The 70,121-nt window shown below is 45.5% G+C and overlaps 1 protein-coding gene across 1 annotated transcript; it reads right to left on the bottom strand.

Moving 5' to 3' along the window:
- Window positions 1–32,511: 32,511 nt before the first annotated feature.
- On the bottom strand, window positions 32,512–56,796 carry LOC306754054 (uncharacterized protein; the record flags this gene model as incomplete). The annotated part of the gene is made up of 14 exons (XM_079237963.1): window positions 32,512–33,053; window positions 37,136–37,241; window positions 42,216–42,311; window positions 42,403–42,483; window positions 42,683–42,757; window positions 43,312–43,414; window positions 43,552–43,647; window positions 43,753–43,837; window positions 44,021–44,111; window positions 52,568–52,753; window positions 54,130–54,203; window positions 54,287–54,433; window positions 55,036–55,182; window positions 55,515–56,796. 14 exons carry the CDS (start codon window positions 56,794–56,796, stop codon window positions 32,512–32,514), a joined length of 3,111 nt encoding a protein of 1,036 aa, XP_079094089.1.
- Between the last annotated feature and the right edge of the window lie 13,325 nt (window positions 56,797–70,121).

Genomic DNA, 70,121 nt, shown 5'->3' on the forward strand with positions numbered 1-70,121 from the left:
GAGGAGCTCTGATGCTCATCGGTCTTCCTCCTCCTCGCCTTCCTCCTCCTCCCTGACCACCTCAGCAGCGAGCTGACTGCAGTGAGCCTCTCGCGGCGCGCTAACCAGATAAATGCCCATGTCAGCGGTGATGGATGGGGCGAGCCTCGCCGCCTACCCAGCATGCAACGCTGCAGCGCCGGAATGCATCTCCATTAATTATCATTCACAGCGGAGGCCTGAAGGGGAGAGATCCGTCTCCCTCTGTCGACCTGAGACGGAAAAGTCTCGCTGCCACTTCCTGTATAGCAGGGTGTGGCGCCCCCTGGTGGTCAGGAGAGAGAATGCAGCTTTAACACATAAAGCATAGACTTCTATACAACCAGAGGAGTTACCCCCTGGTGGTCAGGAGAGAGAATGCAGCTTTAACACATAAAGCATAGACTTCTATACAACCAGAGGAGTTACCCCCTGGTGGTCAGTAGAGAGAATGCAGCTTTAACACATGAAGCATAGACTTCTATACAACCAGAGGAGTCGCCCCCTGGTGGTCAGGAGAGAGAATGCAGCTTTAACACATAAAGCATAGACTTCTATACAACCAGAGGAGTTACCCCCTGGTGGTCAGGAGAGAGAATGCAGCTTTAACACATAAAGCATAGACTTCTATACAACCAGAGGAGTTACCCCCTGGTGGTCAGTAGAGAGAATGCAGCTTTAACACATGAAGCATAGACTTCTATACAACCAGAGGAGTCGCCCCCTGGTGGTCAGTAGAGAGAATGCAGCTTTAACACATGAAGCATAGACTTCTATACAACCAGAGGAGTTACCCCCTGGTGGTCAGTAGAGAGAATGCAGCTTTAACACATGAAGCATAGACTTCTATACAACCAGAGGAGTCGCCCCCTGGTGGTCAGTAGAGAGAATGCAGCTTTAACACATGAAGCATAGACTTCTATACAACCATAGGAGTCGCCCCCTGGTGGTCAGGAGAGAGAATGCAGCTTTAACACATGAAGCATAGACTTCTATACAACCAGAGGAGTCGCCCCCTGGTGGTCAGGAGAGAGAATGCAGCTTTAACACATGAAGCATAGACTTCTATACAACCAGAGGAGTCGCCCCCTGGTGGTCAGGAGAGAGAATGCAGCTTTAACACATGAAGCATAGACTTCTATACAACCAGAGGAGTCACCCCCTGGTGGTCAGGAGAGAGAATGCAGCTTTATCACATGAAGCATAGACTTCTATACAACCAGAGGAGTCATCCAACAAGAAGTCTATGCTTCATGTGTGAAAGCTGCATTCTCTCTCCTGACCACCAGGGGGCGACTCCTCTGGTTGTATAGAAGTCTATGCTTCATGTGTTAAAGCTGTATTCTCTCTCCTGACCACCAGGGGGCGACTCCTCTGGTTGTATAGAAGTCTATGCTTCATGTGTGAAAGCTGCATTCTCTCTCCTGACCACCAGGGGGTGACTCCTCTGGTTGTATAGAAGTCTATGCTTCATGTGTGAAAGCTGCATTCTCTCTCCTGACCACCAGGGGGCGCCAGTTAAGGAAACATTTCACCTGTATGACATTCTGCACGTTTAAAAATAGAACAGAGAGACAGAATGATAGATGGAGGGAATCAAAGATGGCGAGAAATGAAAATAAAATGTAGTGATTGCCATCCTCTGATGAGCCCTCATCAATCTCATCAACACACACACACACACACACACACACACACACACACATACACACACATACACGCACACACACACACACACACACACACACACACACACACACACACACACACACACACACACATCTCCTTGTTGGTCTTGTGTTGAGGAGTTTGTCGCTTTATTTGAGTCTCTGTTCTCGTCTCTCTCTCTTCTTTTCTCTTCTTTTCTCTTCTCTTCTTTTCTCTTCTCTTCTTTTCTCTTCTTTTCTCTTCTCTTCTCTTCTTTTCTCTTCTATTCTCTTCTCTTCTTTTCTCTTCTCTTCTCTTCTTTTCTCTTCTCTTCTCTTCTCTTCTCTTCTTTTCTCTTCTCTTCTTTTCTCTTCTTTGTGTTTTCAGCTCGTTTGTTCCGGCGGCCTCAGACTTTGAAGCCGTCACAACATTTCTCCCGAGCGGACGTTCGCGGTCCGGCGGCTCGAGGATCTGACTGTTTGTCCTGAAGCGTCAGCGAGGCGAGCGGGGGAGGGGGGGGGGGGGGGGGGGGGGGGGGGGGAGGGGGGAGAGGGGGGGAGAGGGGGGTGAGGGGGGGGGGCGCTGACAGGGGAAGAGACGGACGCTTGTTTCTGTCGTCGAGCGAGAGAAAAACACTTGTTTCCTGTAAAACTGCAAAAAGACTGCTGCTCCTCTCTCTTCAGAGAGGAGCAGCAGGAGATCTAATTCTGAGTGGTGAAGGTCAACGTGTCCTTGCTGTGATATACAACTTATTCATTATACCTAACTAGTAGTTTAGTTCAATTCAGTTTATTTTGTATAGCCCAACATCACAAATACAAGTTTGCCTCGGAGGGCTTTACAATCTGTAACATAACATCCTGTCCCGGGACCTCACATCGGATCAGGAAAAACTCCCCAATAAAGATAGTAAAAACCCTTTCACAGGGAAAAAAGGGGAAGAAACCTGAGGGAGAGCAACAGAGGAGGATCCCTCTCCCCGGATGGACAGAAGCAATAGATGTCATGTGACCAGAATGAATAACGTAACAGAGCTACAGCACATTACATGAATATGACAGAAAATATTCATATAATGAGTGGTTGTTGAACCTAACTAGTAGTTTAGTTGTTAAACCTAACTAGTAGTTTAGTTGTTAAACCTAACTAGTAGTTTAGTTGTTAAACCTAACTAGTAGTTTAGTTGTTAAACCTAACACACACACACACGATGCTTTTCTTCTCCAGTGAAAACTCTTTTTAGTCACATGATGAAAGAGAAGGAAATAAATCTCTTTATTCAACTTTCAGCAAAGCTTTATTGTACCATTATGCACATGACACAACCTCATTATTATATTATTATTGCTTATCTTCATATAGTGTCTTTAATTTAAAAAGGTGCGACAAAATCAGTAAAGTGAATTTTAATTGTTATTCAACAAATACATTGTAAAAGTTTGTACATCACAAACATCTCCATCTTCTCTGGTGAGGAATGTGTGCACCTTGTATATTCTTTCATCACAATGAGACGAATGAGTTCAACACTCTGCAAACTCACGATAAAGATGTTTGCGTTATAGAACGACTCCCTTCATCACGACTGACAGACACTCGTCCAACACGAGCATCAAAGCACGACTCAGACGTCGTCCCTCGGCGCCGCTGCAGAGAGCCGAAAGCTGCGCCTCGTAAAAGCAGGAGTAAAGCAGCCGATTGCTCTGATTTGTGGTGTGATCTTTGAGAGAAGCAGCTGGTGTTGTTGTTTGTCGGAGACCGTCGTTGAGATTTATGTGAACTCCTCCAGCTTCTTCTGAGGCGAGCATCCCGCCTCAGAGGAGGCGTGGACTAAATAGCGGAAGCCAATGGGAGTTTGATGGGCGCGTGCGCGGCGGGTCACGGTCATGTGTGGGTGACGGTCCGTGTCATCGTGGAGGAGCATCCCCTCCTGGCCGTCTTTGTAAAACGGACGTGACGAACGGCCCGATGATCGTTTACTGCTGTTTGTATCGAAGTCGACCAAACAACATCTGTTGCCCCCGAGCGCGTTCGGTTAGTTCCCCGTGATGGATGTCTTCCTCTCAGCGTCTTCGCCGCTCGCGACACGTTTATGCTCTTCATGCTGAGACGAGAAAGAAAAACAGACGAGACCGCTGAAGTTATTTACTGCTCTCTGTGTGGCTCCTCCCACATCGTTTAACAATACAGAACCATCAAACATCTCCCTGGAACATAACCACCGGGGGGCGACTCCTCTGGTTGTATAGAAGTCTATGCTCCATGTGTTAAAGCTGCATTCTCTCTCCTGACCATCAGGGGGCGACTCCTCTGGTTGTATAGAAGTATATGCTCCATGTGTTAAAGCTGCATTCTCTCTACTGACCACCAGGGGGCGACTCCTCTGGTTGTATAGAAGTCAATGCTTCATGTGTTAAAGCTGCATTCTCTCTACTGACCACCAGGGGGCGACTCCTCTGGTTGTATAGAAGTCAATGCTTCATGTGTTAAAGCTGCATTCTCTCTCCTGACCACCAGGGGGCGACTCCTCTGGTTGTATAGAAGTATATGCTCCATGTGTTAAAGCTGCATTCTCTCTCCTGACCACCAGGGGGCGACTCCTCTGGTTGTATAGAAGTCAATGCTTCATGTGTTAAAGCTGCATTCTCTCTACTGACCACCAGGGGGCGACTCCTCTGGTTGTATAGAAGTCAATGCTTCATGTGTTAAAGCTGCATTCTCTCTCCTGACCACCAGGGGGCGACTCCTCTGGTTGTATAGAAGTATATGCTCCATGTGTTAAAGCTGCATTCTCTCTCCTGACCACCAGGGGGCGACTCCTCTGGTTGTATAGAAGTCTATGCTTCATGTGTTAAAGCTGCATTCTCTCTCCTGACCACCAGGGGGCGACTCCTCTGGTTGTATAGAAGTCTATGCTCCATGTGTTAAAGCTGCATTCTCTCTCCTGACCACCAGGGGGCGACTCCTCTGGTTGTATAGAAGTATATGCTCCATGTGTTAAAGCTGCATTCTCTCTCCTGACCACCAGGGGGCGACTCCTCTGGTTGTATAGAAGCGTCTTCTTTAACACATGCAGCGTTGGCTTCATCGGAGGAGCAGAGAGGAGTATAGGCTCCGGAGTCAGTTCATAAATCAGACGCCGGAGGCAGGACGGCTGGGCAGGTAATGAAGTGAGGAGGAGGAGGAGGGGATGTTTGCTCCGTTGTTTCTTGTTAACCTCCAGCAGCCCATAATTCAGGCCCTGTGTGGAGGGGAGGGACACACACTGTTTTACATTAACTGGCTGGCTGATTAGCTCGCCGCCTGCAGGCCGGCTGGAGGACGGGCAGCTGAGCCGACTGGCTGGGTGGTTGTTGGTATACTTGCTAATGATCTGGCGCGCTCACAGGCCTCGGCGGCCGGCGGAGGAGGAGGCAGTGATTAGTCGCGTTAGCTTGGCAGGCTGAAGGGGAGGTGGAGCGCCTCACACTAACTCACCGGCCGCTCGATGCCGGACCGTCGCGGGGTCTTTTGATCTTCCCGTTCGGGCGGCCGCGGCGGAGGAAGTTCTCCAGTGGCGGTAATGATGCGCTCAACATTGTTTGTTATGATTTTAGCGTGATATGAATCTGCGTTATTGGCAATCATTATTGTTAGTAGGAGCAAAAAAGTTAAATGTAATTATCATCAGGCGTCAGCCTCGGGTGTGAAAAAAAAAAAGTGAAGCCAAAGCTGCATTATACTGACCACGAGAGTCCTTTTCTCATAGACTTCTATACAACCAGAGGAGTCGCCCCCTGGTGGCCAGGAGAGAGAATGCAGCTTTAACACATGAAGCATAGACTTCTATACAACCAGAGGAGTCGCCCCCTGGTGGTCAGGAGAGAGAATGCAGCTTTAACACATGAAGCATATACTTCTATACAACCAGAGGAGTCGCCCCCTGGTGGTCAGGAGAGAGAATGCAGCTTTAACACATGAAGCATAGACTTCTATACAACCAGAGGAGTCGCCCCCTGATGGTTGCTAGAGAGAACGCAGCTTTAACACATGAAGCATAGACTTCTATACAACCAGAGGAGTCGCCCCCTGGTGGTCAGGAGAGAGAATGCAGCTTTAACACATGAAGCATAGACTTCTATACAACCAGAGGAGTCGCCCCCTGGTGGGCAGGAGAGAGAATGCAGCTTTAACACATGAAGCATAGACTTCTATACAACCAGGAGTCTCTCTTCTGTCTTCTCCACCTCACACTGGAAGTCGTCCTCTTCTCATCCCGACCCGGCGGTCGATGCCGGCGGACGCCTCGGCTGTCGAGTGGCTGCAAACAGCAGAGAGGAGGCGAGAAGCTGAAATGAGGCCCATTTGTGAAAGTATTGAATGCATACGAGTCTCTTCCTCCTCCTCCTCTTCCTCCTCCTCAACACACACAGCGGTGAGTGTGAATGGGCTTCGTGGCCCAAACAGGCTGAGCAGCAGCGTTGGACGAGAGATGCAAAAAGATGAAATCGCTTATTGACGGATGAAAAGCTGCTCGCCGCTTCGCCGCTTTGTCCTCCGCTGAATGGACGTGGAGCGGATTGACCAGCAGCTTTGAAAAGAGGAGGAACAAAAGCACAGAAAGAGTCCGTGAGATGACGAGTGGAGTTCTGGTGCCGAGGCTGGAGGTTCACCTCGGGTTGTGAAAAACTCTGTTTTTGTTGTTGACAGAACTTTGGAGCTTTTCATCTTCATGTCTTTTATTAAAAAAACTATAACAAGTACGGGAGGGAATATCCTGACATTTGTTTTGTATGTGCATGGTCCCCAGAGGATGAATCATAAGGAAATTGGTGATCCTCTGACTGTATGGAAATACATTTATTCAACATTTCTGTCTGCAGTTCACATTTGAGCCACAAGAGGGAGCCTACATGTCTGCATTGCTCTCAACAGCCTGTTGACTTATGGCTCTCATTCATAAAGTGTTGAACATGCGTTTATGTTTTCAATAACACGTGTATGTCTTGGCTGCTTTACAAAAGATGATATCATATTCTTCCTTTTTAATTTGAATTGAATTCATTTTGAATGAGAGAAGTTGCTGATTTTCTCTTGATTGAAAACTGGATATATATTTTTTTGGGACTGAACTACACCGCTAATATATTTTACAAAAATTGCCGATCAATGGAATCTATGAATACAACATACGGAATTGTTGTCACGTGACTGTTGGTCTCAGATGAATCAATCTCAGCTTCATAGTTGCTCTGAGGAACTCAGAATTTAATGTTTTTACACAATCTGGTGAAAGTTAACGGTTTATTTGAGTGACACAATTAAACACTGATGATGAAGATAAAAAACATCCACGGACAGAAGGGTTCAGCCGGTTCACAGCGGTGGACTGACTCGGTTGACTGTCTTTGTCGTTGATCAACGTGGCGATGATGGACAGATGGAGAAAAACCAACGTGTCTAGTATCTTTAGCCCCGCCCCTCTCCCCACCGCCACCAGTCAGACGCCATCACACACTCTCCTCTGAGTCTCACGGGACTGTGACACATTAACTCTGCAGACTGAGGATGAGGCGCCGCACAGAAACCCAATTTACTATGAGTGTGTGTGTGTGTGTGTGTGTGTGTGTGTGTGTGTGTGTGTGTCTGTCACAAAGCTTTTCAGATATAATTACCCACACGAGGACCGTTGGCCGGGTCGTTCAGAACAAAGTTGCATGATTATAAATCACAGCAGTAATTTCAGTCTATTTGAATAAGTTTCTCTTTGTGAGAGACCTACACCGTTCCCTCTCTTTCTTTCTTTCATGTCTTTCTTTTGTATGTTTCATCCTCTCGACCTCTACGGTCGGCTCTGCAGCAGCTCACACACAAAAGAAAGTGTCTGAAATGAAGCCGTTCTTCCTCTTCCTCTCACTATGGTTCTTCCTCGTTGTCTCCCGTCGCCATCTTGGATTTTGGTTGTTGTTTTTGTTGTTTTAGACCGTCCGCCATCTTGGTTTTTGAGTGTGTGTCTATGCTCAGGTGGGTAGTGCTTTGAGACTTCCTGAGTGTACATTGGTTGTTTAGTTCACGAAATGGCGACGGACATATGATTCAACAAATCACAGAGAAGGATTTTCGGGTTTTTTTACCAGCGTCAGATGACACACTGCTGCCCTTTCGCTTGCTTGATGATGTTAAAATTATGCTGGGCTCTGCCTGGACAGGCGCCCGGAAGCAGGAAGTCTCCTCTTTCCGCTACACGTTATATTATTTTTCTGCGATGTATAATCGCGGTGCTGTGAATATTTTAGAAACTTAGAGAAACGTTTCAAGTGTCACCACGCGAAACCGCGGGCTCAGTGGCCAAACGTAACCCCCTAACCCAGAGAAAAACATGGAACATTTTCTTTTTCTTTTAAACAGACACAAAGCAAAGGAGACAAACTCCGATTTGAGGGTTTTTTTTTGGGATAAATATGTCGGAGGAGAAGAAGATAAGTCCAGCAAATGTGAATAAAAGATGAAAAAAAAGGTCAAAAGAAAGGGTAGAGAGGTGGACGACCATTTCCTTCACCGGGAATGTGATGGAGGTTGCTGTGGTGATGCTTGCCGTCACCACGGCAACAGAGGATGGGGGCGCCGTGGTCCATACAAAGAGCCGACGATGTGATTTTATAGAGGACGAGAAAAAGAATAGGAAAAAAACACGAGCAGCTCAGAATGAGACGGAGCACAAAATCAGACCCCACTAGCGCTGGTTAGCTTCACGCTAACGCTTCATTCAGAGGATGCTGCATTACTCCAGTTTTAGCTCGTTCAATAAATATGAACCTCATCGACCTCACCTGTTTGGGGCTTTTATTTTGAAGGAAACAGTATAGTTAGTTCATATAAGAAGTGGATTTAGATTCCGTGCCATCGAAGCTTCGAGTTCTTAACTTTGGCCTCCACCATCTTCGCCATCTTCACCATCTTCACCATATTCACCATCTTCGCCATCTTCGTCATCTTCACCATCTTCACCATATTCACCATCTTCGCCATCTTCGCCATCTTCACCATCTTCACCATATTCACCATCTTCGCCATCTTCGCCATCTTCGTCATCTTCACCATATTCACCATCTTCACCATATTCACCATCTTCACCATCTTCGCCATCTTCGTCATCTTCACCATATTCACCATCTTCGCCATCTTCGTCATCTTCACCATATTCACCATCTTCACCATATTCACCATCTTCACCATCTTCGCCATCTTCACCATCTTCACCATTTCACCATATTCACCATCTTCGCCATCTTCGCCATCTTCGTCATCTTCACCATCTTTACCATATTCACCACTAAATATAACACAATCCGACAACCTGGTGTAAAAGTGAAGTAAGAAAGCGTTTCCCTTCTTCTTCTGCTTCAGTGCATGTGCAGCAAATACAGGAAGTAAACTCACTTTGGAGTCAGATATACGGGCGTCCGTGTGTCATATCAGATAATTTAATCATTAGGCGTGTACTTCCTGCAGCCTCCCTCCTAGCGGTCCGATGCTATCAGACGGGGATGCGATGTAATGCTGTTTTTAATATGTGTCATTTCAAAGAGTAGGCGGAGCGACAGCGAGGCCAGAAGGAACCGGAGTCAGGAGGCGGATCCAGATTGATTCTTATTAAAGTCCTAATGAGGCCTGATTGGGATTAACATGAGAGACCAAGCTCAGTGAAAGAAAGGATTAACTCATTACTGCGATGGCGATACGGCGGCACTCGTTTCACCTGAGGAAAAGAGAAGCCACACAGCGGTGGAGGTCTGCAGTGCAGGAGAGAGGAGGCACGGCCAGAGGAAGCAGGAAGCACGGAGAGAGGAAGCAGGAAGCATGGTGAGAGGAAGCATGAAGTATGGAGAGACGAAGCAGGAAGCATGGTGAGAGGAAGCAGGAAGTATGGTGAGAGGAAGCAGGAAGCATGGTGAGAGGAAGCAGGAAGCATGGTGAGAGGAAGCAGGAAGCATGGTGAGAGGAAGCAGGAAGCATGGTGAGAGGAAGCAGGAAGCATGATGAGAGGAAGCAGGAAGTATGGTGAGAGGAAGCAAGACGCACAGCGAGAGGAAGCAGGAAGCATGGTGAGAGGAAGCAGGAAGTATGGTGAGAGGAAGCAGGAAGTATGGTGAGAGGAAGCAAGACGCACAGCGAGAGGAAGCAGGAAGCATGGTGAGAGGAAGCAGGAAGTATGGTGAGAGGAAGCAGGAAGTATGGTGAGAGGAAGCAAGACGCACAGCGAGAGGAAGCAGGAAGCATGGTGAGAGGAAGCAGGAAGTATGGTGAGAGGAAGCAGGAAGTATGGTGAGAGGAAGCAAGACGCACAGCGAGAGGAAGCAGGAGGCAAGGCGAGAGGAAGCAGGACGCACAGCGAGAGGAAGCAGGAGGCACGGGCAGAGGAAGCAGGAAGCCTGGTGAGAGCAAGCCGGAGGGAAGGTGAGAGGAAGCAGGAGGCAAGGCCAGAGGAAGCAGTTAAAAACAAATATTACAGCAAAGAGCTCCATCAATCCAAATCAATAAAAAAAACTGAACTGATCATTTACATTGTTGCATTTTCGGAGAGCAGCGCAAACAAACAATAATTCTTGAAACAAAGCTTTAGATATTAGAGAGAAAAGTGTAGAAAGCTGGACTGAGGGGACGGAGCCCTGCAGTCCAGTGGAGGGTTCAGAGCCCTATTTCTGCTCTCCGTTCTTTCAGCTCTTCTGGAAGGTCGTGCCTTCAAGCTGAGCCAAAAGGGGGAACGAGAGAGAGAAGTGTTATTCTGAGGGCCGAGAGCAGAGTGTGGCCGCAGGAACACAGAGGATGAAATAAATACATAAAATATTGACAGCGTGTTTGATGTTCACATCTCGCTTTTCTGTTTCTCAGATGAAAACAGACGCAATAAACAACATGTGAACACTGTTCTTCAGTGGTCGTCACTCATTGATTTGTGTTATGAAGCCGACGCCATCTTGTTTTTTTAACAACCAGTGAACAGGAAGTGACCACATTAGGACTGAGGAGTGATGTAGAGGCGCCATACACGTCTCTGGAGTCTCTCTGTCAATCACCCTGTAGCCCCGCCCTAAAGCGTCCTCTGCTTTAGGCTTGAAACTAGAGATTGAGACATAAACTCATGTTTACAATGTTTACTGAGGGAATAAATCAAGAGAGAAGTAGAGTCACTTATATAGACTTCTATACAACCAGAGGAGTCACTCCTGGTGGTCAGGAGAAAGAATGCAGCTTTTAACACATGAAGCATGGACTTCTATACAACCAGAGGAGTCACCCCTGGTGGTCAGGAGAGAGAATGCAGCTTTCACACATGAAGCATGGACTTCTATACAACCAGAGGAGTCACCCCTGGTGGTCAGGAGAGAGAATGCAGCTTTTACACATGAAGCATTGACTTCTATACAACCAGAGGAGTCACTTAACCAATGTGATGATGAAAAAGGAGAGGGCATTTTATGCATATGTAAAAAAAGAGTATGGCATTTAAACCCTGGTGGTCAGGAGAGAGAATGCAGCTTTTAACACATGAAGCATGGACTTCTATACAACCAGAGGAGTCACCCCTGGTGGTCAGGAGAGAGAATGCAGCTTTAACACATGAAGCATAGACTTCTATACAACCAGAGGAGTCACCCCCTGGTGGTCAGGAGAGAGAATGCAGCTTTAACACATGAAGCATATACTTCTATACAACCAGAGGCGTCACCCCCTGGTGGTCAGGAGAGAGAATGCAGCTTTAACACATGAAACATATACTTCTATACAACCAGAGGAGTCATCCTGCAGCAGATGAATGTGCTGGATGTCCTTTCATGGCAGTCTAACTCTCCCCAGAGTCCTCTTCCCTTCTGTTCTCTCAGTTCTGCTAATTAACCGGATAATTAGCAGAACTGAGACACGGACACGTGGCCACGACTCTCTTTGAAGATTCACAACGCATTCTTGTGTGATTTGTGTTTTCTGATTCTTCTTACGAGTCGACTCCTCTGGGAGGTGAACTCTGCACCGACGATACGACATTAGCATAACGCCGTGTTAAAAATAAACGGAGGGAGAATTGAATTTAAATCAGCAAAAAATGCATAGAATACCGACCAGGCAGTAAATATCACCTCAGTGCTGCTTTAACACGTCAGACCACCCGAAAGCTGTCAGAGCTGCAGAACAATAAGAGGAGGAGGAAGCGTGTTCTTCATCCTTTAATCCAAAGTAAAACATACTCAATATCACACCGGGGTCAGAGTTCAGCAGGTGCTCCAAACGTGTCGTCAACAGAACCAGAGAAGGTCCGGGTCAGTAAGACGGGGTCTATTTAATAAGTAAGTCTGTTGTAAAGGGTCTATGTAAATCTGGTTCCGTTGGAAAGGGTCTATGTAAGTCTGGTTCCATTGGAAAGGGTCTATGTAAGTCTGGTTCCATTGGAAAGGGTCCATTCAAGTCTGGTTCCGTTGGAAAGGGTCTATTCAAGTCTGGTTCTGTTGGAAAGGGTCTATTCAAGTCTGGTTCTGTTGGAAAGGGTCTATTCAAGTCTGGTTCTGTTGGAAAGGGTCTATATAAGTCTGGTTCCATTGGAAAGGGTCTATTCAAGTCTGGTTCTGTTGGAAAGGGTCTATATAAGTCTGGTTCCATTGGAAAGGGTCTATCCAAGTCTGGTTCCATTGGAAAGGGTCTATCCAAGTCTGGTTCCATTGGAAAGGGTCTATATAAGTCTGGTTCCATTGGAAAGGGTCTATCCAAGTCTGGTTCCGTTGGAAAGTCTATTCAAATACGGTTCCGTTGGAAAGAGTCTATTTAAGTCGGGTTCTGTTGGAAAGAGTCTATTCAAGTCTGGTTCTGTTGGAAAGAGTCTATTTAAGTCGGGTTCTGTTGGAAAGGATCTATTCAAGTCTGGTTCTGTTGGAAAGAGTCTATTCAAGTCTGGTTCTGTTGGAAAGAGTCTATTCAAGTCTGGTTCTGTTGGAAAGGGTCTATTTAAGTCTGGTTCCGTTGGAAAGGGTATATTTAAGCTACAGATGATGATCAATGATGATCAAAATCCACAGATATATATATATATATATATATATATATATATATATATATATCCCACATAGAACATATAATCCTAAATATGATCATATATCATATGATCCTACATAGAACATATAATGAAGTAGTTGGAAATTAATATCTAATAGTTTATGTTACACCTGCTTTCATAAATATATATATATAAATATATATATATATATATATATGCAAATAAGTAAAACAAGAAAACATGTATACACATTCAGAGTCTTTCTGCAGCTGCATTTTATATGTTTTCATCAAACCTTTGACGCGTTTGAACCTTTACGATCAACCGCTCCTCATAACTAGACCGTGTTTATGAGTTTATGAGTTATGGTTATGTCTACGGGGAGATTTACTTTAAACGTTCATCAAACCAACAAAGAGAACGCTGCTGTGGGTTCTAGTGGAGATCCCATCGTTTACAATGAAGCTCATTTTGGGACATAAATACAGAATATTTCTATTTGATGGCATCATGCATCCATAAAAAACTGTTTTTAAATACTTCACTCTGTAAAAATAAATCATGAAGCTTCACTAAAGTGTTAGTTGTTGTTGTTGTTGTTGTATGGTTGGTTGTTATTGGTCTTCATCTTAAACTATGGATGTCTTCGTTGTTTTGGATGAACTTTGAGATTTTATTCAAACAAATGATTTGATCCCAAATTAATTCAAGTGAAATCTTGTTAGTTTTTACAAAAGTTCTCTCTGAACATTTTGATGTTTAAGTGTTGTGGCATGTTGTTGTTTACTTGTTGTGAAGATCGGCCAGCAACACATTTATAAAGTTGATGTAAACCAAAATGTGTTATTATTTCCTCCATTGTCTTAAGAGGCGGAGCTTGTGAAGTGTGGAAAACAACTTATTCCCAACGTTGTGTTTCTCAGAGCAATAAACTCTAAAGTAACTCACAGCTAGCGAATGGAGAGATCGAGTTTCTTATTAAAAACAAAAGATATCTGTGTGTGTGTGTGTTTCCCTCAGCGCCGCCTCTCAGGCGTCTTAGAGAGCTCCTGTTGGACCTTTTAACACAACGTCTAACGGCAGTTTTATTACTTTTCTCACATGAATACAAAGTTGTGCTCACCTTCTTCGAGTGAAATTCACTCTGAACCCTTTGAGACTCACTGAGAAACTCAAAAGTATAATTGTAAAGACACAGACAGCCCATAATACTTTTTTTTAAATGTGCGTTCAGGGTTTTCGTTGGAAGCCAATTTACACTTTATGGTCTCTTTGGGGCCCGCTGGGTCTCGTCTGAATAGCCTCGGCGGAAAGAACCCTCGGGGCTCGCACACCATATATATATATATATATATATATATATATATATATATATATATATATATATATATATATATATATATATATATATATATATATATACATATATATATATAATGTGGATGTTTTATGTTCCTGCCTGTTCATTTTTTTCCAGGTTGTGCTTCCTGGCAGTGGACGGTGCAGATTATGTCGTTGATTATTTGGAGGAGCCGACACGACGCTTTCATGTGTTCCTGTTGGAGGACTTTCTAAAAATGTCCTCACTTTCTAAAAGAATGCAATTTTTATTAAATGTCCTTAATTTCTACAAATGTCATTGCTTTCAAAAAATAAAAATAAAATCCTAACTTTCTAAAATGTCATAACTTTCTAAATTGTTATCACTTTCTAAAAGTTAAAAAAAATCCTAATTTTCTAAAATGTTCCTCACTGTTTTAATCTCTACAGAACCTGTATCTTCTTTCTAGATGTGTACAGCTTCATCTTCATGAATAGAAGTACAACAAACACAGCACATTCTGATGTAGTTGTGATGGTACTAGTACTTTGATAGTTATTCTGGTTCATTCTGCAGTATTTTATAGTTATAGTTTTTACAGTGTAGTATTTTGGGGCATTTTCTGACGTGTTCTCTTTACTGCAGGTTGTTGTGGTGAAGGTCTGTGGTACGTTAAGTACCTGTTGTAGTACTGACTGTAGTATTACACCGTGTTTATTTAGTCATAGTATTCAAAGTCGTGGACACGTTAAATTACAGCTTGAGCCATAAAAAGATGTCTGCAAATAGTCGTCACATTCATTCTCAATCTTTTTGCAAACATCTCAAAGTTTTCCAAAGATACAGAAATACTTGAGAAAAGTGGAATGTGTTTAGAATACAGACTTCTCTTCTTCTCTCTCCACGAGCCTCCTGGGTCTCATCATTCCACTTCAAGCGGCATAAAGTTCTACCTCGTAGGTTCTAAAGCGACGGAACCAGAGGGACGGGTTCTGAAGCGATGGAACCAGAGGGACGGGTTCTGAAGCGACGGAACCAGAGGGACGGGTTCTGAAGCGACGGAACCAGAGGGACGGGTTCTGAAGCGACGGAACCGGAGGGACCTTTAAAAAGGGGACGAGCTTTCTGGCTGAAAGATTTCCTCACGAGACGAAACATTTTTCTGTTTGTCTTCTTTCACTCAACAAACTGCAACGGGACTCACGTTGTTGTGGATCAAGTTTAGTCTCAAGCATCACAAGAAGGTTTCAAACACACGGTTCTCTCACCGGACCGGGAGGATATATTCCATTGTTTTACATTGTTGTAAAATATATTATGAGAGTAATTAAACTTGCTTTTTAAATGATTTATGACACAATAACTTTTCTTCTGCACTAAACGTGTTCTAGTTCCACTTCTAGTCCTGATGAGTCTGTTTCCAGAGAGGAGCAGGACTTTTATTTTGAAAATCAAAACCACAGAGAGAAAGTGGTTTGATGTTCAGATGTAAGACCAACGATGATGAACTTTAACTTTTTTTAATTTTATTTTTATTAATTTAGAACAAAAGCAATGTTTAAAGTTGATCCAAACTCCCTCATTTGTGATTCATCTGAGAGCAGTCATGTGACAGGAGATGAGAGATATGATAAAGACATATGACATATGAGATTATTATACATTCATTATTAAAACACACACAGCAAGCGCAGACTGTCTTATTCCTTGATTTCCAAAATCCAAACTGGCTTTTATCCAACAAAATATTCTGCTTCAATACATTTTTGTTTCAAAAACAACATTTAATGGCTACTATGAATGTAACAAAAGTATATTAATAAAGTACGAGTGGCTACTTCATCAAACTTTAAATGCACTATACATGTGTGGATCATCCGGTCACTTTAAACCAGTGGCTCTCAAACTGTGGGCGGCGACCCTCTAGTGGGGCGCAGAGGTATTGCAGGTGGGGATGCAGATTTTGCACATTTTTATATATATATATATATATTGTAATATGTATATTTTTTAATAATTCTTTATTAATCCCACAGTGGGGAAATTCTCTGCATTTGACCCATCCTTAGTAGCTAAGGAGCAGTGTGCTGCTGTGAACTCTGGGGCTTCAGGGTCTTATCAAGGACGACATTCCAACTACGGGAAGACTGGGTATCAAACCAGCAACCACTCACCATGAACATGATTACTTTACACAGTACACACATTACAAATGATAACTTTACACAGTGCAAGTACAAAGTACACGGATATAAAACGTCATTCTAAATACATGGAGAAATGTCTGTACTTTTGTGGAAATGTTCACGTTATGGCGTTAACAATCTTGGCGTTTTGCCAAAAAAAAAACAGCAAAAAGCCTATAAGTAGTATATAAAATATATATATATATATATATATATATATATATATATATATATATATATATATATATATATATATACCAGATATATACTACTCGTATCTAACGGCGTGACAAACAAAGTTTGAGAACACCTGATCTAAACCATAAACCCAACGCTCTGAGGAAATGTTTGTGTTATTGGGTCGCGTCTCCTTTGCTCCTTCATTAGAGCTCACGCTCCTCTAGGCTCCTCCCACCTGCTGGATGAACTCACCTGAGCTCACGCTCCTCTAGGCTCCTCCCACCTGCTGCATGAACTCACCTGAGCTCACGCTCCTCTAGGCTCCTCCCACCTGCTGCATGAACTCACCTGAGCTCACGCTCCTCTAGGCTCCTCCCACCTGCTGCATGAACTCACCTGAGTGGGAGGAGCCTCCGCGTATTCAACCCCTCATCAAACCTCTGTGGTTCTCTCTATCTCAACTCATGAAAGAACCAGAGATCTTTAAAACAATAACTTTTACACTTCAACACTAAAACTCAGGTGTTTGAGTCAGTAAAAGTTGATTTGTTTAATTAAACTCATTTCAGGGTTTCATCCTCACGTACTGGTTCATTGGGAGATTATTTTCATAGCTTCACAGATTTGGTAAAAAAAAGTACCAGACATTCCTCTTTTAATATGAAATAATAATCTATGTTAACCTTTAAAGCCCCAAGGCATTTTTTAGGATTTAGCTCGAAATAGCATACCCAAACTAAAAAGGGTGTATCTCTGAACCACAAGGGCTATTTGAATAATTTTGCTGTTATAATAAAGGCAACCCTTGTGAGCTTTTGGTCAGATGTGTAAATATTAGTATATATGTTGCTGGCTAAGAGAAAATAAAGATTGAAACACAGAAAAAATAGAAGTTTCAGGTCCGCTTATAGAAAAAAGCACTTTCAGGATGATTATCTCCTTGAAATGATGCTTCACTAAGAAGAAGAAGAAGAAGAAGAAGAAGAAGAAGAAGAAGAAGAAGAAGCAGAAGAAGAAGAAGAAGAAGAAGAAGAAGAAGAAGAAGAAGAAGAAGAAGAAGAAGAAGAAGAAGAAGAAGAAGAAGCAGAAGAAGAAGAAGAAGAAGAAGAAGAAGAAGAAGAAGCCCTGAAGCTCTTCCACATCATAGCACAATATGTGAACAGTCTCTCTGCACTGTTTTCACTTGAACAAGTGAAGCAGAACAAAGTCAGATTGGGTAAAGTACAGAGAGAACTCAGGCGAGGTTTCCAAAATTTGCATTTCGGCACATTTGCGCATTTTTTTGCACATCTGTGACATTTGAATTTTTTCATGTAGCAAACCTTATATTTCACTTTCATATGACTTATGGTGTTAAATAAACTTGTATCAGTGTGAATTTACTGGGGGAAATGCATTTTTTCAACAAAAAAATAAAGTTTCAAAATGTGCTGACTCAGCGATTTATGTTGCTGTGTTCTTTGGTTCGTATCTCGGTGATGCTTTGCAGCAGATGGATTTGGTGAATAGATTTGGAATCTGTGTGGAATTGTCTTGCTTTTTGCTATTTGTCTTTTTCTGATAGCACCAAGCTACGGGCTGCTAGTTCTGGAAACATGCAGAGTGGGCTGACTCGTGACAAAATTATAACTATTTTATTTTAATAATTATTTTAGTTTGTGTTTGAGTTGTGTTGAAATGGCTGACTAATTATTGTAGCCCAGGTTATCTTGTTTAATTTGATGTGTAGCATCAATGTATTTGTTCATGATTATTGTAATGTTTTACACAGTTTAACTAAAATTTAAAAAAAGGACCTATGTAGGTCCATTCGGGGCTTTATTAATAAACCTATAAATCTATAAAACACATTCAGTCGTTAGATTGAGTTCTGATACTGGACTAAAGTCTGGACTTTGGTACTTCAGGTGTTTTATGAAGCTCATATTTCATGTTGATTGAGGCCTCTGCTGGTCAAAGTGTTCTCATGGATCACATCTACTCTGCTAATTAATAAATTCATCTATGAAGCAAGAATCAATGTATGCCACGTAGTCTGGGGACCAGATCCAGATATCTGGGGACCAGCACCAGATATCTGGGGACCAGGTCCAGATATCTGAGGACCAGCTCCAGATATCTGGGGACCAGTCCACTACTTCCACGACGTGACCAGTACAGCATTACTTCAATTGCATTGTGTGATTGTTATTCTCTTGTCCAGCTCGATGGCAGTGTGATACGGTGTCGCCCTGAGCCCTAACCAACTGTGTTTTCTTCCAATCGCACTACACTTGCACGTTAGACACATTATATTTTTTATTTTTACTTCAACATTTACATTTCCTTATATAAGCCAAAGTCAGCACCTGATTCTTTCAAGATGTCTGAACCGATGAATTCTCCATCATGGGTTAATGATGCCTGTGATGCAGCTCTGACCATGACTCACGACGAAAAAAGGGAAAAGGCAGACAGGAGACTGAGAAAACACATCCAAGAATGGCATGCTGAGGGTTTACTTGATTTCACAACCGAGGAGTGGGCCACCACGGAGCAGAAGATGGCACTGATGAATGTGCTCGAGCTGAGAGAGAGCGCAGCAAAGGAGAAGCAGAAAAGGAAAGGATGGCACTCGTTCTCCTCGACGGCCGTGGATGAATCCAACAAAGCCATCATAGATGCATGATTGTTGCTCCATGGCATGGCGCTAGTGGAGGCAAACACCCCCAGGAAAACCCAAGAAGAAGAGGCCCCGCTGGAAGAAGCAACCCCGAAGGAGGAGATGAAGCAGCCGCCAGCAGACGCAGCCAAAACATCACAACCATCGTCCCTAGAACCCACCCGGTCCACCTACCCCACCCTAGCTGGATCCATGGAGCCAGTGGAGATAAAGGGAGGTACTGTGGAGGTTCAAAATTATTTTAACACCCTGGTTATCTCACGCCTGTTGGACAGGGTCAAATTTCTGGAGAAGGCCCTGTTAGAACAAGCCAGTGAGAGAAAAAGGAGTGAGGCTGCATGGGAAGAGAGATTGAGATTGTGTGAAGAAAGTCTCCACCTACCAAGCCCCCAGACACCGGATCAAAATCACGGGCTCCCACTACAATCACAGGGTGGGGCTAGAGGGTCTGGGTTTGATCAGATGGAAGATCAACCACACAGACAGGACTGGGAAGGACGGGAGCCATCACAGCAGTTCCAACACCAACAGCAACAGATCCCTCAGTCGTCTCCTAACCATTTACCGGCGCCATCCATACCCCGAGGGCAGTCGGACAGAAGGCAGGAGGAAACTTGGGATGTTGCCGTAACTCCACCTGCGAACCCAGCTCCGAGCCATCCTACAAGCCCCCTCATCGTAAGAGCATCCCCGGTCCATTCTACAAACTCCTTATCAGGCCCATTCCCGACACATTCTGAAAACTTTCGTCAAAACACTTCCCCAAATTCAAACCTGCCTGCACAACCGAGCACCACACCAAGGGAAGCAGGAGCCATATTAAGGAACCAACCCTTACCAAACCCCCCTCCACCTCAACAACAGTCGCTAAGCCTTGATTTCACTGGCAAAATAGCCGTTCCAGCAGAATTGTGGTACAGGCAAAGTGCAGACCATTCCCAAGAGCAGCAGACTACAGGAAGAGCCCCGAGACGCCAGGAGAGGAGGGACTACCAGGAAGGGCAGTCATCAAGTGATCAAGAAGAGGATGTCGTGAGAGGGGAAGAACATCAATGTTCCCTAATGCAGGCCCCAATCCTGACCTTGAGCAATGGTGTAAAACGGTGCAAACCATATAGTCCCAGGGATGTTAAGTACATTATTGACAAGCTGCCTCCCCTGACGAAAGGAGGAACTCCCTGGATCAAAGCATTGAATGCAGCCACCACCGGAACCCCCTTGGCAGTGGGAGACCTGAGAGCCATCCTGGTGCAGTGCTCCAGCCTGGGGGACTTGCAGGAGCTAGAAAGGAAGGCGGGCTGCCAAAACATCGGAGATAGCCGAGAAATAGACACAATTGGTATCGCCCTGTTCGATGCGATCAGAGCACATTGGCTCTATATTCCCAACCTGGCCAATCTGGACAGCATCAAGCTCAAACCAGGAGAAGAACGAAGGTGTATCTGAGACGAGCTGCTGAAGACTGGGAACTAGCTACGGGCTCAAGACACGACAAAGACGAGACTTGCCTGAGATTATGGATGAATGCTGTTGTGCGAGGTCTCCCGCTCACAATAAGACAGAAAATGAAAGGGACAGTGGGCATTAGGACTGCCTCGATGGAGCTGTGGGGAGAACATATCACCCACCAAATCAATCAGCATATTGAGGATGAGATAGAAGAGAGTAAATGTGACGGAAGATGTCAAGGAGACTGCTGAAAATGCAGATAGAAGAGAAAGACACTGAAGCTACTCAAAAACAGATGGCTGCTACGAGTGACCTAGCCATCCAGATTGAGGAAGCGGTGACCAGAGTTTGGAAGAAGAAGGAACAGGAAGCAGGAGGTGACCAACCTCGTTGGCAGAAGGGAAAAGAGGACAAATATCAAGAAAGAGAGAATGCCCGCTGTCAACAAAGAAGTTGGTCAGGAGGACGAGGAAACTACAGAGGAATAGCAATGACCGGCAAATCTGTTACAATTGTGGCAAATGTGGACATTGGGCTAGAGACTGTCGCAGTGGACCTCAAGGAGAAAGAGGACTCGACATCCCAAATGCCCATTTGCTGCCAGCCAGTTCCTGGGAGCGAGCATGACCTGTCAGGAGGGAAACCACTCGAACAATGACATCGAAGCTCTGCACCATCAACTAAGCTTTTCCACCGGGATGGTTTCTGAATCAAATGGGATGAATATCCACAGTATTGTTTCAGAAAAGAGAGGGATGAGGGAGACCACTGAAGTATTACAGCTCAAAGCTTAACTTAACCACAGCAAAAAGGCCACTCATGTTTTTCGAATTTTATCCAAATTAAGTCATGACATATTCTAACGGTGAGTAACACTGTTAGTTATCCCCCTGCAAGAAAGAAGAGACAGTCAGTCGTCAAGTGGCTGATACTGAGACAGGTTTCCAAGAAGGATGAGGTCTGACACATTTTGCATTCAAACACGTACAAGAGAGGGACATATTTAGAAAATCATAGTCACACGGAGCAGACTATGACCCACCATTCCAGGGTAGTCAGATGATGTCTGAATTAGCTAAAATATCGAGCGAGATCAAAAGAGATTTTTTAAATGAACCAATCGGGTTTGAGTTTTTTGTCTTACAGGAGCCAACCAGACACCAGCTGATGAGAACGTGTCCTCAGTGGAACCAGGTGACTGGTAAGGTTGAGTGTTTGCACAGAAGAGGTTTGATATGATCTTGTAAATATTAATGGTAAAAAGATGAGCTCTCTTGCGCTGAGTTCATATTGTGTAATATTATGCACCAACTTACATGACACATTTTAGCATAAACACACGGGTCAACAAATGATTTGGGGTTAAAGTGGACACTGGACTAGGGCTGTTTGGAGTCGCTTCACACGCCCTCCAGAGAGGCCACAACAAATACCAAGTAATATCGTTTGACACATAGTACTACTGATACTTTTGAGAAACACTTGTGCATATTTTTTAGAAAGGAACTGTGAGAAGTGATTAATGAAGGACTGTGTTAACATGTGATTGATTCCCTGAGCCAGAGATCCTGTGCAGCAGAACCAACCGCTGAGGGCGAATCTGACCAGGAGGGGACGGCTGCAGTTGGCAACGGTGCCGTTTGCACTAAACCCTGAAAATGATCCTGAGGGGTTCAGATGCATGCTTGGACTGTTTAAGAACAAGCTCTGACCAGGGAGGACCAGCGGTTGATGACGCCGCTGATGGTTCCTGAGGTGGAAGAGCAGAGTTTAGGTGCTGCCTTATTCCATTCCCCCCAACCCCAGAGTATTATAAAATGATATCCTGTGCAGCGGAGCCCAGCTCGGAGACCTCTCCGTGCGTTTGAGTTTTTTCCACAGCCACACCGTCACTTCATCACCGACCTCCATCATGCTACTGTCAGTATGAGAAGGCTTCACCGTCAGACCAGAGACTCCAGGTGTCACATCAGAGAGCTGCAACCCACTGGGAGCAGGTAGTATGAGGGAGTATCGTACCACTTTAGTAATAGAACAACACACTGAGGTTTGAGTTTAAATGATCATGATGCAGTGATTGAACCTGTTGTTCTGATCTTTTTTCGAGATAACTGGAGATGGAGACTGCCGGAGCTGGAGATGGTGGGAGCAGGGAACATGGAGTCAGATGGACGAGTCGACAGAGACCGGAGGGAGACGATGGAGGAGTGCGAGAGGGACTGACTGTAAGGAGAGAGTAAAATTGGAGATGTCTGAAGAGGAGCGAAGGGTTTCAGGGCTTACATGACATGCACAGTGAGACATGCACCAACACCCCGAGAACATTAGAGACACACACACACGTACACAGATATGCAGACGTAGAAGACACATAAATGTTCCTGATTTTAAGATTTTTGCCTGTGTGATGAATAGAACCACACTGATATATTGCGTTTTGAAACCGTATATTTTATACGGTTTAGAGAGGGAGGGGATTTTTTCTTCCACAGGTTTGACACAAGAATGTATTAAGATGTATGTTCTGTGGGAGATGAATAAAGAGTTGTTACAGATGTTTATACTATGGAATAGTATGAAGAGAGGGAATTGTAGTGTTTTTTAAGCTTAGTTTGTCACATGTGGACTTGCACATCTATGTAAAATGAGTTGTTTATGTGTAGATTACAATGCATGAAATATGATAATTAATAAGGGATATTATTATGAAGGATTTGTAATTGTATGCATATTAAGGTCATTTTTATTACTGTGTAATGATGTCCATGTGTACATTGCAATGCTTAAGATAGATTATTGTGTATCAGGTCACAGAGCCACTAGTTTGCTGAGGTCACATGAACTCTGTGCTGCAGAGTTCAGAGGTCATTTACACACAGACAGTGGTTGAGGGTTTTACAAAGGAGCATTTGGTCTTAAGGAACAAAGAGAATGGACCACCTGTGGTTTATGACACGAGATGAGGAACTGGAGGGGGATTCGAGCCAGCCGAGAAGAAAGGTTTCTGGGGAAGGATGACTGTAGGCTCAAGTAAGATTCTCATCAGTTGGAACATATAGAACTGAATAACAACTCCTTCTAGGTCAAATATTGCGTTAGCAAACACAGGAGGGCGGAGTGAGGACTTCAGGTACCGGAAAACATGAATGTTATGGAGCCATCTTCAAAACCTGCGCCAGGAGAGACTCCGCCCCTGTGGGACTTTTAGCCAATCACATGCCGTAGAACTAACCAATGAGTGGCCTTAAGCTCCGTGAGTGAGATCAACTAACACGCGAGACTGGAAGGGGCTCTTGAACCACGGAGGCGGCAGGTAACTGGGGACAGACTGTGAATCTGTGAGCAAGAGAGGGCCTCAGGCGAGAATGCATACGCTGTTTTTGTGATGAACCTTTTATTAAATACTTTTTAATTATACCTCATCGAATTCCGGACTATTACTTCCCATGATCACCCGGGATTTAAAGAATACATTCACAACAGCCAGACCAGAGTTCAGAGGTGAGATGATCATCTCTAACTGTCCATGACTCTTCATGACAGGTGTTTTATGAAGCTCATATTTCATGTTTATTGAGGCCTCTGCTGGTCAAAGTGCTCTCATAGATCACATATCTACTCTGTTAATTAATAACTTCATCTATGAAGCAAGAATCAATGTATGCCACGTAGTCTGGGGGCAAGGTCCACATATCTGGGACCATAGATATGCTCTCATAGATCAAATATCGACTCTGTGTGTGTGTGTGTGTGTGTGTGTGTGTGTGTGTGTGTGTGTGTGTGTGTGTGTGTGTGTGTGTGTGTGTGTGTGTGTGTGTGTGTGTGTGTGTGTGTGCGTTATAGTTTCACTTCCTGTCGAACACAAACCGATGAACTCGTCTTCCAGCTGACGAACTTTTCTTAAAAAAACACTAAATTATGGCAGCAGCTGGAAGTATGGGGAGGGGGGGCGGGGGGGCTTCGGGTTAATGTAATCTCAGTTAGTTTGTATGTGTTTTAAGTGTATTTTCTTGTATCCTGCGTGCATGCTGCTCTTTAAACTTTATGTGCCCAACTTAGTCGAGTGTTCTACCTCTCATCTCCGGTGCAGGGATGGGAACAGGCGTTGTCTCTGGCAGACGAATCAATGATTGTTATTTGCACACACCCCCAAAAACACCCTATCACATGATGGTGAACACAAATACCCTGCGTACACCAGGTGCAGCTTTAAGATTGGTTGGTTGGAATGTTAAGGGTATGAACTCCCCTGTCAAACGCAACGAAGTGTTTAACCACCTTACACGTTTAAACACTAAAATACCTTAATCACCTTAATCTCCGGAGGGGGTGGGCCAATTCTTTCACTCCTCTTTTTCAAGTAAAGCCAGGGGGGTTGCAATTCTCATTCACAAATCAGTGCCATTCTCCGTGACCAAAGTGGTGTCTGACACAAATGGCCGCTATGTCATCATCACAGGCAAAATAGGAGGTCATAACCTGATTTTGGCAAATGTGTATGGCCCAAACTGGGATAACGATAATTTTTTCAAAAACGTTTTTCTCTCTCTCTCTGACTTGGACTCCCACCAACTCATTCTTGCTGGTGATTCCAATTGCTGTCTTGACCCTTCACTTGATCGATCATTCAATAAGCCCTCTGGTCTATCTAAATCAGCAAAAGTAATTCAGATGTTTATGGAGCAATATGTAGTCGAATGAATGAATGAATATATACTTTATTAATCCCCAAGGGGAAATTTCGTGTAGAGTAGTACTAAACAGTTTTCTTTTTTCTCTCCTGTCCATGGCACATTCTCCCGTATTGATTACTTTCTCATTGATAGCAAACTCCTACCATCTGTTAGTTCATGATCCTACAATCCCATTGTGATATCTGACCATGCAACAGTGGTTGTCGACATCTCTCTTCCTGGTTGATCTATGAAACGCTCCCCCTGGCGCTTTAATTTTTTATTGCTTTCTGACCCAAACTTTGTTTTGACCATGAAGAACCACATTGAACTTTTTATCTCTACCAATGTTAACCCAGATACATCGGCAGCAACTATCTGGGAGGCATGCAAAGCTTACCTGAGAGGAGAGATAGTATCTTACTCAGCTTATCAGAGAAAGATTACCTCAGAGAAAAATGCTAGCCTTGCTAGAGATACATCAGAACTTCAGTCTAAATGTGTGAACGCACCCAATGCAGATCTTTCAAAATAATTACTTATGAAAAAGGCTGAATTTGATCTCCTGGCTTCCAACGAAGCTGCAGAATCACTGTTAAAATCACGTCATAAATATTATGAGTATGGAGATAAACCTAGTAAACTGCTTGCACACCAACTCCGACAAGCATCTTCATCACAACATATGACTCAGATCAGTTCTATCGATGGGACACCTATTGACCCACAGGTAATTAACAACAATTTCAGAGACTTCTATGCCAAATTATATACCTCTGAATGCGTGGCTGATGAGAAACAATATGACGTTTTTTAAACTCTTTAGAGATTCCCTCCATTGACAGCGCAACATCATCTAGACTGGATGAACCCTGTTTGATTGGTGAACTCAGTAGTGCTTTAATGCTGATGCAGAGTGGTAAATGCCCAGGCCCAGATGGTATCCCGGCTGAAGTTTATAAAACATTCGCAGATCAATTAGCTCCAATTTGACTTAACATGTTCAATGAATCTATGCAAAATGGCAATCTCCCCCCCACGTTAAGGCAGGCCACTATTTCTCTCCTTTTAAAAAAGGACAAAGACCCACTTTCTTGTCGTAACTACCGCCCCATCTCTCTGCTATGTGCAGATGTCAAGCTCTTGGCCAAAATGCTGGCTAGGCGTTTGGCGACTGTACTACCAACTATTGTAGGTAATGACCAAACAGGGTTTGTTAAAGACCGACACTCTTTTCATAATGTCAGACGTTTATTTGATATTGTTTATGCACTGACACCCTCCGACACCCCTGAGGTGGTTATCTCCATGGATGCAGAGAAGGCATTTGACCGTGTAGAATGGTCCTACCTGTTCTCTTTGTTAAAACATTTTGGCTTTGGTAATACCTTCATATCATGGATTAGGCTTTTGTATACGTCCCCCCAAGCTTGTGTTTGCACAAACAATGATTATTCTGACTACTTCCCTCTCAAGCGTGGGACCCGTCAGGGGTGTCCACTCTCTCCACTCTTGTTTGCCATTGAACCACTGGCGGTGGCCCGAAGGTCAAGTCAGATACCAGGTATTTCAAGGGGTGGCGTTGAACATAAAGTGTCCCTGTATGCAGATGACCTCTTACTCTTTGTCTCTGACTTAGACAGAGCTTTCCCTCTTGTCTTAAACCTACTGGAGGAGTTTAGTCAAATTTCAGGCTACAAACTAAATTTCCAAAAAAGTGAATTAATGCCGATCAATGCTGCAGCCATGGCATATCCATTGTCTGACTTACCTTTCAAAACATCTCTTGAACATTTTAAGTACTTAGGTGTCTGTATAACCAAAAAATACTCAGACTTATATAAATGTAATTTCTCCCCTCTTCTGGGAGGCTGACTCAGGATCTTCAGCGGTGGTCTCTTTTGCCTCTTTCTCTTGCAGGGCGGATAAACTGTGTTAAAATGAATGTGCTCCCGGAATTTCTATATCTCTTCCAATGTATACCCATTTTCCTTAGTAAACGTTTCTTTCGCTCACTTGACCACACAATTCCCCAATTCTTATGGAACAAGAAGCCCACTAGAATTAAAAAAGACACTTTACAAAAACCTCAGGAGCTGGATGGTCTAGCCCTCCCCAACTTCTCACTCTATTACTGGGCAACAAACATAGAGCCTTGTTACACTGCTGTTGCACTCATGACCAACCCCCACCCTGGCTACAGGTTGAGGAGGCCTCATGTGGTTCATCATCTCTGATGTCCCTCCTGTGCTTCCCCACAACTATTCCATCATATGTGCATTCAGACAGTGTTGTTGTGAAACACTGTCTTAAAATCTGGACACAATTTAAACAACAATTTACATTGCAATCTATACCTGGTCTGGCTCCTGTTTACTCTAACCCCCTGTTCACTCCATCCATTATGGATAATGCTTTCTTAATTTGGAGAGACAAAGGAATTTGATCCTTCAACCATCTTTACATTGATGGTACATTTGCTTCCTTTGGTCAGTTAGCACAGGCTTATAACTTGCCTTCAACCCACTTTTTCAGGTATTTGCAGATAAGAGATTTTGTACGTAACCGCTTTCCCAATTTTCCCACCAAACCGTCTCCCACGCTTATAGACACCATCCTCAAAATTAACCCTTACCAGAAAGGTACCATATCAAGGATTTACTACACTCTTCTTGAGCACCAATCCTCAACCTCTGGTGCCTTGCGTACTGCATGGTCGGCTGATCTTAATATAGAGATACTCTGCAGTGTGGGAGAACGCTTTGAAATGGGTCCACTCATCCTCAGTCTGTGCCCGGCATGGAATCTTTCAATGTAAAGTAGTGCACAGGGTTCATTGGCCCAAGAGTAAACTGGCTCTTATATTCCCAGGTTCAGACTCACGCTGTGACCGGTGCCATTTAGGACCGGCCAGTCTTGGCCACATATTCTGGGATTGTCCTGCACTTGCGCCCTTCTGGAAGGGTGTCTTTGACCCTCTCTCAGCCGTCACTTCTACCAATATCTGTCCCTCACCATTAGTTGCCCTGTTTGGTGCCCTACCTTCTGGGAACTCACTACCATCTTACTTCTGTGAACTTGTGGCCTTTCTGTCACTTTTAGCGAGGCGTGTTATCTTGCGACATTGGAAGAACCCCCCCCCCCCCCCTCCTCCCACTCTCAATGGCTTAGAGATGCCCTTCGTTTTATGACATTAGAACAAATTAAGTACTCTTTCCGAGGCTCCTCTACTAAGTTCTGTAAGGTCTGGGAACCCTTCTTAGAGCACGTCAGGTCTACCCAACTAGATATCGCCACCATTGATTGATTCGCCCCAACAACGCACCAGTGCCCTGTTTTAACTAGCCTTATTGGTAGCACATATTAGCAGCATGCAGCACTACTATTTTTATATATAATTTTTTCTTTCTATGTTTTTATATTATTTATTGTTATGCATATGTTTTTTGTTTCCTTATAGTCTTTACATTGCTCAATTAATGCAAGTAGATATGCATGTGTGTGTGTGTGTGTGTGTGTGTGTGTGTGTGTGTGTGTGAGAGAGAGAGTTGAAGGTCAGAGAAGGTGGGATAGTAAGAATAAGCATATGGTTTTACAATATTATCTGCCACTGCAAGCATTTAATATCCAGTTGTTGATTTTGGGTTTTGGTTGCTTTCATAATTTTCTTTTCTGTTTGTGTATCAAATTGCCTTGTTCTTAGAAATTAAAAGAAATATTTATTTATTTTAAATCGCTTTTATTTCTCGGAAACAAAAACACAGATTTCAGATCATCGGCGAATCAAAACTCAACAAAATTCAACAAAATTCAGCTCTTTTTCTGAAGGTTGTGTTTATTCAGCGTTCAGGCTCTCAGCCAATCACAGGAGAGGACCATAAATATGAGCCAATGAGCAGCGGGGAGCCGGCGACGGCCAATCACAGTGACATCACTTCCTGTTTTGGTGTTCCGGGCGCAGGAAGTTCCGTTGAATGGAATTTCCTGCGCCCGGAACACCAAAACAGGAAGTGATGTCACGGGTCTTAACTTCCTCACAGGTGTTACAGGTAAACGTGTCGACGTCAGAAGCCTGAACCGACCAATCGGCTGTCAGAACGCTGCAGTCACGTCACACGGGGACTTTTTTAACGGTGACGCACACCGTCCAGACGCCATGATTGTAGTTCTTCTGCTTTGTCGTTCTGTCCATCGATGAATCCTGATTCCTGACATGAAGGCAGCAGTTTGAGCCAAAAACTAAATGTTGATTTCAGGAATGAAAAAACAGAAAAAAGCCGTAAAATAAAATGTATTGAAACAAACTGAGTTTTTGTCTGAAGAGCCTGAACATCGACTCCCTACGACTGTTTAAAGTGCATTTTTCAGACCGAGATGCTTCACAAGCTCACGTCAGTGTTATTAATAATAATAATAATAATAATAATAATTACAGTGGGTAAGACTTTGTACATTTTAGCACATAAATAAGAGTTATTGCACACACATTAAATTCAACAAAACCAGCAGGAAACAGCAGGATGTTTGTCAACATTAACACCTGTGCTTCAAGTTTTCAAAATAAAAGCATCCCCCCCCCCCCCCCCCCCCCAACAAAACCAACAACACAGTACAGGAGACAGCAGCGTGGATATACTGGAGAAATATACCGTGTAGATGTGAGTACGTTATTCTGATTATTCAAGGTTTAGATGTGGAGATATGAAATGTCTTTTTAAACACACAAATGAAACAAAGCCTCTTATTGTGAAAAACCCGACCGGACATCGATACATACAGCTCTGCAAATTCTCAAACACGTCCCATATCTATATTTACACTTTATTTACTTTCTCAGCTTCTGTCAACGAGACTCCAACACTTCCTGCACAGATGTACAGTTTCACAATAAAAGCCGTCATGAGCTCTCTTTGCATTGAAAGGCTTTTATTGTGAAAGATCTCCAGAAAGTGTTCATTGAGAAAAGTGGAAATGTATAATCTGATGAATTTAACTAAAAAAAGGAAGAGTTAACATTTCATCTTTTTCTGGAAACTTTCTCAGTGTTTCTGAACCTCAATAACTCAAACCAGATCATTTAGTGACAACAACAACAACAACAACAAGCAGCGTCAATAATCAACAAAACATGTTTCAAACCGTCGTGTGGATTAAGACAGCAATAAGAAAATAAAAAGATAACACTTTCAGACGTGATGGAATTCCTAAATAATCAAATAAATAGCACTTTGTGACGTCGGTAAAGTAATAAACAACAACAGGCTTTTCAAAATAAGACGGAACATTATTCACCTTGAAGCAAATTACTGATGAATGAATGCTGAAGAGTCCAGATGACGGACAGGATACTTATGTTTGTTTGAAGGCTGAACTCCAACCAATATGGATTCAAGTTGTTTTTTAAGGCTGAAGCACAACCAATATGGACTGAAGCAGAATATCCGTTGGATAAAACAAGGATCATAGTAAAATAATTACCTTTCTTAACACTGAAGTTATTGGCAATGCTTTGATATCACGAGTCAGAAACAATCCTACAGCCACTGATATCTAATTATACTAATAATGGTAATAATGCATCTTTATCCAACACTGTGCAGAAATAACGGCTGAATGGAGACATAATACAATATTCCTGAATTTTACAGCGTAGTGTCATTTTTTAAATGACCTCAAACATACAATTTGTTCATATGAAATTAAATATTGATCTGTTGTACAGCCAGAAATGAATGAAAATCATCTCATTAATTCATCAATAAATTGTTCAAATCAATAAATAGTAAAAAAAAAAAAAAAAAAGAATTCCATCACTTTCTAAAAGCTCAGCTCGACATTTGACATTTATTATTATTATGTATATAATATGCTCAGACGCACAAACAACCAAAAACAGGAGCTAATGTATGTGTTTTTTGCATATAAGTACTTGTATATAAATATATTTCCACGCGGGCAGGACCGAGTGTGACGTTGCATATTGTTTATTGCATATTACGTCAGAGACCCGTTCTCCAGGATTCCCTTCGACTCGACCAACGTCTTCGGCTGCGTGTGTCAGGTTCAGACGCTGAAATACTTTGATTCAAATCAAAGTATTTAGCAGCACAATGTACTCAAACTAACAAAAAGTACTTTGTTGTACTTGTGTATAGAAGCCGGGTCGTCTTTTATTAATATGGAAGCATGATCATGCATCAATAATATTATATAAATAATATAAAGTAGATGTTTGTTGTAGGTGGCCGAGGTCAGAAAAGGAAGTAATTCAGTCAGACAGGAAGTCAGTCGGACTGGAAGTCAGTCAGTTAAACAGGAAGTCAGTCAGACAGGAAGTAATTCAGTTAAACAGGAAGTCAGTCAGTTAAACAGGAAGTCAGTCAGACGAGAAGTAATTCAGTTAAACAGGAAGTCAGTCAGTTAAACAGGAAGTCAGTCAGTTAAACAGGAAGTCAGTCGGACAGGAAGTAATTCAGTTAAACAGGAAGTCAGTCAGACAGGAAGTAATTCAGTTAAACAGGAAGTCAGTCGGACAGGAAGTAATTCAGTTAAACAGGAAGTCAGTCGGACAGGAAGTAATTCCGTCAAACAGGAAGTCAGTCGGACAGACAGGAAGTAATTCAGTCAGACAGGAAGTCAGTCGGACAGACAGGAAGTAATTCAGTCAGACAGGAAGTAATTCAGTTAAACAGGAAGTCAGTCAGACAAGAAGTAATTCAGTCAAACAGGAAGTAATTCAGTCAGACAGGAAGTAAGTCAGACGGGCACGCAAACAGCAAACAGAAGCACAACGCGTCTGATGAACCAACAAGCGTCCGTTTTCTCTTCTGGTTTGTAAATGTAAATAAATAAACATCTGAGTGATCACAACGATCATAAGAGCATCATTTAAAAAAGGTTTGGCTTCATTTTACTGGTCCTGTAGTTTCCTGAACTGATATATTTTCTGCTAATTGGAGGGAAAACAAAAGATAATTTCCTTTTGAAAGAACTTCTCTATTCAAACTAAAAGGTCATTTATTTATTACTGAAACCCAAATTATTCATAAAGCTGGAGTTAATTATCTTAAGTACGGCTGGAATGTCACGGAGGATTCATGGAGGAGATTAAAAACCAACAAATCTCCTGAACTAATATTCCACGAGGAGCACGCTGTTATGAACCACAAATCCTCTTCAGACTTCTTCAGCGTGACGCCGCTCTTCATCCAGTAAAACTCTTTTAGAGGCGAAAGGTTTGAAGGAAACCAATACGGGACCTTTAAAATAAAGAGCTAAACCTTTATTCTCAGTGCGCACAATATTAACAACAAATAAATTAACCATCTATGTTTAAACCTCAGAATCAGCATTTAGCGAGACAGGAAGTCCGGTTCCCCGGCGGACCGGCGGCTCAGTGGCTCTTTGGCTTGGGGAGGCGGGACAAGCCGGAGGTGAAGGCGGCCATCTTGACCTGGACCTCGCTGCTCTCGGGGTCGCGAGGCAGCTGCCTGGACGTCCTCGGCGGCGTAGCGGACGGCGGTCTGGAGATCTGAGACGTGAAGAGGTGGAGCTTGGAGGGCTGGGGGGGCTGCAGGGACCTCTGGGGGAATCTCCTCCTCTCCTTCCCGTCTCCTTCCTCCTCCTTCCTCGCTCCCTCGGCGGCAGGGCGGGCCGGCAAGCCGTAGGTGGGGATCATCTGGGGGCGGGAGGAGGCGGAGCAAGGGGCAGCTGGAGGCGGCGCTCGGGAGGAGGCGGAGCAAGGGGCAGCTGGAGGCGGAGCTCGGGAGGAGGCGGAGCAAGGGGCAGCTGGAGGCGGAGCTCGGGAGGAGGCGGAGCAAGGGGCAGCTGGAGGCGGAGCTCGGAGCGTCACTGGCTCCTGGTCGTCCCGGCTGGAGGCGTGAAATATCTGTGACTGAAACAAAGAGAAGAGAATCATATTCCAGGGTTCATACATTCTGACCAATACTTCCATGACTTTTCCATAACTTTAAACCAAATGTCCACTACAAACATTTAGTGAAGTCTGGGTGTAAACAGTAAAAAGTGAGTAAATGTAGTATTTAAACTAACAATGAGAACACAAAGTATACAGTAAACCTTAAATGACACAAATGAATGAGACAATAGTTTGATTAAAAGAATACACATTTATACAGATGCCTGTATTTCCATGACCGTAAGAACCCTGATAATCATAATGTATTGAATCAGATGATGTAGACATCAATATGGTCGTGTGTGATATGAGCTTTGGACATTGATGCAGAATGAATGAAGTCTATGAATATCTTTGTTCCTGTATGTTTATTATTGGTTCTCGCTGCATGAGGAAACCTGAACCATCATGAATAATCATACTTCTTCAATGGAGTCTGGTGCCTCTGAAGAGAAGACGAGTCAGTCAACTACTTCATGTGATGGTAGTATTTACTTTAGTTTTATATATCTAGATTGTTTTTTGTCGTCATTTGTTTAGTTTCTAGTTGTTTAAGAACTTATTTTTATTAAATGATGCACAGATGAACAAAATGTGAACTACTTCACCACAAAGCTTCTTGGATGGGACGGCGTGACATGGGGACATGGGGGTTGGACATGGGGGATGGACATGGGGGACATGGGGGACGGACATGGGGGACATGGAGGACGGACATGGGGGATGGACATGGGGGACATGGGGGACGGACATGGGGGACATGGAGGACGGACATGGGGGACGGACATGGGGGACACGGGGGATGGACATGGGGATGGACATGGGGGGACGGACATGGGGGGACGGACATGGGGGGACGGACATGGGGATGGACATGGGGATGGACATAGAGGACGGACATGGGGGACATGGAGGACGGACATGGGGGATGGACATGGGGGATGGACATGGGGATGGACATGGGGGGACGGACATGGGGGGACGGACATGGGGGGACGGACATGGGGGTTGGACATGGGGATGGACATGGGGATGGACATGGGGGGACGGACATGGGGATGGACATGGGGATGGACATGGGGATGGACATGGAGGACGGACATGGGGACATGGAGGACGGACATGGGGGACGGACATGGGGGATGGAAATGGGGGTTGGACATGGGGGTTGGACATGGGGATGGACATGGGGGTTGGACATGGGGTTTGGACATGGGGTTTGGACATGGGGGGACGGACATGGGGGTTGGACATGGGGGTTGGACATGGGGGTTGGACATGGGGGAAATGGGGGTTGGACATGGGGTTTGGACATGGGGTTTGGACATGGGGGGACGGACATGGGGATGGACATGGGGATGGACATGGGGATGGACATGGAGGACGGACATGGGGACATGGAGGACGGACATGGGGGACGGACATGGGGGTTGGACATGGGGGATGGACATGGGGGTTGGACATGGGGGATGGACATGGGGGATGGACATGGGGGATGGACATGGGGGATGGACATGGGGGTTGGACATGGGGGTTGGACATGGGGGATGGACATGGGGATGGACATGGGGGATGGACATGGGGGATGGACATGGGGGTTGGACATGGGGATGGGCATGGGGGTTGGACATGGGGGAAATGGGGGTTGGACATGGGGGTTGGACATGGGGACGGACATGGGGGGACGGACATGGGGGGACGGACATGGGGGGACGGACATGGGGACATGGAGGACGGACATGGGGGATGGACATGGGGGTTGGACATGGGGGTTGGACATGGGGGTTGGACATGGGGGAAATGGGGGTTGGACATGGGGTTTGGACATGGGGGGACGGACATGGGGATGGACATGGGGATGGACATGGGGATGGACATGGAGGACGGACATGGGGACATGGAGGACGGACATGGGGGACGGACATGGGGGTTGGACATGGGGGATGGACATGGGGGTTGGACATGGGGGATGGACATGGGGGATGGACATGGGGGTTGGACATGGGGGTTGGACATGGGGGTTGGACATGGGGGTTGGACATGGGGGTTGGACATGGGGGAAATGGGGGTTGGACATGGGGTTTGGACATGGGGTTTGGACATGGGGGGACGGACATGGGGATGGACATGGGGATGGACATGGGGATGGACATGGAGGACGGACATGGGGACATGGAGGACGGACATGGGGGTTGGACATGGGGGATGGACATGGGGGTTGGACATGGGGGATGGACATGGGGGATGGACATGGGGGTTGGACATGGGGGTTGGACATGGGGGATGGACATGGGGATGGACATGGGGGATGGACATGGGGGATGGACATGGGGGTTGGACATGGGGATGGGCATGGGGGTTGGACATGGGGGAAATGGGGGTTGGACATGGGGGTTGGACATGGGGACGGACATGGGGGGACGGACATGGGGGGACGGACATGGGGGGACGGACATGGGGACATGGAGGACGGACATGGGGGATGGACATGGGGGTTGGACATGGGGGTTGGACATGGGGGTTGGACATGGGGGAAATGGGGGTTGGACATGGGGTTTGGACATGGGGTTTGGACATGGGGGGACGGACATGGGGATGGACATGGGGATGGACATGGGGATGGACATGGAGGACGGACATGGGGACATGGAGGACGGACATGGGGGACGGACATGGGGGTTGGACATGGGGGATGGACATGGGGGTTGGACATGGGGGATGGACATGGGGGTTGGACATGGGGGTTGGACATGGGGATGGGCATGGGGGTTGGACATGGGGGAAATGGGGGTTGGACATGGGGGTTGGACATGGGGACGGACATGGGGGGACGGACATGGGGGGACGGACATGGGGGGACGGACATGGGGATGGACATGGGGATGGACATGGGGATGGACATGGGGGTTGGACATGGGGGTTGGACATGGGGGACGGACATGGGGGACGGACATGGGGGACGGACATGGGGGACGGACATGGGGGACGGACATGGGGGACGGACATGGGGGACGGACATGGGACAGATGGAGGAAGATACAAAAAGAAGCTACCGTACCGCACCGTGTCACTGAAGTAAAGCACTAAGTTCTCCACTCCTGGACGAGGAAGAGGAAGAGACACACAGGACAGGGAGGACGTTAGAGGACACAATAACACAGAGACACAATAACCAGAGACACACACTCATTCAGCAGTGTGTGTCAGAGGCGTCTGTCCTCAGACTCTCTAGACCTCTGACCTGAAGTTATTATATAATATGATTCATGCAGCTTTCTGTTCAGGACCAGAAAAACACAATCAGCAGTCGACCTCCGATTGATCCGGGTCAAACATGAAGCCTTCTGCTACCCTGCTGCCTTAACTAACCAACCAACCAACCATCTAACCAACCATCTAACCAACCATCTAACCAACCATCTAACCAACCAACCTACTAACCAACCAACCATGTAATCAACTTTCTAACCAACCAACCATGTAACCAACCAACCTACTAACCAACCATCTAACCAACCAACCATCTAACCAACCAACCTACTAACCAACCAACCTACTAACCAACCATCTAACCAACCAACCTACTAACCAACCATCTAACCAACCAACCTACTAACCAACCAACCATCTAACCAACCATCTAACCAACCATCTAACCAACCAACCTACTAACCAACCAACCATGTAATCAACTTTCTAACCAACCAACCATGTAACCAACCAACCTACTAACCAACCATCTAACCAACCAACTTTCTAACCAACCAACCATGTAACCAACCAACCTACTAACCAACCATCTAACCAACCAACCTACTAACCAACCAACCATGTAACCAACCAACCTACTAACCAACCATCTAACCAACCAACCTACTAACCAACCAACCATGTAACCAACCAACCTACTAACCAACCAACCATGTAACCAACTTTCTAACCAACCAACCAACCAACCTACTAACCAACCAACTAACTAAATAACTAACCTACTAACTAAATAACTAACCTACTAACTAAATAACTAACTAAGCTACTACCGTTACGATAGGACTCACTGTTTCTAGCGAGGTGTGGGGGGATGCTGGGCTTTGGCCTCACCCGGTAAGGCCTGGAGCGCTGATACTGCCAGGGAGGAGAGAGGAAAGGAGCAGGAGGGAAGGCCTGAGGAGTCAGGGGGAGGAGACGTAGAGGAGGAGACAGAGAGGAGGAGACAGAGAGAACATAGAGGAGGAGACAGAGAGGAGGAGACAAAGAGGAGGAGACATAGAGGAGGAGACATAGAGGAGGAGACAGAGAGAAGGAGACAGAGAGAACATAGAGGAGGAGACAGAGAGGAGGAGACAAAGAGGAGGAGACATAGAGGAGGAGACAGAGAGGAGGAGACAGAGAGAAGGAGACAGAGAGAACATAGAGGAGGAGACAGAGAGGAGGAGACATAGAGGAGGAGACAGAGAGGAGGAGACAGAGAGAAGGAGACAGAGAGAACATAGAGGAGGAGACAGAGAGGAGGAGACAAAGAGGAGGAGACATAGAGGAGGAGACATAGAGGAGGAGACAGAGAGAAGGAGACAGAGAGAACAGAGAGGAGGAGACAGAGAGGAGGAGACAAAGAGGAGGAGACAGAGAGGAGGAGACAAAGAGGAGGAGACAGAGAGGAGGAGACAAAGAGAAGGAGACAGAGAGGAGGAGACAGAGAGGAGGAGACAGAGAGGAGGAGACAGAGAAAACATAGAGGAGGAGACAGAGAGGAGGAGACAGAGAGGAGGAGACAGAGAGAAGGAGACAGAGAGGAGGAGACAGAGAGAACATAGAGGAGGAGACAGAGAGGAGGAGACAGAGAGAAGGAGACATAGAGGAGGAGACAGAGAGGAGGAGACAGAGAGGAGGAGACAGAGAGGAGGAGACAGAGAGGAGGAGACAGAGAGGAGACAGAGAGGAGGAGACAGAGAGGAGACAGAGAGAAGGAGACAGAGAGGAGGAGACAGAGAGAAGGAGACAAAGAGAAGGAGACAAAGAGAAGGAGACAGAGAGGAGGAGACAGAGAGAACAGAGAGGAGGAGACAGAGAGGAGGAGACAGAGAGAACGAGACAGAGAGGAGGAGACAGAGAGGAGGAGACAGAGAGAACAGAGAGGAGGAGACAGAGAGGAGGAGACAAAGAGAAGGAGACAGAGAGAAGGAGACAGAGAGGAGGAGACAGAGAGAAGGAGACAAAGAGAAGGAGACAGAGAGGAGGAGACAAAGAGGAGGAGACAGAGAGAACAGAGAGGAGGAGACAGAGAGGAGGAGACAGAGAGAACAGAGAGGAGGAGACAGAGAGAAGGAGACAAAGAGAAGGAGACAGAGAGGAGGAGACAGAGAGGAGGAGACAAAGAGGAGGAGACAGAGAGGAGGAGACAGAGAGAACAGAGAGGAGGAGACAGAGAGGAGGAGACAGAGAGAACAGAGAGGAGGAGACAGAGAGAAGGAGACAAAGAGAAGGAGACAGAGAGGAGGAGACAGAGAGGAGGAGACAGAGAGAACAGAGAGGAGGAGACAGAGAGAAGGAGACAAAGAGAAGGAGACAGAGAGGAGGAGACAGAGAGGAGGAGAAAGAGGAGGAGACAGAGAGAACAGAGAGGAGGAGACAGAGAGGAGGAGAAAGAGGAGGAGACAGAGAGAACAGAGAGGAGGAGACAGAGAGAAGGAGACAAAGAGAAGGAGACAGAGAGGAGGAGACAGAGAGGAGGAGACAGAGAGAACAGAGAGGAGGAGACAGAGAGGAGGAGACAAAGAGGAGGAGACAGAGAGAACATAGAGGAGGAGACAGAGAGGAGGAGACAGAGAGGAGACAAAGAGGAGGAGACATAGAGGAGGAGACAAAGAGGAGGAGACAGAGAGGAGGAGACAAAGAGGAGGAGACAGAGAGGAGGAGACAAAGAGGAGGAGACAGAGAGGAGGAGACAGAGAGGAGGAGACAAAGAGGAGGAGACAGAGAGGAGGAGACAAAGAGAAGGAGACAGAGAGGAGGAGACAGAGAGGAGGAGACAGAGAGGAGGAGACAAAGAGAAGGAGACAGAGAGGAGGAGACAGAGAGGAGGAGACAAAGAGAAGGAGACAGAGAGGAGGAGACAGAGAGGAGGAGACAAAGAGAAGGAGACAGAGAGGAGGAGACAGAGAGAACATAGAGGAGGAGACAGAGAGGAGGAGACAGAGAGGAGGAGACAAAGAGAAGGAGACAGAGAGGAGGAGACAGAGAGAACATAGAGGAGGAGACAGAGAGGAGGAGACAGAGAGGAGGAGACAGAGAGGAGGAGACAGAGAGAACATAGAGGAGGAGACAGAGAGGAGGAGACAGAGAGAAGGAGACAGAGAGAAGGAGACAGAGAGGAGGAGACAGAGAGAACATAGAGGAGGAGACAGAGAGAAGGAGACATAGAGGAGGAGACAGAGAGGAGGAGACAGAGAGGAGGAGACAGAGAGGAGACAGAGAGGAGGAGACAGAGAGGAGACAGAGAGGAGGAGACAGAGAGGAGGAGACAGAGAGAAGGAGACAGAGAGGAGGAGACAGAGAGAAGGAGACAAAGAGAAGGAGACAAAGAGAAGGAGACAGAGAGGAGGAGACAGAGAGAACAGAGAGGAGGAGACAGAGAGGAGGAGACAGAGAGAAGGAGACAGAGAGGAGGAGACAGAGAGGAGGAGACAGAGAGAACAGAGAGGAGGAGACAGAGAGGAGGAGACAAAGAGAAGGAGACAGAGAGAAGGAGACAGAGAGGAGGAGACAGAGAGAAGGAGACAAAGAGAAGGAGACAGAGAGGAGGAGACAAAGAGGAGGAGACAGAGAGAACAGAGAGGAGGAGACAGAGCGAAGGAGACAAAGAGAAGGAGACAGAGAGGAGGAGACAGAGAGGAGGAGACAGAGAGAACAGAGAGGAGGAGACAGAGAGGAGGAGACAAAGAGGAGGAGACAGAGAGAACAGAGAGGAGGAGACAGAGAGAAGGAGACAAAGAGAAGGAGACAGAGAGGAGGAGACAGAGAGGAGGAGACAGAGAGAACAGAGAGGAGGAGACAGAGAGGAGGAGACAAAGAGGAGGAGACAGAGAGAACAGAGAGGAGGAGACAGAGAGGAGGAGACAGAGAGGAGACAAAGAGGAGGAGACAGAGAGGAGGAGACAAAGAGGAGGAGACAGAGAGGAGGAGACAAAGAGGAGGAGACAGAGAGGAGGAGACAGAGAGGAGGAGACAAAGAGGAGGAGACAGAGAGGAGGAGACAAAGAGAAGGAGACAGAGAGGAGGAGACAGAGAGGAGGAGACAGAGAGGAGGAGACAAAGAGAAGGAGACAGAGAGGAGGAGACAGAGAGGAGGAGACAAAGAGAAGGAGACAGAGAGGAGGAGACAGAGAGGAGGAGACAAAGAGAAGGAGACAGAGAGGAGGAGACAGAGAGGAGGAGACAGAGAGGAGGAGACAGAGAGAACATAGAGGAGGAGACAGAGAGGAGGAGACAAAGAGGAGGAGACATAGAGGAGGAGACAAAGAGGAGGAGACATAGAGGAGGAGACGTAGAGGAGGAGACGTAGAGGAGGAGACGTAGAGGAGGAGACGTAGAGGAGGAGACATAGAGGAGGAGACAAAGAGGAGGAGACATAGAGGAGGAGACATAGAGGAGGAGACAAAGAGGAGGAGACAAAGAGGAGGAGACAGTTAGAACAAAGAGGAGGAGACAGAGAAGGAGACAGTTAGAACAAAGAGGAGACAGAGAAGGAGACACAGGAGGAGACAGAGGAGGAGACAGAGGAGGAGACAGAGGAGGAGACAGAGGAGGAGACAGTTAGAACAAAGAGGAGACAGAGAAGGAGACAGAGAAGGAGACAGAGGAGGAGACAGAGAAGGAGACAGTTAGAACAAAGAGGAGGAGACAGAGGAGGAGACAGAGGAGGAGACAGAGAGAAGGAGACAGAGAAGGAGACAGTTAGAACAAAGAGGAGACAGAGGAGGAGACAGAGAAGGAGACAGAGGAGGAGACAGAGGAGGAGACAGATAAGGAGACAGAGAAGGAGACAGTTAGAACAAAGAGGAGACAGAGGAGGAGACAGAGGAGGAGACAGAGGAGGAGACAGAGGAGGAGACAGAGGAGGAGACAGAGAGAAGGAGACAGAGAAGGAGACAGTTAGAACAAAGAGGAGGAGACAGACGACTCTGGATTCTGACTTCTTGAAGGAAAAGAAAAACACTGAACAGTTTAGAGCAGCTCCAACTACATTACCCAGAAACCCTTTCAGCACCAATGAGCTTCAGAGGAAGAAGGAAACTACATGAATATATAGAACATATTAAACAAGGACAACATTATTGATGCAAAGAAAAGTTATAAAGCGAAGAGAAAGTCAAAGAAAATAATAAGAGGCTTTTTATTCATTTCACATTTTATTATTATGTTTGAGGAGTTTCTATTGATCAGATCAAGATAAAATACTAACCAGCTCTGTGTGTGTGTCTGTGTGTGTGTGTGTGTCTCTACGTGTGTGTGTGTCTCTACGTGTGTGTGTGTGTGTGTGTGTGTGTGTGTGTGTCTCTACGTGTGTGTGTGTGTGTGTGTCTCTACGTGTGTGTGTGTGTGTGTGTGTGTCTCTACGTGTGTGTGTGTCTGTCTCTATGTGTGTGTGTGTCTCTATGTGTGTGTGTGTCTCTATGTGTGTGTGTGTGTGTGTGTGTGTGTGTGTGTGTGTGTGTGTGTGTGTGTGTGTGTCTCTATGTGTGTGTGTGTGTGTCTATGTGTGTGTGTGTGTGTGTGTGTGTGTGTGTGTGTGTGTGTCTATGTGTGTGTGTGTGTGTGTCTATGTGTGTGTGTGTGTGTGTGTGTGTGTGTGTGTGTGTGTGTGTCTCTATGTGTGTGTGTGTCTGTCTCTATGTGTGTGTGTGTGTGTGTGTGTGTGTGTCTGTCTCTATGTGTGTGTGTGTGTCTCTATGTGTGTGTGTGTGTCTCTATGTGTGTGTGTGTGTGTGTGTGTCTCTATGTGTGTGCGTGTGTGTGTCTCTATGTGTGTGTGTGTCTCTATGTGTGTGTGTGTGTCTCTATGTGTGTGTGTGTCTCTATGTGTGTGTGTGTCTCTATGTGTGTGTGTGTGTGTGTCTCTATGTGTGTGTGTGTGCTCACAGCGCTCTCTCTCTCCGTCAGACTCGTCTGTGTGTGTCGGCTCGTCGTTCCCGTCGTCTCCTGGCAACGACACCCGGTGGTCGCCGTGGGAACCGCCTGCTCACAAGGTGACACACACTCGTTAACAACAGCGTGATGAAGATGATGATGATGATGATGATGGTGGTGGGAGCAGAAAGACACTCACCAGCTGCACGGTGAGGTGGGCGATGGTTCGGTCTCGGCTTCTCAGCTCCTCTCTGAGCTGCTGCACCTCCTGCAGGAGATCCTGCACCTGCACACACACACACACACACACACGCACACGCACACGCACACACGCACACACACACACGCACAGCTGTGGAAAGGGATTCTGGGAGACGTAGGATCTTATAGCAGAAGAAGCAGATTTCCTGCATCAGGAGCAGCTGCACGTTTCCTCTTGCCAACGTCAGCGGTTTAAATAAAGGTTGAAAGATTCAAACCTGCGTGGAGGAGTGGCCGCTGGTCTCAGGACTCAGAGTGTCTGTGGTCAGAGTGTCCTCATCCAGGTCCTCCTCCTGCACAACATGGAGCATTACCACGTTATTACAACATGTTTATCACATGAAGCTCCTCCCCTGAAGCTCCTCCCCTCCCATGAAGCTCCTCCCTTCTCCCCTGAAGCTGCTCCCCTCCCTCACCTGAATCTCCTCCCCCTCCCTCACCTGAAGCTCCTCCCCCTCCCTCACCTGATGCTCCTCCCCCTCCCTCACCTGATACTCCTTCCTTATCCCCTGAAGCTTCCCCTCCCTCCCCTGAAGCTCCTCCCCTCTCTGCCCTAAAGCTCCTCCCCCTCCCTCACCTAAAGCTCCTCCCTTCTCCCCTGAAGCTCCTCCCTCTCCTCACCTAAAGCTCCTCCCCTGAAGCTCCTCCCCTCCCTCGCCTGAAGCTCCCTCCCTCCTTCCCTCACATGAAGCTCCCTCCCTCCCCTGAAGCTTTTCCCCCTCCCTAACATTAAGCTCCTCCCTCCTCATATGAAGCTCCTCCCTCACCTAAAGCTCCTCCCTCCTCACATGAAGCTCCTCCCCCTCTCACATGAAGCTCCTCCCCTGAAGCTCCTCCCCCTCCTCACCTGAAGCAGTAGACTCTGCAGGTACTCCAGCTGGGATCTGACTGCACAGCAGTCTTCAGCCAGTTCCTCCACATCCAGACCCAGACCAGGACTACCAGGAGACCTGGGGACAGACGGGGTCAGGTGAACAGGTGAGCGCACCTGGGGGTGCTGCGTTCAGGGACCGGCGTGAAACACAGCTCGTGGAGTCACATGGTCAAATATGTTTGGAGGCACTGAGGATGCGTTTGTTTCCGTCACCTCGGAGGACAGAAGTCCAGAATGAGCTCGTTGTCTCCGGTCCCGTCCGTCCTCTTGTTCCCAGAATGCTCCGCTAGGTGGAAGCCCTGGAAGTCACTGAGGGGAGCATTAATGATGATAATGATGCATTATGGGTACGTTTCTGAATGTTCCCTGGTAAAAAGGCAAAGAACCCGTGAAGCGTGTGCAGGTGTTCCTCACCTGTCGTTGTCGTTGTGGACGTCCTGCGTTCCCCAGCAGAGCTGCCTCATCCTCCACTGAGCCATGCGGGCGCCGCCAGCGCCCTCTGCTGGCCCAGAGAGGAAGCACACAACATCATCATCATCATGCTCACCTGAACCACACGTTTTAAACTGAACTTTAGGCTAACCTGAACCAAACATCTCCACACACACACACACACACACACACACACACACACACACACACACACACACACACACACACACACACACACACACACACACACCGCTGTGCAGAGAGCCGTCCTCTGGCAGGTCTTCGTCCAGCATGAGGTCATCGTCGTCCAGGTCACAGGAGTCCAGGTTGTTCAGGACGTCCTGAGGACATGACAGTCTGCATCATGTTCACATCATGAAGACACGGGAGCAGAACACACCAAGAATACCTGTTTCTTCTGGGTTCATTCATATATATATATATATATATATATATATATATATATATATATATATATATATATATATATATATATATATATATATATTACAGAGGAAGTCAGATGTTCTTGAGAGACGGACAGGAAGTCAGGCTGTGCTGAGAGACGGACAGGAAGTCAGACGGTGTTGAGAGACAGACAGGAAGTCAGATGTTTTTGAGAGACGGACAGGAAGTCAGACGGTGTTGAGAGACGGACAGGAAGTCAGATGTTCTTGAGAGACGGACAGGAAGTCACACACACACACACACACACACACACACACACACACACACACACACACACACACACACACACACACACACACACACACACACACACACACACACACACACACACACACACACACACACACACACACACACAAGGCCAACACTGACCCCTGGTGGTCAATTAAATACATTAAACAAGTTGTGGAAACAAACAGACAAACGTCTGTAAAGGAACGACTGATCTCTAAATATAAAGCACAGTTTACTAAATGTCTCCAAAAGAGACTCGAAATGACCACAAACACACAAACAATGACAGAGGAACTCACAATGTCGATGAAGAGGAACAAATAATATGCCAGAGACACAAAACAACCACAAAGAGATACATAATGACCGCAAAAGATACACTTAATGACTACAAAGAGACACTTAACGACTACAAAGAGATACATAACGACCACAAAGAGACACTTAACGACTACAAAGAGATACATAACGACTACAAAGAGACACACAATGACTACAAAGAGACACTTAATGTGACTACAAAGAGACACTTAATGTGACTACAAAGAGACACTTAACGACTACAAAGAGACACTTAATGTGACTACAAAGAGACACTTAATGACTACAAAGAGACACTTAACGACTACAAAGAGACACTTAACGACTACAAAGAGACACTTAACGACTACAAAGAGACACTTAACGACTACAAAGAGACACTTAACGACTACAAAGAGACACTTAACGACTACAAAGAGACACTTAATGTGACTACAAAGAGACACTTAACGACTACAAAGAGACACTTAACGACTACAAAGAGACACTTAACGACTACAAAGAGACACACAATGACTACAAAGAGACACACAATGACTACAAAGAGACACACAATGACTACAAAGAGACACTTAATGTGACTACAAAGAGACACTTAACGACTACAAAGAGACACTTAACGACTACAAAGAGACACTTAACGACTACAAAGAGATACATAACGACCACAAAGAGACACTTAACGACTACAAAGAGACACACAATGACTACAAAGAGACACTTAATGTGACTACAAAGAGACACTTAACGACTACAAAGAGACACTTAACGACTACAAAGAGACACTTAACGACTACAAAGAGACACTTAACGACTACAAAGAGACACTTAACGACTACAAAGAGACACTTAACGACTACAAAGAGACACTTAACGACTACAAAGAGACACTTAACGACTACAAAGAGACACTTTACGACTACAAAGAGACACTTTACGACTACAAAGAGACACTTAACGACTACAAAGAGACACTTAACGACTACAAAGAGATACATAACGACCACAAAGAGACACTTAATGACTACAAAGAGACACACAATGACTACAAAGAGACACTTAATGTGACTACAAAGAGACACTTAATGACTACAAAGAGACACTTAACGACTACAAAGAGACACTTAACGACTACAAAGAGACACTTAACGACTACAAAGAGACACTTAACGACTACAAAGAGACACTTAACGACTACAAAGAGATACATAACGACTACAAAGAGATACACAATGACTACAAATAGACACTTAATGACTACAAAGAGACACTTAATGTGACTACAAAGAGACACTTAATGACTACAAAGAGACACTTAACGACTACAAAGAGACACTTAACGACTACAAAGAGACACTTAACGACTACAAAGAGACACACAATGACTACAAAGAGACACTTAATGTGACTACAAAGAGACACTTAACGACTACAAAGAGATACATAACGACTACAAAGAGATACACAATGACTACAAATAGACACTTAATGACTACAAAGAGATACATAATGACTAGGAAGAGATATACAATGACTACAAAGAGATACACAATGACTACAAAGAGATACACAATGACTACAAAGATACACTTAACGACTACAAAGATACACTTAACGACTACAAAGAGATACATAATGACTACAAAGAGATACATAATGACTACAAAGAGACACTTAACGACTACAAAGAGATACACAATGACTACAAAGAGACACTTAACGACTACAAAGACATACACAATGACTACAAAGAGACACTTAACGACTACAAAGAGACACTTAATGACTACAAAGAGACACTTAACGACTACAAAGAGACACTTAACGACTACAAAGAGACACTTAACGACTACAAAGAGACACTTAACGACTACAAAGACACACAATGACTACAAAGAGACACTTAATGTGACTACAAAGAGACACTTAACGACTACAAAGAGACACTTAACGACTACAAAGAGACACTTAACGACTACAAAGAGACACTTAACGACTACAAAGAGACACACAATGACTACAAAGAGACACTTAATGTGACTACAAAGAGACACTTAACGACTACAAAGAGACACTTAACGACTACAAAGAGACACTTAACGACTACAAAGAGATACATAACGACCACAAAGAGACACTTAACGACTACAAAGAGACACACAATGACTACAAAGAGACACTTAATGTGACTACAAAGAGACACTTAACGACTACAAAGAGACACTTAACGACTACAAAGAGACACTTAACGACTACAAAGAGACACTTAACGACTACAAAGAGACACTTAACGACTACAAAGAGACACTTAACGACTACAAAGAGACACTTAACGACTACAAAGAGACACTTAACGACTACAAAGAGACACTTAACGACTACAAAGAGACACTTAACGACTACAAAGAGACACTTTACGACTACAAAGAGACACTTTACGACTACAAAGAGACACTTAACGACTACAAAGAGACACTTAACGACTACAAAGAGATACATAACGACCACAAAGAGACACTTAATGACTACAAAGAGACACACAATGACTACAAAGAGACACTTAATGTGACTACAAAGAGACACTTAATGACTACAAAGAGACACTTAACGACTACAAAGAGACACTAAACGACTACAAAGAGACACTTAACGACTACAAAGAGACACTTAACGACTACAAAGAGACACTTAACGACTACAAAGAGACACTTTACGACTACAAAGAGACACTTTACGACTACAAAGAGACACTTAACGACTACAAAGAGACACTTAACGACTACAAAGAGATACATAACGACCACAAAGAGACACTTAATGACTACAAAGAGACACACAATGACTACAAAGAGACACACAATGACTACAAAGAGACACACAATGACTACAAAGAGACACTTAATGTGACTACAAAGAGACACTTAACGACTACAAAGAGACACTTAACGACTACAAAGAGACACTTAACGACTACAAAGAGACACTTAACGACTACAAAGAGACACTTAACGACTACAAAGAGATACACAATGACTACAAATAGACACTTAATGACTACAAAGAGACACTTAATGTGACTACAAAGAGACACTTAATGTGACTACAAAGAGACACTTAACGACTACAAAGAGACACTTAACGACTACAAAGAGACACTTAACGACTACAAAGAGACACTTTACGACTACAAAGAGACACTTTACGACTACAAAGAGACACTTTACGACTACAAAGAGACACACAATGACTACAAAGAGACACTTAATGTGACTACAAAGAGACACTTAACGACTACAAAGAGATACATAACGACTACAAAGAGATACACAATGACTACAGATAGACACTTAATGACTACAAAGAGATACATAATGACTAGGAAGAGATATACAATGACTACAAAGAGATACACAATGACTACAAAGAGATACACAATGACTACAAAGATACACTTAACGACTACAAAGATACACTTAACGACTACAAAGAGATACATAATGACTACAAAGAGATACATAATGACTACAAAGAGACACTTAACGACTACAAAGAGATACACAATGACTACAAAGAGACACTTAACGACTACAAAGACATACACAATGACTACAAAGAGACACTTAACGACTACAAAGAGACACTTAATGACTACAAAGAGACACTTAACGACTACAAAGAGACACTTAACGACTACAAAGAGATACACAATGACTACAAAGAGACACACAATGACTACAAAGAGACACTTAATGACTACAAAGAGACACTTAATGTGACTACAAAGAGACACTTAACAACTACAAAGAGACACTTAACGACTACAAAGAGACACTTAACGACTACAAAGAGACACACAATGACTACAAAGAGACACACAATGACTACAAAGAGACACTTAATGTGACTACAAAGAGACACTTAACGACTACAAAGAGACACTTAACGACTACAAAGAGACACTTAACGACTACAAAGAGATACATAACGACCACAAAGAGACACTTAACGACTACAAAGAGACACACAATGACTACAAAGAGACACTTAATGTGACTACAAAGAGACACTTAATGTGACTACAAAGAGACACTTAATGTGACTACAAAGAGACACTTAATGTGACTACAAAGAGACACTTAACGACTACAAAGAGACACTTAACGACTACAAAGAGACACTTAACGACTACAAAGAGACACTTAACGACTACAAAGAGACACTTAACGACTACAAAGAGACACTTAATGTGACTACAAAGAGACACTTAACGACTACAAAGAGACACTTAACGACTACAAAGAGACACTTAACGACTACAAAGAGACACTTAACGACTACAAAGAGACACTTAACGACTACAAAGAGACACTTAACGACTACAAAGAGATACATAACGACTACAAAGAGATACACAATGACTACAAAGAGACACTTAATGTGACTACAAAGAGACACTTAATGTGACTACAAAGAGACACTTAACGACTACAAAGAGACACTTAACGACTACAAAGAGACACTTAACGACTACAAAGAGACACTTTACGACTACAAAGAGACACTTTACGACTACAAAGAGACACACAATGACTACAAAGAGACACTTAATGTGACTACAAAGAGACACTTAACGACTACAAAGAGATACATAACGACTACAAAGAGATACACAATGACTACAAATAGACACTTAATGACTACAAAGAGATACATAATGACTAGGAAGAGATATACAATGACTACAAAGAGATACACAATGACTACAAAGAGATACACAATGACTACAAAGATACACTTAACGACTACAAAGATACACTTAACGACTACAAAGAGATACATAATGACTACAAAGAGATACATAATGACTACAAAGAGACACTTAACGACTACAAAGAGATACACAATGACTACAAAGAGACACTTAACGACTACAAAGACATACACAATGACTACAAAGAGACACTTAACGACTACAAAGAGACACTTAATGACTACAAAGAGACACTTAACGACTACAAAGAGACACTTAACGACTACAAAGAGATACACAATGACTACAAAGAGACACACAATGACTACAAAGAGACACTTAATGACTACAAAGAGACACTTAATGTGACTACAAAGAGACACAACTACAAAGAGACACTTAATGACTACAAAGAGACACTTAATGTGACTACAAAGAGACACTTAACAACTACAAAGAGACACACAACCTAGAGGCTAAATCACCTTATGGTCTGTGTGTTACTGGGTCTCATCTTATCATCATAAGAATAAAATGAAAAAGAGGAATCGGGCTCATTGGAGTCCCTCTTTAAGGTCCACAGCTCGTTAACACCCAGAGAGCTCGTTAACACCCCAGGAGGCTCATGGGTAGTGTAGTCAGAGCTGCCATGCCGAACGCATCACGGGACAGTTGGTCAATCACTCAAGTCATGAAATCCAAATTGGGGCTTATGACCCTCGACCATTTTGACCCCATTTCAAACTCATTACGTTGAGACAAACGTGTCAATCATAAATATTCTGTAACTGTAGTTTATCTGTAAAAGTCTTCTGTTTAAACTAAATCATCACAGTGACGATGTCAGACTCGTCTCCAGCTGTAGTTCAGAGAGGAGACACAAGAGGGAGCCAGAGGGCTAAACAATCGAACCGGGTCTCAGAGCTGAAACACATAATAAATAAGTTATGATAAATAATCTACAGTCTTCACTTCAGGTATGCGTAGAATCCCTTTATGTTTAAAATACTAAAAGATTGTGTATTAAATGAAGTGTTGGAGGAGAGTTCTGAACTTCTGGCTGCTTTTATGTTAAATTATAAGTTTATTCAATTGAAGGCTTTGAGACCTCGAGTTCAGACTCGTTTAAAACATCGTGCTGAGCTCGTTCCTCGATATGAATTCACTTACAAATACATCATCTTATAGTTTATATTATATTCCTATATTTTATTTCCCTAAATGCACTATTTTATGTCTTAGATTCTCATATTTTACTGGCATAATGATTATTTGTATACATATTTAAATGATAAATAAATACTGATGGAGCTCAGTAAGACTAATGTATATATTTTATATATTATATTATTAATTTTACTTCTTTATATCGAATTAATTGTCTGATTTAATTGATAGACTGGCAGACCAGGGTGGTGGTTCTCATCTTCAAGAAGGGGACCGGAGAGTGTGAACTATCAGGGTCACACTGCTCAGCCTCCCGGGGAAAGCTTATGCCAGGGTGCTGAGAGGAGGTCCAGGGTGCTGAGAGGAGGTCCAGGGTGCTGAGAGGAGGGTCCAGGGTGCTGAGAGGAGGTCCAGGGTGCTGAGAGGAGGGTACAGGGTGCTGAGAGGAGGTCCAGGGTGCTGAGAGGAGGTCCAGGGTGCTGAGAGGAGGGTCCAGGGTGCTGAGAGGAGGGTCCAGGGTGCTGAGAGGAGGGTCCAGGGTGCTGAGAGGAGGGTCCAGGGTGCTGCGAGGAGGCTCCGACCGCTTGTAGAACCTCAGATTCAAGACGAGCAGTGTGGATTCCATCCCGGTCGTGGAACAGTGGACCAGCTCTTTACCCTCAGAGACTACTGGACGGGTTCTGGGAGTTCGCCCAACCAGTCTTCATCTGCTTTGTAGATTTGGAGAAGGCTTTCGACCGGGTCCCTCGGGGGTTTTTGTGGGGGGTGCTGCGGGAGTATGGGGTGCCGGACCCGTTGGCACGGGCCATCCGGTCTCTGTACGCCTGCAGTAGGAGCTGTGTCCGTATCCTTGGTAGTAAGTCAGACACGTTCCCGGTGGGTGTTGGCCTCCGCCAGGGCTGCCCTTTATCACCGGTCCTGTTCGTGACCTTCATGGACAGGATATCTAGGCGCAGCCAGGGGGCGGAGAGGATCCGGTTCGGGAGTCTCGGGATCGCCTCTCTGCTGTTCGCGGATGATGTGGTCCTGTTTGCCTCCTCGGACTGTGACCTCTAGCATTCACTGGGGCGTTTTGCAGCCGAGTGTGAAGCAGCAGGGATGAGAGTTAGCACCTCCAAATCTGAGGCCATGGTGCTCTGCCGGAAACCGGTGGATTGCTCCCTCCAGGTGGGGACAAACTGCCTACCCCAAGCGAAGGAGTTCAAGTATCTCGGGGTCTTGTTCACGAGTGAGGGTAAGGTGGAGCGGGAGATCGACAGGCGGATCGGTGCGGCTGCAGCAGTAAAACAGGCGCTGTACCGGTCCGTCCTGGTGAAGAGGGAGCTGAGCCGGAAGGCAAAGCTCTCCATTTACTGGTCGGTCTACGTTCCAACCCTCACCTATGGTCACGAACTCTGGGTCAGGACCCAAAGAACGAGATCTCGGATACAAGCGGCCGAAATGAGCTTCCTCCGCAGGGTGGCCGGGCTCAGCCTTAGAGATAGGGTAAGGAGCTCGGACATCAGGAGGAGCTTGTAGTCGAGTCGCTGCTCCTTCGTGTTGAAAGGAGTCAGCTGAGGTGTTCATTATCTAGTCAGGATGCCTCCTGGACGCCTCCATTAGAGGTTTTCCAGGCACGTCCAACTGGTAGAGACCCTGAGGAAGACCGAGGACACGCTGGAGGGATTATATCTCCCGGCTGGCCTTGATAATTTAGGATAGGAATATATAAGCATTATGCTTCTACCTATACTAGTTCAGTCTTTCTGTTTTTGTATATTAGATTGTGGCTTTACTTGTTGTATTGTAATGATAGACTCAATAAACACACACACACACACACACACACACACACACACACACACACACGCGCCTTACGATGCTGTTGAGGTCGGAGTCGAAGCTCCCGATGTGACGGGTGGTGTTGCCGTTGGTGCCGGCGGTGCTGGTGGAGGCCGTGGTGGTGGTGGCGCCCCCCAGTGGCTCCAGGCCCTCCTCGTCCCACATGTATGTCCCACCGGACCCGCAGCTGTCCGAGGGGGACAGGTCCAGGGACGACCCGCCCTGCGGGGGACAGAGGGGACATGGGGGGGTCACTCTAATATGTATTATTACACATTTGATGAAAACATATGTTTGCGTTTTTGTATATTTAAAAAGAGTTTCAATACTTTTATACATTTGTTGACCTTTTAATTCATGTTATTCTGATTTTAGGGGAATTAAGCATTTGAAGAAACTCCAAGAAATTATGTCACAATAATTAAAACGGCTAATGTCGGTACTGGAGGATAATGTCTACAGAGTTCAGAGGGTTTAAAGTAAAAAGACTTCTGACTCAAAATGCACCATGTACCATGCACTATGCACCCTTCACCATGCACTATGCACCCTTCACCATGCACTATGCACCCTTCACCATGCACTATGCACCCTTCACCATGCATCTTTCACCATGCATCAATCACCATGCATCCTTCACCCTTCACCATGTACCATGCATCATTCACCATGTATCCTTCACCATGCATCATTCACCCTTCACCATGTACCATGCATCATTCACCATGTATCCTTCACCATGTACCATGTATCCTTCACCATGCATCATTCACCATGCATCATTCACCATGCATCAATCACCATGTATCCTTCACCATGTACCATGCATCATTCACCATGCATCAATCACCATGCATCATTCACCATGCATCCTTCACCATGCATCCTTCACCATGCACCATGTATCCTTCACCATGCATCCTTCACCATGTATCCTTCACCATGTATCCTTCACCATGCACCATGTATCCTTCACCATGCATCCTTCACCATGCACCATGCATCCTTCACCATGCACCATGCATCCTTCACCATGCACCATGTATCCTTCACCATGCACCATGTATCCTTCACCATGTATCCTTCACCATGCATCCTTCACCATGCATCCTTCACCATGTATCCTTCACCATGCACCATGTATCCTTCACCATGCATCCATGCATCCTTCACCATGCATCCTTCACCATGCACCATGTATCCTTCACCATGCACCATGTATCCTTCACCATGCATCCTTCACCATGCACCATGTATCCTTCACCATGTATCCTTCACCAGGCACCATGTATCCTTCACCGTGTATCCTTCACCATGCATCCTTCACCATGCATCCTTCACCATGCACCATGTATCCTTCACCATGCACCATGTATCCTTCACCATGCATCCTTCACCATGCACCATGTATCCTTCACCGTGTATCCTTCACCATGCACCATGTATCCTTCACCATTTATCCTTCACCATGCACCATTTATCCTTCACCGTGTATCCTTCACCATGCACCATGTATCCTTCACCATGTATCCTTCACCATGCTTCATGCACCATGCTTCATGCACCATGCACCAGGGGCCTCTTGCTCCAGCCGTTACCTGCTCGTGGTCGTCCCCCTGACTGGACCTCCTCCGGTGGGCGCCCCGGGTCAGCCGGTTGTCGCCTCGCTCACCTGCGCAGGAAGAAGACGGCGACTTTAACGGAACGTTCCTCAGGACTTCCTCGCCTGTGCGTTCATCCGGTAAGAAAACTCACCGCCCATCGCGGGCCAGTCCACGCCGTCGTCCAGGAAGCAGAGCGCCGCCGCCGCCTCGTCTCCATCGAACCTGGCGCGCGATTGGTCGAGCCCCGAGTTGTCCTCGTGGTTCTTAGAGAGCAGCAGTAAGCCCGCCCCTCCGTTTCCTGCGGACAGAAGACGAGATGCTGCCGTTTCCTCCGCGCGCTTTAACCAAAACAGCCCCAATCTTGTTTTTAAGAAAAGAAACGTAATTATCTCCGCAACCAAAGGGTTGTTTAACTTCATTTGAATGTCTACAATACCGTAACCCTTCTGAGACGAGACATATGGTTTACAAAATTACCCCTTACAACTTTGCATTTCACTAACAGACACATCCCCGTAGCGCTACGGGCTTGTGGGAGTCTAGCAAAGCAATCAAGATCCTTAGAAACCCTATTCGTACCTGTAAAGTCACAAAACAGACAGAGCTTATTTTTTCTTTTTCCTTAGTCCTTAGGCCTTCCTGGTCGGCCACATGTCTAAAACCGCGTCATACAGGAAGTGTGGAAGCTGCTGAACACGTCAATACCCAGCATGCCTGAATCAAACAATGTTTTGCCATAAAATAAGTAATTTTTCCATTTTTTAACAGAACAACACCGTTTTGGGACTGAATATCCTTCCTAACAGGCTTTGTTTTATTGTGATTCCGATTATTTAGGTCTAATCTTTCCAAAAAGGTGTCTGTCGAGCTGAAGAGGAGAGAAGAGACGTCTCTTCTCACCAAGGTTGTCAAAGTCGTCCATGTACTCCTGGCTGGTGTCGTTCCTGTCCAGAGACGAGCTGGAGGACACGGACATGTCCTCCAGCGTCTCCCCCAGGATCGACACCTCTCCCTGGGCTGCCCTCTGCGGAGCCTCCGGGGAGCTCTCTGAAGACGAGAAGGAGGAGGAACATGAAGGAAGGAAACCGACACCAGAGATAAACAACATTAGTTTAACACACAAGAGGTGATGAGATTAAAAGGGGAGGAGCTAAGAAGAGATGAGACATGAGATTTTCAGGGATAGAAAATGAAATTTGAGATAAAGAGGCATAAGCTCCAATGAGATGATTAAATATGAGAAGAGGGCAGATAAAATATGCAACACGAGAGATGAGGTGTCAGGAATGAAGATGAGATGAAATATTGAGTTGAGGTTCAAAATGAGAAGAGACAGGATGAGATGAATATATCTATTTTATACAATAAGGTTCTCATACCCGGGCTGTTCTCTGTGCTCGAGGGCGTCTCCACCGAGTTCCTGCGTGCCGTCGGTCCTCGCCTCACTTCCTGTTCACCTCCGGTCTCATTGGCCGCCGTCGCCCGGAGGGGGCGGGACTGCTTGGCGAGCGACGGCCGCGACAGCTTGTAGCTGACGCCGCTGGGCTTAAAGGCGGGGCCGAGGCCGGAGAGGAGGGGCTTCTTTAAGGCGGAGGGCGGCAGCAGGGAGGGGACGCCGACCCCTGACCTCTCGGCGGAATGTTGAACTTTGACCCCGCCTCCTCCCTCGGGCGCCTGGCTGCTAGCGGGGGGCTTCGGCGAGCCGCCGCTGGGCAGCGCCAGCCTGGAGGAAGCTCCTCGCCCGGCCGCTCGGTTGGTGGAGTAGGAGCAGGTTCTGGCGGGGGCTGAGGATGAGGAAGAGGAGGAGGAAGGGGTGAGGGTGGGGGGCGAGGGCAGCCGGCGGACCTGCGTCAGGCTGCGCGACCGAACGCGGTCGCTCTCGGCGAGCCGGGCGGTCAGAGCCGGGCCGAGGCTGTCGCTGGACCGGCAGCGGCCGGCCGGCGGTTTCTTTTGGAGCGGGGAACCGGATCGAGAGCCGGGACCAGAACCGGGCCTCGAAAAGACGCCAGAACCGGGCCTCGAAAAGATGCCAGAACCGGGCCTTGAACCGCCGGGACGAGCAAAGCCGTGAGGTTGCCTCAGGTAACCGCCGGTCTCGCCATTGGGCTTGGATCCAGAGAGACCGTTCGGGGTCCGCTTTGCGCCGCCGTTCGGCCCGAACGCAGTCTGGCTCGGTTTGGACCCGAGGGGCCCGCTTTTCGGGACGGGAAGTGGTCTGGATCCGGACTGCGGCGATGATGTCACAGGAAGGCCGGAGCCGTGCCCCGACGCGGCCGTCTTCTTGGCGTCCCGTTGGGGGTGGCACTGATGGCCGCCGGGCCGGTTCAGCCCGGCGGTCCCGCTCTTCCCCCGGCGCCACTCCTTCTCCCCGTCGACGCCCTCGTCCTCCGCCGGCTCGTTTTCTCGCCTCCATTTCGCGGAGAACGCAGTCGGCAGTCGGATGAACCCGTTCTGCTTGACGGAAGCCGCCGGCGCGGTCAGACCGGCGTCGCCCCCCGCCGGGCCGGGGTGGTGGTAGAACCCGTTGGTGAGGCGGGTGGCGGCGCTCACGGCGGCGGCCGGGCCCGTCTGAGCGCCGGTGGAAAAAGACGTGGATTTGGGCCTCGAGCCGAACTTGGGCAGCCTAGAAACCATGGTGGGCATGGTGGGAGGGGCTGACATCAGACCCCGCCCACTTCAACATGGAGCACGAGGAGCTGCAGACAAAGGACACAACAGGTTTGATGACTCACGGGCCGGGTCACAGGGACTTCATTGAATAAGATCATTATCTGTGTTTAACGTCTTCATTCTGGATGTTTCCAAAGAGGAACGTTGAGGTTTTTAGTTTCACACGAACAAAAAGCCTCTGCAGAAAATACTTTACTGAGACAACAGAGAGAAGCAGCTCCACCTGTCAGCGTGATTAACGGCTGAGACACGTGGCAGCTCGACTGTGTGTGTGTGTGTGTGTGTGTGTGTGTGTGTGTGTGTGTGTGTGTGTGTGTGTGTGTGTGTGTGTGTGTGTGGTTAGGAGGTTAACACACCACACCCCGAACAAAAACAATCATCCGTCGCTGCACCTCCAACAGATCGTAATCTACCTCTCACTCACACACACACACACACACACACACACACACACACTTCAGAGTGTTTGACAGGCTTCTGGGTGTGTCTGAGTGTCTCTTTTAGTCACACTGATGATAATAACTTAATAACTGAAACTAATGATTATTTTCATTATCAAATAATTGAACAATTATTTTCCAGAAGAGTCACTTTGTCTTTGAGTCAGAGAGCAGAAACACGTTGAAGCAGCAGGAAGAAGATGATGTGACATTCATGTTTAGTTTCCTGTTGTGCTGTTCTTTTCAGCTCTTCCTCCTACATGATATATCGCTATATTCTTTCAATTTATAACATTTTACATTGAAAATAATTTAAAAAATATATATATATTTTGTTTTCTATGGAACCAAAAGCCCTCATATTTATATATTTTTATGACTTTATTCCACTTCTTTTAAAGCAGCATGTTTAGCTCGTTCACCACATCAGTTTAGCGTGCTAGCATGCTAACAGACACACAAAGCATGCTAACAGACACACAAAGCATGCTAACAGACGCACAAAGCATGCTAACAGACGCACGGAGCATGCTAACAGACGCACGGAGCATGCTAACAGACGCACAGAGCATGCTAACAGACGCACAAAGCATGCTAACAGACGCACAAAGCATGCTAACAGACGCACAGAGCATGCTAACAGACGCACAGAGCATGCTAACAGACGCACATAGCATGCTAACAGACGCACAAAGCATGCTAACAGACGCACAAAGCATGCTAACAGACGCACAAAGCATGCTAACAGACGCACGAAGCATGCTAACAGACGCACAGAGCATGCTAACAGACGCACAAAGCATGCTAACAGACGCACAAAGCATGCTAACAGACGCACGAAGCATGCTAACAGACGCACAGAGCATGCTAACAGACGCACAAAGCATGCTAACAGACGCACAAAGCATGCTAACAGACGCACAAAGCATGCTAACAGACGCACAAAGCATGCTAACAGACGCACAGAGCATGCTAACAGACGCACAGAGCATGCTAACAGACGCACAAAGCATGCTAACAGACGCACAAAGCATGCTAACAGACGCACAAAGCCGATGGAATAAACTCAACTTTAAGAGGAACCGCGGAAAACTTAATAAATGATTTAAGCTGCTAAATTCGATATTTAGAGCATTTCATTGCCTCCACTCAGCTCTCAAAATGGTGACGGCTGAGCCGGCAGCTAGCTGCTAATGGTGCTAAAAACAATAACAACGCTGTGCAGTGATCATTTATTAATGAAAACAATTGTGCATTTAAATGCACAATTTAATCTATAAATCAATTGTTCCACTCTTCAACTTTTGGACTTCTGTCTCCATCATGAGACCAAACGACGACGACGATGATGATGAGAACAACAACAATAATAATAGTCCAGCCTGCAGCCTGAACACAGGGTGCCATGATGATGAAAGCCTCCTCAGTCCTGTGTCCGCTCCGGGCCGCCGTATCTGCTACTGAACCACACGGAGCGTCACAAGCTTTCCTGGATCTAAACCGCTGACGGAGACGATATCAGGAGCAGCTTGTGACTTCAGAAGAGGCGGCAGGCCTCGGAGGTTAAAACATGTCATGAGCACGAATTCACCGGTACACAGATACACAACTACACAACTACACAGATACACAGATACACAGATACACAACTACACAACTACACAACTACACAGATACACAGATACACAGATACACAACTACACAGATACACAACTACACAGCTACACAACTACACAGATACACAGATACACAACTACACAGATACACAACTACACAGATACACAACTACACAGATACCCAACTACACAGATACACAACTACACAGATACCCAACTACACAGATACACAACTACACAGATACACAACTACACAGATACACAGCTACACAGCTACACAGATACACAGGTACACAGATACACAGGTACACAACTACACAGATACACAACTACACAGATACACAACTACACAGATACACAACTACACAGATACACAACTACACAGATACACAACTACACAGATACACAACTACACAGATACACAACTACACAGATACACAGATACACAACTACACAGATACACAACTACACAGATACACAACTACACAGATACACAACTACACAGATACACAACTACACAACTACACAGATACACAGATACACAACTACACAGGTACACAACTACACAGGTACACAGGTACACAACTACACAACTACACAACTACACAGATACACAGATACACAGATACACAACTACACAGATACACAACTACACAGGTACACAACTACACAGATACACAGGTACACAACTACACAGATACACAGGTACACAACTACACAGATACACAACTACACAGATACACAACTACACAACTACACAGATACCCAACTACACAGATACACAACTACACAGATACACAACTACACAGCTACACAGATACACAACTACACAGATACACAACTACACAGATACACAGATACACAGATACACAACTACACAGATACACAACTACACAGATACACAGATACACAGATACACAACTACACAGATACACAACTACACAGATACACAGATACCCAACTACACAACTACACAGATACACAGATACACAACTACACAACTACACAGCTACACAGATACACAACTACACAGATACACAGATACACAGCTACACAACTACACAGATACACAGATACACAACTACACAGATACACAGATACACAGCTACACAGATACACAGATACACAACTACACAGATACACAGATACACAGATACACAACTACACAGATACACAGATACACAGATACACAGATACACAGATACACAGCTACACAGATACACAGATACACAACTACACAGATACACAGATACACAGATACACAGATACACAGATACACAACTACACAACTACACAGCTACACAGATACACAACTACACAGATACACAGATACACAACTACACAGATACACAGATACACAACTACACAGATACACAGCTACACAACTACACAGATACACAGATACACAACTACACAGATACACAGATACACAGATACACAGATACACAACTACACAGATACACAGATACACAGATACACAACTACACAACTACACAGATACACAACTACACAGATACACAACTACACAGATACACAACTACACAGATACACAACTACACAGATACACAACTACACAGATACACAACTACACAGATACACAACTACACAGATACACAGATACACAACTACACAGATACACAACTACACAGATACACAACTACACAGATACACAACTACACAGATACACAACTACACAGATACACAACTACACAACTACACAGATACACAGATACACAACTACACAGATACACAACTACACAGATACACAGATACACAACTACACAGATACACAGATACACAACTACACAGATACACAGATACACAACTACACAACTACACAGATACACAACTACACAGATACACAGATACACAACTACACAGATACACAGATACACAACTACACAGGTACACAACTACACAGCTACACAACTACACAGATACACAGATACACAGATACACAACTACACAGATACACAACTACACAGATACACAGATACACAACTACACAGATACACAGCTACACAGATACCCAACTACACAACTACACAGATACACAACTACACAGCTACACAGATACACAACTACACAGATACACAACTACACAGATACACAACTACACAGATACACAACTACACAGGTACACAACTACACAGGTACACAACTACACAGCTACACAGATACCCAACTACACAGATACACAGCTACACAGATACCCAACTACACAACTACACAGATACACAGATACACAGATACACAACTACACAGATACACAACTACACAGATACACAGATACACAACTACACAGATACACAACTACACAGGTACACAACTACACAGCTACACAGATACCCAACTACACAGATACACAACTACACAGATACACAACTACACAGATACACAACTACACAGATACACAACTACACAGCTACACAGATACACAACTACACAGATACACAGATACACAACTACACAGATACACAACTACACAGATACACAACTACACAGATACACAACTACACAACTACACAGATACACAACTACACAGATACACAACTACACAGGTACACAACTACACAGATACACAACTACACAGATACACAACTACACAAATACACAACTACACAACTACACAGATACACAACTACACAGATACACAACTACACAACTACACAGATACACAACTACACAGATACACAGATACACAACTACACAGATACACAGATACACAACTACACAACTACACAGATACACAACTACACAACTACACAGATACACAACTACACAGATACACAGATACACAACTACACAGATACACAGATACACAACTACACAACTACACAGATACACAACTACACAACTACACAGATACACAACTACACAGGTACACAACTACACAGATACACAACTACACAGATACACAACTACACAGATACCCAGCTCTCATCCTGGTGGCTCAACCAGTGTTTCCTGTTACAGATGCTGAAGCATCTCGAGACTCAAACCCCTCAGTCTTTCATGTCTGGGCCGACAGTGAGCTTCTGCACAGAGAACTCTGCTCATCACGAAGCAGCGTAGCTTATGTATAAGTGAAATGCATTATTATCATGAATATAAAGGAGCAGCGTGACGTTTATGTAAATAAAATGCATTATTATCATGAATATAAAGGAGCAGCGTAGCTTATGTATAAGTGAAATGCATTATTATCATGAATATAAAGGAGCAGCGTGACGTTTATGTAAATAAAATGCATTATTATCATGAACGTCAAGGAGCAGCGTAACGTTTATGTAAATAAAATGCATTATTATCATGAATATAAAGGAGCAGCGTGACGTATATGTAAATAAAATGCATTATTATCATGAACATAAAGGAGCAGCGTGACGTATATGTAAATAAAATGCATTATTATCATGAACATCAAGGAGCAGCGTAACGTTTATGTAAATAAAATGCATTATTATCATGAACGTCAAGGAGCAGCGTAACGTGTATGTAAATAAAATGCATTATTATCATGAACATCAAGGAGCAGCGTATGTCATCATTCAACCTGTTCAGAATACAGTGTTGAACTGGATGAAAGGTCACTGCATGAACCACAGCGCTGCAGATATATTTAAACAGAAAGGCATGATGGCAAAGAGCAGGCGGCCGTGTGTGTGTGTGTGTGTGTGTGTGTGTGTGTGTGTGTGTGTGTGTGTGTGTGTGTGTGTGTGTGTGTGTGTGTGTCACCAAGGACACACAGGAGGAATGAAGAGTGATGAACGAGGTCACGACTGAATGAAAATGAGATCTTCCTCCTCCTCCTCCTCCTCCTCCTTCTCCTGACCCCAGTCATCTTCCTCCTCCTCCTCCTCCTCCTGACCCCAGTCATCTTCCTCCTCCTCCTCCTCCTCCTCCTCCTCCTCCTGACCCCAGTCATCTTCCTCCTCCTCCTCCTCCTCCTCCTTCTCCTGACCCCAGTCATCTTCCTCCTCCTCCTCCTCCTCCTGACCCCAGTCATCTTCCTCCTCCTCCTCCTCCTCCTCCTCCTCCTGACCCCAGTCATCTTCCTCCTCCTCCTCCTCCTCCTCCTCCTCCTGACCCCAGTCATCTTCCTCCTCCTCCTCCTCCTCCTGACCCCAGTCATCTTCCTCCTCCTCCTCCTCCTCCTGACCCCAGTCATCTTCCTCCTCCTCCTCCTCCTCCTCCTTCTGACCCCAGTCATCTTCCTCCCCCTCCCCCTCCCCCTCCTCCTCCTGACCCCAGTCATCTTCCTCCTCCTCCTCCTCCTCCTCCTCCTCCTCCTCCTGACCCCAGTCATCTTCATCCTCCTCCTCCTCCTCCTCCTGACCCCAGTCATCTTCCTCCTCCTCCTCCTCCTCCTGACCCCAGTCATCTTCCTCCTCCTCCTCCTCCTCCTCCTCCTCCTGACCCCAGTCATCTTCCTCCTCCTGACCCCAGTCATCTTCCTCCTCCTCCTCCTCCTCCTCCTCCTCCTCCTGACCCCAGTCATCTTCCTCCTCCTCCTCCTCCTCCTCCTCCTCCTCCTGACCCCAGTCATCTTCCTCCTCCTCCTCCTCCTCCTCCTCCTGACCCCAGTCATCTTCCTCCTCCTCCTCCTCCTCCTCCTCCTCCTCCTCCTGACCCCAGTCATCTTCCTCCTCCTCCTCCTCCTCCTCATGCTCCATTTCTCCGCCCGCTGATCTGAGAGGAATCGATGGCCGCCGGCCAGAAGAAGTTCGACCGCCACATTCCACTTTGTGCCTTTTTATATGTTCTTTATTATTTTCTAATTATGAAGTCAAAGTAAACGGAAACTGAAATGTTTTCAGTGACGTTAACAACATTTTGAATCCGCACAAACATGCAAAGAGGATTTAATTAGTAATAATTAGCTGAAAGGGAAATACACACATTTATGTTATAATTATGAATTAACGTCACAAGCTGTTCTATCATTTTAATGAAAGCTTTTTGTTTAATACAATATTACTTAATAATTCATTATGATAAATGAAAAAGTCAGACGTCTCCATGTGTACGTCCTCCATGCTAGCCGGCTGCTAAGCTAGCAGGCTAACATGCTAAGCTAAGTAGCAGGAAGGATGCATTGCGTCACAATCACAGCGTCCATTGGTCCAAAGCTAACGGAGTTTATTGTGTTTTATCAACAGATATGAAAAGTTAACGCCTCATTTCTTTGCTTTGAGAGCGTTTCCTGTGTGTGATTCATGGATTCATGGCTTTATGGATTCATGGACGCCTCCGTGTGTTGCGTCACACATTATCTCACAGCCAGACAACGGGACACGTTCAAGTTCAAAGGTCAGTCGTTACGTAGCTGCACCCGCTGGAGTCATCGACCCGCTGAAGGAAACATCAGACCGTAATCTGAACCAGCAACCGCAAACCACCCGAAACAGCAAGGCATTGTGGGTAGGCGGCCAGTCTCCTCGTCTGCCGTCAGCCATCCATCCTTCGTGTAAACGCAGCATGATGAACATGTCAACAAAACTACCTCATCATTAGAAGTTCATGTAACTACTTTAAAGCAATCCAGCCGTGTTATGTGTGTATACATGTTCCCAGGCGACCACGTTCATATAAACGCTGCTTATAGCAGAAACTCCACACTTCACCATCAGCTGATGCTTTTCTGTTCGCTGCAGACTTCACATTTACACACAACAACATGTCAGTGGTGCAGGCTTCAGGACACACACACACACACACACACACACACACACACACTCTGGTGTCATAGCAACTTGGAACACATCCCTGTTGTGCTGGAGATGTGAACCCCAACTCAATCCAACACCCTAACCCTCATCAATGTGCCACAAAGCAGCTCTTTCTCTGACCAGCAGACTCCTCCTCATCCTCTTCATCCAGACACTGAAGCAGCAAGTACTTCTACAGCAGCAAGTACTTCTACAGCAGCAAGTACTTCTACAGCAGCAGGTACTTCTACAGCAGCAGGTACTTCTACAGCAGCAAGTACTTCTACAGCAGCAAGTACTACTACAGCAGCAAGTACTACTACAGCAGCAAGTTCTTCTACAGCAGCAGGTACTTCTACAAGTACTTTGATATATCAGAACTCATTAAAGAATAAATAAACAGGACTTTAGCCGACTGAGTTCGATGCTCAGCTAAGAACACATCTCAGTCGGCACCAACAAGCTGCTTCATGATGATGACGATGATGAAGACGATGATGATGATGATGATGATGATGATGATGATTAGATCAGAGAGGAAACTCTCAGAGACAAGAAGACGGACAGATTCAACAAACATTTCCTGCCACAAAACAAACAAGATCCGTCAGTCAGTCGACTCAGATCTCAACCGCTGGATGCCTTCATGTGCCCATTGATAGATATAATTATGAATTATAATAATAAATCATATATCGAGAACGACTCCCGGAAGTTTAGCACAAAGATTAAACAGTTATTCACAAAGATTATATCCATTTCTCATGTGGCTTTAGTTCTGCTTTTTTTGTTCCGTGTGATTACAAATGAAAAGTAGATTTAATAAACAACGAATCAGATTAAGACTCCAGGAAGTATGCATCAGCCATCTGTCCTGTTTAGAGGGAGGTATTCTGCTTTGATATCAAAGTGTAAACAAAACCACAATAACTCCATGACATTACTGCATCCCATAATAACCACTGAGGCCATGATCACTGCAACCTTCAGCAGCAGCTCTGAGGCCGGTGTTCAATTAATGCAGGAAGAACACGCCGCTTTGAACTCTGGGAGACTTTTGAGGACAGACAAGGAGTCAGGACGAGGGACAAGGAGTCAGGACGAAGACAGACAAGGAGTCAGGACGAGGGACAAGGAGTCAGGACGAGGGACAAGGAGTCAGGACGAAGACAGACAAGGAGTCAGGACGAGGGACAAGGAGTCAGGACGAAGACAGACAAGGAGTCAGGACGAGGGACAAGGAGTCAGGACGAAGACAGACAAGGAGTCAGGACGAGGGACAAGGAGTCAGGACGAAGACAGACAAGGAGTCAGGACGAGGGACAAGGAGTCAGGACGAAGACAGACAAGGAGTCAGGACGAGGGACAAGGAGTCAGGACGAGGGACAAGGAGTCAGGACAAAGACAGACAAGGAGTCAGGACGAGGGACAAGGAGTCAGGACAAAGACAGACAAGGAGTCAGGACGAGGGACAAGGAGTCAGGACAAAGACAGACAAGGAGTCAGGACGAAGACAGACAAGGAGTCAGGACGAGGGACAAGGAGTCAGGACGAAGACAGACAAGGAGTCAGGACGAGGGACAAGGAGTCAGGACGAAGACAGACAAGGAGTCAGGACGAGGGACAAGGAGTCAGGACGAAGACAGACAAGGAGTCAGGACGAGGGACAAGGAGTCAGGACGAAGACAGACAAGGAGTCAGGACGAGGGACAAGGAGTCAGGACGAGGGACAAGGAGTCAGGACAAAGACAGACAAGGAGTCAGGACGAGGGACAAGGAGTCAGGACAAAGACAGACAAGGAGTCAGGACGAGGGACAAGGAGTCAGGACAAAGACAGACAAGGAGTCAGGACGAAGACAGACAAGGAGTCAGGACGAGGGACAAGGAGTCAGGACGAAGACAGACTAGGAGTCAGGACGAGGGACAAGGAGTCAGGACGAAGACAGACAAGGAGTCAGGACGAGGGACAAGGAGTCAGGACGAAGACAGACAAGGAGTCAGGACGAAGACAGACAAGGAGTCAGGACGAGGGACAAGGAGTCAGGACGAAGGACAAGGAGTCAGCAAAAAAAGCATTAATTTCCAACCCTTTGTTCAAAAACAGAAGTGACAGTGCAAAACATGTTCAGAAAGCACTAACAGGTTAATCCTTGAACATCCCTGAGCTGTTAATTAAACAAATTAGATTAAAATGGACTAACACTAAAAACATACACATGTATGCTTTAAATCTGCCTTTTTACTGTAATTGATCTCCTTGGAGTAGAGGCTGCTTTAGCATGCCCTGCTTTATCAATATGTTTGAAACACTGCTTTATCAATATGTATGAAACACTGCTTTATCAATATGTATGAAACACTGCTTTATCAATATGTATGAAACACTGCTTTATCAATATGTATGAACACTGCTTTATCAATATGTATGAAACACTGCTTTATCAATATGTATGAAACACTGCTTTATCAATATGTATGAAACACTGCTTTATCAATATGTATGAAACACTGCTTTATCAATATGTATGAACACTGCTTTATCAATATGTATGAAACACTGCTTTATCAATATGTATGAAACACTGCTTTATCAATATGTATGAAACACTGCTTTATCAATATGTATGAACACTGCTTTATCAATATGTATGAAACACTGCTTTATCAATATGTATGAAACACTGCTTTATCAATATGTATGAACACTGCTTTATCAATATGTATGAAACACTGCTTGATCAATATGTATGAACACTGCTTTATCAATATGTATGAACACTGCTTTATCAATATGTATGAAACACTGCTTTATCAACATGTTTGAAACACTGCTTTATCAATATGTTTGAAACACTGCTTTATCAATATGTATGAAACACTGCTTTATCAATATGTATGAAACACTGCTTTATCAATATGTTTGAAACACTGCTTTATCAATATGTATGAAACACTGCTTTATCAATATGTATGAACACTGGACAGAGGAAGCTGTGCTGCTCCTCTCACGTCTGTTGGACCTCCACCTGCAGGCCCAGCTCCACCTCATCTCAGCTCCACCTCATCTCAGCTCCACCTCATCTCAGCTCCACCTCATCTCAGCTCCACCTCATCTCAGCTGCATCAAGCTGCGCTGCATACAGAGTCCTCTTCCTTAAACTCTTTCATTCTGGGTCTCTTACGACCACGAACTCACGTTGTTGGCTAAGCCCAGCTAGTGATTTGACTCAGTCTACTTTGAGTAAAAAAACAACCTTCACCAGATCCTCCGGTGTTCCGGTTTAACGTTAACGAGTGACTGGTGAACTGAACCAGACCGGGGGTGACGGCATGTTTCACCACGTTAAGGTTTTTCTACAAGCAAGACTGAACTGTAACGGAACATAACGTAACTTTAACGACAATACACAACCAAACACGTTAGCTAACGTGATAGCAAGCTGACTAGTAGCTTCCATTAACAACACGTTTGAGGGAAATGAAGCCGCTGTAGACATCTTAACGCTGATTGGTTCTCAGTCTCTCACTCCAATCTCAGACACGCTGGCGGCTCTGCGCCGCTCTTGTTTTCCTCCGCGACTTCATGACTGCCGTAATAATCGCGCGACACAACAAATCGATAATGAAATTCGTTGCCAACACTTTTGCTAATCGATTTTTATCGATTCATTGTTGCAGCCCTATAAGGAGTCAGGACGAAGACAGACAATGAGTCAGGACGAAGACAGACAAGGAGTCAGGACGAGGGACAAGGAGTCAGGATTCAGGACAAGGATTCAAGACGAGGATTCAGGACAAGGGACAAGGAGTCAGGACGAAGACAGACAAGGAGTCAGGACGAGGACAGACAAGGAGTCAGGACGAGGACAGACAAGGAGTCAGGACGAGGACAGACAAGGAGTCAGGACGAGGGATAAGGGGTCAGGACGAGGGATAAGGGGTCAGGACGAGGACAAAGAAGGAGTCAAGACAAAGACAGACAAGGAGTCAAGAGGAAGACAGACAAGGAGTCAAGAGGAAGACAGACAAGGAGTCAAGACGAAGACAGACAAGGAGTCAGGACGAAGACAGACAAGGATTCAGGACGAGGACATACAAGGAGTCAGGACGAGGACAGACAAGGAGTCAGGACGAGGACAGACAAGGAGTCAGGACGAGGACAGACAAGGAGTCAGGACAAGGACAGACAAGGAGTCAGGACGAAGACATACAAGGAGTCAGGACGAGGACAGACAAGGAGTCAAGACAAAGACAAAGAAGGAGTCAAGACAGACAAGGAGTCAAGACGAAGACAGACAAGGAGTCAGGACGAGGACAGACAAGGAGTCAGGACGAGGACAGACAAGGAGTCAGGACGAGGACAGACAAGGAGTCAAGACGAAGACAAAGAAGGAGTCAAGACAGACAAGGAGTCAAGACGAAGACAGACAAGGAGTCAGGACGAGGACAGACAAGCAGTCAAGATGAAGACAAAGAAGGAGTCAAGACGAAGACAAACAAAGAGTCAAGACGAAGACAAACAAGGAGTCAAGATGAAGACAGACAAGGATTCAGGACGAGGACATACAAGGAGTCAGGACGAGGACATACAAGGAGTCAGGACGAGGACATACAAGGAGTCAGGACTAGGACAGACAAGGATTCAGGACAAGGACAGACAAGGAGTCAGGACGAAGACATACAAGGAGTCAGGACGAGGACAGACAAGGAGTCAAGACGAAGACAAAGAAGGAGTCAAGACAGACAAGGAGTCAAGACGAAGACAGACAAGGAGTCAGGACGAGGACAGACAAGGAGTTAGGACGAGGACAGACAAGGAGTCAAGACGAAGACAAAGAAGGAGTCAAGACAGACAAGGAGTCAAGACGAAGACAGACAAGGAGTCAGGACGAGGACAGACAAGGAGTCAAGACGAAGACAAAGAAGGAGTCAAGACAGACAAGGAGTCAAGACGAAGACAGACAAGGAGTCAGGACGAGGACAGACAAGCAGTCTAGATGAAGACAAAGAAGGAGTCAAGACGAAGACAAACAAAGAGTCAAGACGAAGACAAACAAGGAGTCAAGATGAAGACATACAAGGAGTCAGGACGAGGACATACAAGGAGTCAGGACGAGGACATACAGGTCGGTAAGGACGAGGACATACAGGTCGGTAAGGACGAGGACAGACAAGGAGTCAGGACGAGGGACAAGGATTCAGGACAAGGATTCAGGACGAGGACAGACAAGGATTCAGGATGAGGACATACAAGGATTCAGGACGAGGACAGACAAGGAGTCAAGACGAAGACAAAGAAGGAGTCAAGACAGACAAGGAGTCAGGACGAGGACAGACAAGGAGTCAGGACGAGGACAGACAAGGAGTCAAGACGAAGACAAAGAAGGAGTCAAGACAGACAAGGAGTCAAGACGAAGACAGACAAGGAGTCAGGACGAGGACAGACAAGCAGTCAAGATGAAGACAAAGAAGGAGTCAAGACGAAGACAAACAAAGAGTCAAGACGAAGACAAACAAGGAGTCAAGATGAAGACAGACAAGGATTCAG

This window comes from Taurulus bubalis (genome assembly GCF_910589615.1).
Source record: "Taurulus bubalis genome assembly, chromosome: 2".
NCBI lineage: Eukaryota > Metazoa > Chordata > Actinopteri > Perciformes > Cottidae > Taurulus > Taurulus bubalis.